Source organism: Panicum virgatum, chromosome 5N (genome assembly GCF_016808335.1).
Source record: "Panicum virgatum strain AP13 chromosome 5N, P.virgatum_v5, whole genome shotgun sequence".
NCBI lineage: Eukaryota > Viridiplantae > Streptophyta > Magnoliopsida > Poales > Poaceae > Panicum > Panicum virgatum.
Genome location: NC_053149.1, coordinates 66489462 through 66557959, shown reverse-complemented (window position 1 = coordinate 66557959; position 68498 = coordinate 66489462). Strand labels below are relative to the sequence as shown.

Sequence of the window (68498 nt, the reverse complement as noted above, 5' to 3'; positions counted from 1 at the left end):
CAAATTAGTGTGGGGGGCGGTTTCCAGGGAACCCTTGGAGCAAACCCAGCATGTTCAGCGAATCAGCTAATCAGCTGCACCTGCAATTCTGCATGCCCCGAAAGAAACCACTGGTTGCGCACAGCATCATCAGCTGCCGCGGTGCATGTCGCATGCACGCGCCGTGCCAATGCCTTGGCATCGAAGCAGTGACACTATCCCTGAGAGACACACGCAGCAAAGCCAGCAAGCAAACAGGCGCAACTATTCGAGCATGGAATAGAAGCGCGCCGCAGGGTTCGATCGCGTCTCCCCTCGAATACTATTTTTTATGGATTTTTTTTCTAGCTAGGGCTCTGACTCTGATAGATCTCTTTATCTTCGCAAATCCTTGGTGAAATGTCATGTCCGATTCGATGGCAGTTGGGGCTGCAAATGCTCTGCGTGCTCTTGTGCTACTGGACTTGTTTTGGCTTGTGCTAGAATTCTAGCGTGCTAGGAATAGTAACAACTTTGACTGATAATTACGGTGTCAAACAAAATCAGTTTACAAAACCAACTTCAGAACCCCTACGCTAGTGATCATAAAGAATATAACAAGGCATTTGACCGCACGATTAGAGAATAGTCACTGTAGCAAATCATCGATTAATTACTGTCATTAGATTCGTCGCGAAAAGTTACACCCATCCCTAAAAAAGTTTTACAAATAGACTTCATTTAGTACTTTTTGCATGTGAGATTTTTTTAGAAAGCGTGCGCGTTGGATTTCTTGCGGAACCAAACAAGCCCACTGCTACGGTGCTAGGAGTACTACAACTAGCCCTAGCCTCCCTAGCCCTGGCGAGCAGGGCCCCTAAACCTACCAGTTAAAGCTGGGCGCCGGGTGATCTTTTTTGGGTTCACCACGACGAGATCGCAATCTGGATTGACCAGTGCCGCATCAGGATGTGACATTTTGATGGCTCTCGGTCGATCGAGGTGCCATACTATCCGGGGGGCGCTGGCCATACATGCCATCGCCATTGCCCATTGGCCACTGCATGCCCGTCTAGTAGCTAGTATATATGCACGCACGCGTGTAGCCAAGTGGTACGGTGCTGCGACCAAGAGGAAGCATGGAAAGGAGATTCAGAGACATGGCCAGGCCGGAGCAGACTTTATGGTCTTCTGCCACTTTGGCCTCTCTTGCAAGCAAAAACCAGGGAGAGGATTCGAGGTCTCGACGAGATGTGCAGGTGCAGCGCATAAATGCCTGCCAAGGTGGAGTCTTGGGGGGCGTTTAGTTCCAAAAAAATTTCACTTCGAAATTTGTGTTTTTCTTTTTGGACATATATGGAACACTAAATATAGTTAAACAATAAAATTAATCCCTAAAGTTATTAAATTAAATACCGTCATTAGATTCGTCTCGAAAAGTTACACTCATCCCTAAAAAGATTTTGCAAATAGATATCATTTAGTACTCCATGCATACGAGATTTTTTTTTTGAGAAACGTGCTGGAAAAAAACCCTGTAGTAACCAAACACGGCCAAGTAGCATGCATTGTTTAATCGAGAGGCTAGCATTTGTTTAGATGCAAAATTCAAAATTCAAAATCTAGTGTTTAGATGAAAAATTTAAAATTCCAAATCTATCATATCGAAAGAGAATCTTACATATATGGAGTATTAAATTTAAACGAAATAAAAAATGAATTACATAGTTTGCATGGTTCACAACATCGCTCGAAATTTCGCGGTATACCCGATATTTTGATTTTATCGGCGGGTCCGATAATTTTTTACCGGCCGAAATTTATTTTTTAAATATTTGTTTCACTAAAAAATAAATTTAAAAATAAAACATAAAAAATAAAAATAAAAATAAAAAATCCCGATATTTCGACTTTATCGGTGATAGCCGATTTTTTTTCATACCGGAATTAAAAACCCTGATCCCCAGCCTCGCGATGGGCTCGCCGTCGTAGCTCCTGGACAGCATCTGCGCGTTGGCGAACTGCTCCTGCCCGAACGCGGCGGGGGAGCCTCCGATGGAGCCGAGCGCCGGCGAGTGCCCAATGTTGATGAAGTTGTGCGCGCCGTTGGGCACCGCGCTGCCGATGAACTCCGCCATGGCTTGCGGCCCGTTCGGCCCCATCGACGCGGAAGCCGCCGCCGCCGCCGCCTGGGAGGGAGAAGAAGATCGAATTAGCTAACGCAGCATGCATCCGTTACTCTAGCTATCGACGACGAGTGCGAAATGATCTTCATCACCTGGTACTTGGAGAGCTCGTACTTGGCGCGGGCGAGGTCCTGCTGGAGCTGGCGGAGGTTGTGCTGGAGGATGGAGATGACCCCGACGCAGCCGTAGACGGGGTCGCGGAGGCGCATGTCGGCCTCGTAGGCGAGCGAGTTCACGGCGTCCTCGCGCTGGAAGGGGTGGAGCTCGTTGAGCAGCTTGGTCACGTTGCTGGCGCCGAAGACGCGGTGCACGTGCACGAACTTCTGCGGGTTGTCCGGCGGGAAGTAGGGCGCGAACACGCAGGCCGGCTGGCACTTGCGCCGCAGGAACTTGCACGCCGCGCACGGCGACCCGGTGCCGCACACCGCGGCCGCGGTCGCGGACGACGAGGACGACGCCACGGTGATCACCGACCCCGATGGCGCCGGCACCGACGACGCCATCGATCCGTCTGCTGCTGCTGCTGCTGCCCTGGCGGAAGGATCGATCACGAGCTGCGTTAGGACTTGGGACTCCCCTTGCCTTCTTTTAGCAAGCTGTGGAAGCTGCTGGAAATCAGGAGGGGGGAAGAATGGAAAATCTCGATGATACGGCCTTCCTCTTTTATGAATTGCCAAAAATGAAGAATACTACTGCCGCAAATACATTCATGCGCTGGTATCCCTCGATCTAAAACAAGGAACCGAACCCCAAAAAAAAATCACATCACACCACAGGAGCAGGGTGCGAAAATTCGAAGTTATATATAGTAGGGAACGAAATCGATCACATGGCGAAATCCGAATGCAGAGAGCATATATGTACATGGTGGTGCATTAGGGTTTGGGATGTTCGATTTCGCACAGCAGGAAGGTAGGGGAACGGGCCGGGCAAACACACACCTGGCGGAGTCGCTAGCTGGTGGAGCGCCGAGAGACCTGGGCAAAGGGCGGCGCCGCTCGCCCAGTTCGTCGCCTCGCCTCCAGGGGGGAGATGCCGAAAGAGGAGGGTGTCTGTGTCAGTGTGTGGGCGGGCGCGTGGGGAAGGCGTGGAGGGGAGAGAAATAAAAAGGAGGCCGGGTGTGTCCAAGTGGAAACGCAACGCCGGGTTGTCGTCCCCGGACGCCAGCGGAGGGCCTGGCTGGGTTTTATCGGTTCAAGTCTTGGTTGCCATTTGCCAATATATTTATTTTATGATTTGTATTCCTATTAGGTAATAAAGCAATTAAAAATTTTCGAATCTATGTAGTGATTGTGTATTGTGTATTAAAGCAATTAAAGTATATAAATACAAAACATATGCTTTTAGCGCCAAGAGCTAATAGGATCACCAAAAGCAATCAATATTCTATACACATATGTTTTATTGGAATTCTAAATTAAATTATAGAACTTGAGATCATAATATAGCGGAAAAACCTTTTATCGAATCTATGTAGTGATTGTGTATTGAAGTCATATGTATTTATAAAGGTAAAAAATGGAAGGATATTAATATATTGACATATGGAAATAATATTATGATGAAGGCCCTAAGACAAAAAAATGTTTTGTGCGCCAATTGTCCTTTGTTCCTTCCTCCAACGTTTTTTTTTTTGCAAAAAATGAAAACAGTAAAAAAATATTTGTTTGCAACATCCTTTTAAATAACATGAATTTTCCTTTTGTTAGTAGTAGAGAGTATGAAACTTAGAATTCTTTACAAGATGGTAAAGACTTGTGTACCCATGGTGCGTGAAATATTAGCTAACTAAACAAATCTCTCCACATGTGCTTTCTCTTGGATCAATGGTTGGACTATTAGTTAATTGAAACCAAGAAGAAAAAGAGTGTGAGTCCGTGTATGAGGGAAAGAACATGGAGTGCAACTTTATCCGCATAGATACAGGAGATTAGTAGAATGAGAAGATAAAAATATGTATCAGATCCGCCGCTAGTGGTTAATGACTATTTATCCATTTTTTGTGCCCGCAACATCAATTCTACTCAACTTCCTCGCAATACCTATAGTGACTTTTGAAATTATCACTTAGGAATTGTACAAATCCCTAATTTATGCATATAAAAAATAAATATTGCGAGTTGCATAACATCAACAACTATATTATATAGGGGTAGTGTTCTTGTGTAGTACAAAATCTGTATATTAGTATCTTACAAGGAGTGTTAAAAAATTCCAACTTGTTCCACAAGAGGACCTATTAATTACCATATTAATAAAAAAAATAAAAATAGATGTTGTATATCATAGTGTGGATCTGTTTTGACGGTTGATTTAATCGAGCTGTTATGGTCTTTTCCGAACAAAGTATAGTCATGTTATAAATGCACATGATACCAAAAAAAACCTTATTAGTTTTAGCTTATGTGACAAATTTATTTGCCAAAAAACCTCTCATGTTATGTAAGATTATTATTACCTCGTTCCTTCATATCATGTAGTAACTAAAAGAAATATAGTCTAAATATAGTGTCCACATATAGTAGAACACGTAAACCTAAGTTATCTTCTGTGTAAACAAATCAGAGAATAATAGTTTTGATTTGTCTTTTGTAGGCAACTAGGTGTATAGCCCGCGTATTTGCACGGCTAGTATTGAAAATTCAAAAGCATATCGTTGTATCCTTACTTAAAGATTATACTATTTTTTACCATACATCACCCTATTCATTACCATAAATTATGTTTTATTATTGGTTAAAACAATTCAAATATGATCTACCTAAATAACATTTTGATTTGTTGAGTTTTAATAATATTATGCATATAATTATTCTTATTTTCATCTTATTTTGATCGATTGTTGTTAGCTTCAGTTTCTATTAATAGTATATATTTGTAACTTATACATAGCTAAATGGTATTTTATATTTAATTTTTCATAATGGCTTTGGTGGATGATTTTTAATTAGGCACAGGGGTATTTTAGGCTAATTTTTATCATAATGGCAGCGGTGGGTAATTTTTATTTTTTTTTATTTTCTCCGATTAACGTGGGAATTTCTAGGCCTTGAGAGCGAACGTGGAGGCTCTGTTTGTTGGCCAAATCATAAGATAATAGATGTATTAAATAATCAGTTGGAAAAAATATTATGGTGTGGAAGGAGTAATGCTTCGTTTAGTATAAGTCACGATGAAATTATGTAATGGTTTGACAATGTTTTGGAAATAAGATAAGATAGAGAAGATGGCGAAAGATAAATTTACGAACTCTTGTAACGAATGCACTCTAAACTACTCCCTCCGTCCCTAAATAACTGTCTTTTGCGCTTCCCAAGAAAAAACTTTGACTAAATATATATTAAAAAATATTAATATTCATGATGCATAATTAGTATCATCGGAAAGATCTTTAAATCTAGTTTTTTAACAAATTTATTTAGAGATACAAATGTTGCACGTATTTTCTACAAATTAAGTCAAAGTTGTGGCACAGACACCAACGAGGACAACTATTTAGGGACGGAGGGAGTATGTTAGCAACAGCAATAGGTGGCCCTCAATATATGCTGGAACAATATCTGTTTTGTGGGAACGGGTGGAGATGGCATTATATTCTTTTTACTAAGGCACTGTTTGTTTTCGCTCAGCTTATAATCTAAGTGTATATGAGAGAAGCGAAGATTTTCTCGCTTCTCTATTCTCGCTTCTCGTAGTTCAAATCTCTGAAGCAGATTACCACAGAAATGAAATTAAGTGAGGTGTTTGGTGGATCATCGATTATAATTGGAAACAAAAAATGTCTAAGTATTGTTGGATTTACATAGAGAAGTGGTGAAGCAAATAAGATGAACGTATTGACCTGCCACTATTCAAACATTCCCGAATCCATAGTGCGGAGAGGACAAAGAGCGAGCATACAGCTAGTATACGAGCATAGCATCGTAGACGATCACGTCAGAAAGTGGGGCCAAGGAACCAGATGTGAGGCCAGGGGCGGACTAAACAGCCCCCAAGTATGCTATTGAATGCAGCATGTAGCAAGGGATGCAGTGCATGATTGAGGCTGAGGCAGCAGCGTCCCTTTCCAACCCCCACAGGACCCTTCATTCCCCCCGATTGCATTCAATACCGTGATGGCCACAACTCATGCGTCGACAAACCCGCTTGCAGTTGCAGCCCGGTAGGAATGATTAGGGGAATTTGGAGTCACTCGACCGCTCATTCATTCATCACTCATTCGTTCAAATAACTTTACTAGCTAACCCCCCATCGACGCGATGGCAGCTACCAGAGCAGATAGATCATAGATGTCGATCGATCGAGCACGAAGTTGCAACCGCGCAGCCGGCCGGCCGCTCAGCTCGTCGTAATTCCGGCCGGCCGGCTGCGGCTGGAGCGAGAGAGAGAGAGTCGTCGACAGGTTGTGCTGCCTGCAGAGGGGGCTGGACCGCGCGCGGCAGGTGGCCCGGCCGGCTGCCATTTCTAGATCGGCCATTAATTCCGGCCGGCCGGCGGTTTTTCACATGAGCTTTAATCGGCCGGCGGTCGAGTGGTACGAGCTTGCATGATGCATCATGTTGCTGGCCTGCTTGCTCTGGGCCGGGCGATGTGATGATGGCGCAATCTAGCCACCAATAGATCGCCGTCGCGGAGCATGTGTGCTTGGACAAGATCATTTCAGCTTAAGTTTACAGCTCAGCCCGTGTTTAGTTACAAAATTCTAAATTCTAAAAAAATTCCGGCACCTGCATAGAGACTTAAATATAGAGGAAATAAAAAATGCATTGCGACTGCTGTCTGTAAATGGTGAGACGAATCTAATGAACCTAATTAGGCTGTAATCAGACGCTAAATTGCTACAGTAAACAACCTCTAATGACGGATTAATTAGTCTCGTTAGATTCGTCTCGCGATTTACAGACGAGTTATGTAATTATTTTTGTGATTAGTCTATGTTTAGTGCTTCAAATGTAGAAAGATGTCTTTTCAAAAAATTTACGGAGCGCAACTAAACACCCCTCAGTTTACAACCCTAACGTACAGTGGCAAACCGCGATGGCGGCGATCCCCGCGGCGCCCCGCCCCCCGGGAGAGGTAAGCGCGCTGCTGGTCTCGGCGCGGGCGCGGGGCTCGTGTCGGGCGCCCGCCGCCGCGCGGTCGGTACGGCGACGCGGAAAGCAACGGGGCGGGCGCGGGCGGGGCGGAAAGAGCGTGCGCGAGGCGAGCGAGGATGGTGCAGCGCCGCGGAGGCAGGCCTAGGCGTCCCGTCCGAGGTGACCCATCCTTAAACCTCGCTGACCGTACAGTCATACGCCTGCGGGCTGCGCGCATCTCGTGCGGATCCGCCGCCCGATGGGATTGGTACGCTGCGCACCCGGCCGGGCGGCTGACCCGTCAACTTCGTCCACGCGCGACCCTGATCCTCTCAGCGGGCATTCCAGCCGGAGAAAATGCGCCCGAGCCAGCCCGCGACTGCTGCCCCGTCCCCTCGTCATCCTGGGATCCGTGCGCGCGCGGCCCGCACGCGGTGCGCTCCACTGTGCAGTGCAGCGCTCGCTGGCTGCGCGCGTCGCCGCCTCCGTAGCTGGGAGCGCGATGTGCTCATGCGCGCATCGAGCCCCGGCCCCAGCCCCCAGCCGCCAGCCGCTGTGCCATTGGAGGCTCTCGTGGCGCGTCGCCGCCGAACGATGACGGGTCGCGATGAGGTTGGCAAGACTTCCATTCCTGGGGCTTGCTTCGTGCGAACGCGGAAGATCAGATCGCTGCGCCGACGACGCGACGCGCTTTTAATTGTAGTAGTAATTAATGAATGGATGGATCATCAAGAGAAGAGCCGGCGGTGTGATTTGAATGTTTGGAGGGAGGAGGGAATGATCGAGAGGAGAGCAGGCAGGAAGAGAATGAGAATGGGCAGAGCCGGTGGGGGCCCAGGCGTCAGATGTGCGCGTAGTAGTACGTGCGTCCGGGCCGGGCCAGGAGGGGGACAAAACGGGGGTAAGGCAGCAGGGGCAGGGTGTGGGCCTGTGGGGGGAGGATGGATCATGGATGCACATACTCTCTCGGAGAATGAACGCCGGCCGGAGTTATTGCTCCACCGGTGGTTCTGCCTTCTCCGCTGCTGCTGCTGCTGGTAGTCCTGTGTCTGTCTCGCCCCGCCCGCCTTGGCATGCGTCGTCGTCTCGTCCTCCTCCTCCTCCTTGCCAGCAGCAGCAGCAGTAGGACGACGCAGCTCAACTTGGGAGTGGAGATCAGAGTGAATGCGCGGCATGTATACTGTGTTTAGTTGGTGAAAAGGTTTAGATTTGGGTACTGTAGTATATTTCGTTGTTATTTGACAACTAATGTCCAATTATGGATTAATTAGCATTATTAGATTCATCTCGTAGGAATCAGTTAAACTATGTAATTAGTTATTTTTTTCAACTGCATTTAATACTCCATACATGTGTTCGAAAATTTGATGTGATGGATACAGTGTAAACTTTTTTTTTTTTGGAACTAAACGCAGCCGTAGAGGCGAGCCGTCCCATCGCCGGCCCGCCCGCGCCTCCGATCGACCCCATGCGTGTCAGCATGTCTGCCCTGCATATAGATGAGCAAACGGGCCGCCCGGCCCGGCCCGAGCCCGGGCCGGGCCCGGCTCGATCGTGCCGGGCCAAGTTTGGCCCGTCGTGCCACCGTGCCGGGCTGACGCGGGCTACGTGCTTGGCCGACAGCCTAGGCCCGGCCCATGGGCCTATTTTCGTGTCGGGCCGGCCCAAATGGCCCGACCAAAATGGCGTGCCGGGCCGGCCCAAATAGCCCATAAACATACGAAGATATCAATTTTCACAAATGTTTAAAGAATCGTTGAAGCTAAATATTATCTCTCAAATATTATTAGGTTCATAAATATTAAAAAACACATAAGTTACACATATAAGTTAACTTATTGACAAATGACAAGTTATAAGTTCATATATAAGTATATAATTATCGTTATATATATAAGCTAACGGGCCTCTACCGTGCCTTCCACTAATTGCGGGCCGTGCCGTGCCACCCGACGGGCCTGCCTAGCAGCCCAAACCCGGCCCGGGACCTGTGCCGTGCCTAGCCCGGGCCCGGTGTCTTCGGGCCCGTGCCGTGCTTGGGCCGTGCCGGGTCGCCCGTGCTTGGGCCGGGCTACCGAGCCTCGGGCCTTCTGCTCATCTATAGCCCTGCACGCGCCCCCCGTACTTGCAGCTCTAACCGTGGTGTGGTGGCAATGCAATGGGCATGGCATCGCATCCCCCCGCTGCTAGTGCTAGGCCCGAAAGCCCCGGCCCGTCTTCCCTTCCCTAGACACCGCCCGTCGTCCGCCCGCCCGTCCTGTGCGCGCTCAGTCACTCGAGCAGTGGAGCTCCTTCACCTCCCGTTCGCCCACGCATTCACCCGGTCGAGCTCGTCATCGGCGTCCGGGCCGGCGCGGGCGATGAATGCCAATACTAAGCAGCAGAGGCTGCCGTCGTCGTCTTGCCGGTCGACGGCAAATGCGTGGGACGACAACTGCGCGCTAGCTAGCTAGCTGCAGGGTGGCTGGAAGTGACAAGTCCTTAGAATTTGGGAGCAGAATGGCGCAGCACGGATCGGGGCTATGCATGATGAGGAGTGAATGTGTCGTGCGCTGCGTCAATGTGCGCCTGCAGCAGCGACTAGTAAATGCGAGCACCTCGGAGTGCACGTTGACACACTAGTACTGGCACTCCCTCCCTCGGGTTGACCGGCCCGCTGCGCTGCCTCCATGGACTACACCGGAAAGAATATCCCTCGCCGTCTCGTCTCTTCTTGTGCGCGTCCAGGCAGAGGCAGGCCTACCTGTGCACGTATTAGGGTGCGGCGGTGACTGGCCGCTGAGCTCGACGGACGATCTGGACAGTGCTCCCACCAGCAGTGACAGGGACCCGGCCGGGGCTATCGAGATCCTGGTGCGTGCTCGCCCGCCTCGATCCGCCGTCGCATCACCGTTTCCGATCATGCTGTGGACGTGTCACCGGTGCCAGTAGCTAGCCTCCTCCTGCATGCCTAGTAGTATAACACATCTCTCTTTCTCCCTCGCCGTGCGTGGCGCGGCCGGTGTGGCCCGATCAAAGACGAGTCCGTACGCGTCCATGCACGACCGCACGAGACGAGAGACGAGGACGGATCATAGTCGTGACAGGGGAGGCGGTTCGGTGGATGGATCAGATCATGGATAGATATGTGACCCTTGCTCGTGGCCGTCTGCAAATTGTTTAGAAGTCTGCACCCAACAAGGCATGGTTTCAGTTTCAGAAGATACAACTTGCAAACAGAAGTCATCCGATACCTTTTAACCCCAACTCCGTCGTGCCATGCCGACGCTCCATCCTGTCATGCTGCAGTCCTGATCTTCAGTTCTCACCGTCTCTTGACTTCGATCAGGCTCGCGCGAAGCGAAGCTGCCAAATCTCCAACTGACATAAAAAGTTCAGGATCCTGAATCTTGCAGCCCGGATTAGGAATGTCAAAATGAAATCGAAGCAGCAGTTCCCTGTCCCATTAGGCATCGCTCGTGATCGTGGATGGGAGCAGCAGGCCGCGAGGCGTCGCTCTCCGGGGATGATTGGCTCAACCCCCGCCGGCCACGGCCCGACCGCGCGCAGCAGCAAGCCGGCAGCACAAGCACGGAAGCACCCGCTACGCCGCCGGATCCAGGGGCCTGCGCTGCTGCGCTCCGCTCGTCAAGGGAGACCCTTCAGATTTGGGGTGACGGCCGGGGCGTATTCACGCCGCACTTAATTTCAGAAGATATTCGATTCATGTGTGTCGACTGCGGCGGGGTTGCGCCGTCGGAGATCCGCCGCGGCAGGAGCGCTAGCCCTCGCGGGCAGTGGAGAAGATTGGAAAGTTTACAGGTCTTCAATTATTCACCCCCTTAGATTTCACTTTGCCCCCTGATATTTTTTCACTTTGCCCCAGTAAGCTCCAGTTCACCGGGACCATGAAGAAGCTTGCCTTCCGCGTGAAAAAAACAACGGTGATTTGCAGATGCTTTTAGTTGATTTTTTTTTGTCAGTTTCCAGTTTTGTTTCTATTTTTTTTTAGTTGCGGCAGTGAAACTAGATTCTTTCCTTTTATGGTTTGGATCGGTTTCTCAATTATCAGTCTAATATTTTATTTTTCTTTATTTGACGCGCCCTAATTTTGTTGGGCGAAAAAAATGAATGGCCTGGTTTGGTTTTCATTCTAGAATTCCTAGAATACCAATTCTAGACTCCGCATGAAGTACTAAATGAAGTCTATTTGCAAAACCTCTTCACGGATAAGTGTAACTTTTTGCGACGAATCTAATGACAGTAATTAATTGATGATTGGCTACAGTGATGCTACAGTTTTCAAAAAGTTTTCCCTACCCTGATGAAATCCTCGATATCTCGCGCAGCTATTTTTCGGTTTGAACGGAGCGCGTAACAGATGTGATCTGATATCCTCCCCGAAACCGCACGCGCAGAGTCCCACTCGACTTGCTTGGCGCGCAATCCCACCCCACACCCACCCCGACGCCACGGGCGCGCGCAACCATCGCCCGCTATTTAAGCTCACTGCCCCACCCACAAGAGAAGCCCAGCACATCACGCACCGCTCACCGGAAGCCCTACTGCCATACTACTCGAGCGCCACTAATAAACCCTAGCTCCCAACGATGGGCTCCGATTCCTCCTCCCGCCACCGCCCGCTCCGCGATCTCGATGATGGCGGCGACGACATTGAAGAGGGCGATTACGTCCCCGGCCGCGACCAGGCCTCCGACCCCGGTTCCGGCACCGACGGCGACGAGGAGCTCCGCCAGCTCCACCGCCGTCTCGAGGGCGAGCTCGGCCGCCGCGTCAGCTGGCTGGAAGTCGTCATGGCCTCGGGCCGGGTCGCGATGCCGCCGCGGCTCGCGCATTTGTCGCGGGAATCTGATCGGAAGATCAGCGACAGCGGCAGCCACAATGCGGTCTCGTCGTCTGTGATCAGCTCCGGCGCGCCGGCGCCGAGATTCCCGTGCCACATCTGCAGCAGGAGGTTCCACAGCCCCAAAGCCGTGGACGGCCACATGAGGGTCCACGGGAACGGGCGCCAGGTGCCGGTCAGCGGCAGCTGGGCCGCCACCGGGAAGCGAGGCTGGACGGCAAACCCTCGGTCGCAGTCTCTCTGAATTCTGAATCGACGGACAACAACTCCACGGCCGTTGCCGCGGTGCGTCCCTTGGAACCCGCACCCATGGCCATCGCGATGACCAGTCCGCCGGCGTCGCCCGTGGTGTCCACTGGAACCAATCTGTCCGGGGAGGATAGCAGCAACGCCAGCGCGCAGCCGATGCACTACGAGCCGCCCGTGGAGAACCTGGTGACAGTAGCCTACCCTTCTTCCACTGCGGTCGTCGTCCACCAGCACGCTGCGCCGCCTCCTGCATCAGGGCAAGCTCGCCCAGCCCACCAGCCGCCTGTGCCGCTGCCGGCCGCGCAGCAAGCTCAGCTCGTCCGGCAGCCTCCCGGTCCGCCGCGCGCCAGGCCCGCGCGCGCGCCGCAGCCAGCGCGGGAGTACAGCTGCAAGCTGTGCGGCAAGTCGTACTCGTCGCACCAGGGGCTAGGCGGCCACGCGGCGGGGCACAAGAACCGGCAGAAGGAAGCAGAAGCCGCGGCCGCGGCCGCCGCGGCCATGATGGGGCAGGAGGACGGCGGCGCGTTCCTCGCCGCCTTCCGCCGCGGCCGCAGGGCGCAGCCGCCGCACGAGTGCCGGAAGTGCCACAAGGTGTTCCCCACGGGGGTGGAGCTCGGCGGCCACATGAGGATGCACTACACCGGCCCGCCGATCGTGCACAAGAAGAACAAGAAGTGGGGTCTCGTGAGCGAGGACGACCTGAGGCTCGCGTTGTCAACTGCAACGGAAGCGACACCGCCGCCACCTGCGCCGGCCGTGGACGGCAGGGTGCGTCTCTTTGGCATTGACATCGACCCGCAGGTACAAGCGCCGCCGCCGCCGCCGCCAGAGGACCAAAGATCCGGCACGGCGGGAGGCTCGTCGTCGTCAGCCGGCGAACAGGAGTAGGCGGCCACAGTGGAAGGACATCGCGGCGTTTGGGCAGCTCCCCGTTTAAGGAAGGTTTAGGTTTTGTTAGGATTGCTTCTCGTAAAAAAATTGCTTGGTTGGTCGATGATTATTAGTTTGTGATTCGGTAAGGGAGAGCGCCCATCCATTTAATGTTTTTCTATGTTTACAAAGGGAAGATATATACTACAATATAGGTAAAAAGTAAGCGTCATAGTTATGATTACAAAGCCATATGTTATACATTGTTTTTTTGAAAGGATATATATGGTATTCATTCTAGGATTGGTGAATTGGCCCATGGTGTTCCACCGTAGCGTTTTCCCCCCTGAAAAGATCAGTTTATAGCACGGACTATTGGAATTTGCATGCATCATACTAAGCCAAGCTCGAGCTGGAATAACGCGTGTTTAAAACTTGCTTATGTTCGATGTAACAACCCAAATATAATTATCATGTTAAGCATCGCATAATGAGCATCTTTGTTTAGCTTTGAGAAAAATTTGTGCTTGATTTGAATGTATTTGAATTTAATTTTGAATTGTTGATACCTTTAAAACTCATGCTTTGTGAAGCAATTTGTATTTTTATTATATGACTTATGTTGGGAGTTATTTTTATAAATTACTATTTTCAAAATCTAGAATTAAGGTGATTTTTACCGGATTTTATTGAAGCCAAACAGCTCAGCCGAAAAACCCAAAAATGGCATTCTGGGAAGAATTTTCATTTCAAATCTACAATAGCTTTTCTACCAATTCCAAGCAAAATGGGTTGCTCTTGATTTCTAGTATCAACACAAAAATTGGCGTGATTTTTGAAGGCTTGGAAGATCAGTTTTGAAGAATGGAGTAAAGAGAGAAGTTTCTGTACAGAACCATGATTTTACGTGATTTTGTTCCCCAGACAGTTTGCTCTTTTACCGCGGACGGTCCACCAGAAGCTCTCTGTGCGTGTCGTCTCTGCAGAGAAGCTGCACCATGTACCCTGACATGTGTCCCTCCTAACCCGATCTGACCCCCACCTCACCAGCGCCCCTCCCTTTCTGGTGCCTCACTTTTCCATAGCCAGCTTTTCCCCTCCTCTTGCTCTCTTCCCCACCAAGCCATGGAGGAAGAAACACTTCCTCACACCCAATCCGCCACCCCCTCGCCGGAGTTCGACGGAGGACGAGTCAAGGACGACGTCGACGAGCTTCTCCACCACCACGACCATCTCTTCCTCGCCGGAGACCCAAGAGAAAGCCATCCCCAAGCTCTCAAGGAGAAACTCGAATCGATCTACACCAACGTCGCTCTACTCCAACAAGTGGCTCCATGCTCGTGACCTACTCATCACCGGTGAGCTCCTCTCGCTGTTTCCCTTCCTCTTGTGCCCTCATTCAAGCTCTCTGGCCCATCCATGACCTTTCAACACTTTTCACCATTGATGACCTAGAGCATCATAGACCTCATGCATGTCAAATCTACTAGCCTAAACAAGTCCTCCATGTCCTTAAGAACTCATAGGAACAAACCGCACTCGAAACCGTTGCCGGAGCCTCCGCCGGCGACCTCGCCGGTGAGCCTCGGCCGACAAGCGAACGGTCCGCGACCTATGGTCCGCACAAAAACATGTCTCCAGAATTTTCTACGGCAGACAATCCGCCATCCACCCCCGGACGGTCCGCCATTCACTTCCAAATCTTACACAGAACCGATGTGTTTCTAGAACTCATCTCGAGCTTGTACGGCGGACGGTCCGCCCCTCCAGACCGGACAGTCTGTGGGTACTGTAGCAGCACAATAGCAGACTTGTTTGTTCAAGTGCATAAACATGCATCATCTTGCATAATTTGTATAAAATTGAATATAGCTCCGATTGATGTGAAACAAGTTTTGTTGGTTTTGTCTTGATCTTCTCTACCTGTTAAAAAAATGTTTACACCCAAAGTAATTATATTATTTTCTCAGTTTATTTAATATGTATTTATCATATAAATTGTATAATTAATTCTCTGCTAGTTCAAAAATTATAAAATCAATTTTGCTAGCTTCCTTATGGTGTGTACTATCCATTAGACATGTTATTTTGCATGAATTGCTTACAGATAGGTACAGTTTAATCTATGTTTGCTTAACACTGGTTAAATAGTATGATGCACAATAAATACATATGTACCTCTAAAATTGTAAATCCAGTTTTGTTTACTTTACTCAACCTTTATCTACTGTCTAAAATTAATAACACCTATGAAATAGTTATATACTCTTGTAGTTTCTAATTTATTAATTAAGAGCTTGTTCCCTAGTTGAATGCATGGTTAATTAGTTTATGATGCTCTTTCTAAAATTATAGACCACTCTTGTTAATTACCTATGGCCATGATATGTTGGTGTAAATACTAGCTTTCATTAGATGTTTGTAGGAGGATACAAATTTGAATATGTTGTTCTAGGATTAATCTACTTGCAAAATGCCTAGTGAATCACTTGTGCTCATGTGAGCTATCAACCGTTCTCCGATAACTAAAAATAAATATGATATGCTTTTGTGGTTAGTAACCTCTATGAAATAACTTATAGTAATGATGTCACCTTAATTAAATAGAACATGATTTGCTAGCTTCCCTTCTTTATAATGATGATCTTGCCTTAACTAAAATGTGATGTTGCTAGAGTTACCCATTAATTCTTGAATCGTCAAAATTTAGCTATAACAATATTCCTAACTTGTATGAGCATACTCTAGTCTCTTGCACTCCATGTTGATAGCAATCATTAACTACTCCTATGGTTGATGCTTGACGTTGAAATGAGTTACTTACTCTTAATTTATATGATGGCTAGTAATACCATAACTAGTTTTATAGTATCGTCATGTTACAACTTGTCTTGTAAAGTGTGTGTGCAAATGTGTGAGTAATTGTTTTGTATCTCCACCCTATGTAATGTTTGTGTGGCCTTATTTACCCCTTTGAATTGATTCCTTTATGACCTTGAATCATGTTAGCTTTTATGACATCATTGCATCTCATAAGCATATGCATTCATGACATCTTTTCTAATTCATCATAAGCATATGCATTGGCATTCTTTCTAATTCATGCATTTTCTACTTTCATAGAGGATGACGTTCCGGAGTGTCGCGGTTGCAGAGTACCAAGGCAGGCACCTATGTATCTCAAACCTTACTTTTGAATCCTTAATTTGCTATTATAAAGTATTGCTTGTGCATGGGCTTAACCCTATCTAGTCATGTGATTTGTGTAGAACCCGCTCGGCATGTTTCCCTTATAGCTCTAGAACAACTTATACTAGGTAAAGTATGTATGCTTAGACTTCTCGAATTAATTTGCTTAGCCATGCTTACCTTACGGTAGAAGTCGAGAGATGGCAAGGTCACCATCACTCGCGAGCTATAGGGTGTTTGCTTAAATATACTTGAGTAGATGAGAAAGATTAAAACATGAGCAAGATATGAATGATTGATCGAGACTTGAGCAAGTGTGGTAGGGCCATGTTGGAAGTGGAATCCAAATGGTTTAGACTTGCTTGAGTTGGTTAAGGACCAATGCGTCATCGCTTTGATACTTGAGCACTTTTCCGTACAAGCCACATGCTTTATAATGGGATGGTAAGCTAAGTACCATACGTGCACCCTTCACTGAACGGATTTGGCGCGGTTTGTGATGGGGTGTAGTCGGCGGTTCCGTTGCACCTGTCCATCCCGGCCGTTCGTCTCAGCGTTGGGGATGGGTATGCGAACAGTTGACACGTGAATCATTGCTTACGGATCGACGAGTCATATGGCCTATGGTCTTGTGTCGTGTGGGAAAAGTTGTACACCCCTGTAGGGTTTATAATCTATTGCAATAGCCGCGCTCTCGGACATTGAGCACGCTCTTGTACTTTGACTTTAACGTAGAGTTTCGTGAAGGGCTTATGGAAGATTGAGCTCATAATTACATGATCACTTTACTTATACAATTGTATTGGTGCTTGATATAGAAATATTAGATGCCATGTCTTTTGCTTATTCACTTGACAACTATGCTCGCATTTTTATATACCAATGTTAAAACTTGACTAGCCTCTTGCATCCACCAAATGTATAGTATTGTGGATAAGTCCTGCAAGTACGAAATGTACTTACGGTGCTGCCGTTAAGTTGTTTTGCAGGTTCTCTCCTAAGGAGTGACCGCCACGTTCATCCCGCCGGAGCCGGCAAAGTGGATGGATGGTGGAACTCGCTTAAAGCTTATGCAAGTGGTGTCTTATGGGTAAGGACATCATTATTGCTACCTAATACTCTCTAAATATCCGCTGCGTTTAGACTCTGAATCATAAGAAAAACTTGGTAGGTTATCCACTTAGACCTAGGATACACCTTAGTTTGTAAATAACTTTTAAATGTTGAAAGTCCTCATGTTTGGTTGCTTATGTTTAGTTAACTTCTTGAGTTTTGTAAGGTAATTAAGACTTGTGATCACAACTTTAAAATTTCGCTCTCATATGTATCCTTGTGATGGTTGTTATGATGTGAACAAACGGTATGCGAGTTGATCCTGGGCGTTGCTCAAGATGCATACCGGGGACTACCGGGATTATCTCACTTAAGCTGGGTTGATCAATGGACGATAATCTAATTTAATCGGGATAATTTGGGCGGTTCCTCAAAGCGTGGTATCAGAGCCATACTCTCGCGGTTTCACGCCACGTACGGGCAGAAGTGCGCGTACATGAGCACGTTGTGCGTGTGGGAACACAGATGCCACCAGCATGTGGACGGACACATATGGGCTGCTGGCAGTGAACCCACGGACGTGGCACATGAAATCGTTAGCACTAGACGTATGGGACGTGACCAAGAGAGGAGATCATGCTCCTTTGTCCCGTATGGGTAAGCTGGTTCGACGAGGACATCGAATCCTAACGGGGAGATTGTCACGGCCCACGAGCCGACTGTGCCGCGCGAGTTACTGTAGCGCGAGTTACTGTAGCGCGAGTTACTGTAGCGCGAGCTACTGTAGCACCGCGGGGCTCAGCTCCTTAGTCCCGAACTGAGGAAAGGGAGCCGAACCAGCTTAAATAGCCGGTCTCTGGGAAGCTAGTAACTCTGGTTCGAATTTTTTGCGCGAAGCGAGGACGAAAGCGCAAGAGAGTTATTTAGCAGGTGTGGTTTACTCAAAGTATAGAGTAGATCTTAGCCGTTATCTCGGGCCGGGTCGTTACATTCGAACTAATTATGCCTGATTTTTTACCCTCGCGTCACTCACTAAACTTTAGTGCCAGCTCGACCTTCGATCAAGGTTACCTACATATTTTGTTTTGCCCAAGTATTAGTTGTTATATTAATCAGAGTTCTTTTTCCTGACTCATAAATTCTTCTCATTTGTTTTGTCTTTGTTAATCTTGTATGCGGAAGATTTGGATTGAATTGTTCTTTTAGCTTTGTATAATTCAACATGCACGTGTTAATGAGCAAATAATATAGCGTCTTATGCTATACCGTATACCGTAGGATTTGACGTGACAATACTACTAAAACAGGGCACTTGTTAAAGAAAAAAAAGCACCGAATTTCATGAAAAATTCTGTGTGCCTACTTGAAAGCATCTAGGGCGATAGATGCACATAGTAAGTTTTAGTGATTAATGACAATCGTATATGACTAACGTGTGTTGTGAAGAAAAATTCAATTATCATTATTGTTTGATCTGAAATATGAAAGGAGACCCCCCTCAATTTGATTGATTCTATGTGCCAAGAACTTAAACTCGAAGATTAAGGACATGTCTAGTATCAAGTGTCACAAGGAGATGAAAAACACTTGATCTATTTCAGGTTTTATAGCTTTTAATTCTTGATCGTACTATTAAAAGGGGTTTTTGAGTTAGTAGTTTGACCAAGATTGAGTTGACCTTTGAAATCTTGCACACTTGCTCAAGTTCAGTCAAGAAAGCTTAAAAAAACCAGGACAACACTTGGAAGAAGAAAAGAATAGAAGAAAGCATCAACTCCAAGCTATTGGAGCAGAAAATAGAAAAATCAGTGGCACCGGTTTAACCGGTGGCCGTCCGAAATTACGGTGACCATGCACCGGTTTAACCAGCTCCTTAGTACCGTGGCAATATACTGTGTGTTCGGAATTCAAGGGAACAAAGTCAACATCGTTTAACCGATGGCCTCATCGGAGCAACCACCATAGCTTCACTCAGAGAGCATGTTTTAGAGAAACAAAACTCTCTTCAGCACCGGATTAACCGACACCTCAAGGATGACCCCTCGGAGCATTCACCGGAGCATTCACCGGAGCATCACTCAGAGAGACTATTTTTAAGTAAGAAGAAACTCTTCAGCACCGATTTAACCGATGCCACATCGGTGTTAAGCATAGGTGCATTGACATCAACCTGTTACTTTGTTAGAATTACAACGACTTCTATTCACACTCAGTGTGACCGGTTATTCCGACACCCCCATCGGTTGAACCAATGCTCACTGCTTTTCTGCAGTTGCTAGGTAACAACTATGAGAGCCTCTCCACCCTATATAAGGTGATTCCTCGGGTCATTTATGATGACTTTGAGGCATTGAATACCTGGGACCACCCCAGATCTAAGGAGAGAGTGTTTGAGCTTGAGATTTGATCAAACAAGAAGAATTCAACCAAATTAAGAGTAGCAGTATGCTTAAGCTCATGGCCAGCTTAGTGAGGGTCAGGTGAAGGTTCAGGAGCTTGCTACTCTTGGTGTTTGACGACACTTAGATAGTCTCGGTGATCGGAGGCTCTTGTTGAGCTCTTGGAGTTTGTGGGAGCTGAAGATGAAGAAGTTGTACATGGTTTGAAGCTCACCATTCCGGAGATTGAGAAGGAGCATGTTTAGTGGATACTTGCTCTTCGTGAGGCAAGAGAGCTCAACCCTTTGAGGGTGCTCCAACCATGGACTATCGGGGAGCGTCAACTTCTCGACACCACGGAAAAAAAAAATCTGGTTGTCTCATGTTCTTGCTCTTATAATCAAGCATTTAATTCAGTTTGTTCTCTTTATTGCTCTTTGCTTGTTTTGTTGACTAAGACTTGAACTTGTTAGTGTGCTCTTTTGACTAGACAATATACTTGTTAGTGTGATCTCAACTAGGTAAAATGAGCATGTTAGTGTGTACAACTTAGAATTGCAATGCTAATGTGCTGTAATTGATAGGTTCCAAATTTATAGATTGGGCAACACTAATGCTAGAATAAGGATCAAATAGATTTTTTTTAAAAAAAATCATAATTCAACTCCCTCTTCTTAGACCACAAGTTTTGTACTACTACACTGGAACACGCTCTCTTTCTCTATCCTTTTCCTTCAGTATCCCACGAAGCATCTGTCACCATCCGTCTCTCAAACAACTAGGTGTTTAGAAACAAATTAAGCGGTTACTATTATTGTTTGGTTCAACTCCGAAATAGAAGTAGACAGCAGCTAGAAAACATACTAGCATCTTTGATACACCTATCTCTTATGATATCTATTCATCTCAAGGCACACTGAAGAGAAGCGATCAGAGTAGAGCAGCAATAATTGAGCATGCTTGGCATCCCAGTGAGCGCACCAAACAGTTAACAACTATGTTGAGCGCCTAAATTAATACAGCATGCTAGATTTTTTTTTTAGCCACATGCTAGATCTCGTTCTACACCTTCACTCAGCCATAGAGGCAAAGCGTGATCCTCGTCTCCCAAACAACCGGCATGTTGGGTTTCTACGCGAGGTCACCAAGACCTCGGGGGAAGGTCTATTTCTCACACATTGCGATGGGAATTCCTCCTATTACAGAAGCCCCCCTCCCCCTTCTTCCTCCGCCTCGGCCTTGGCCTCTGCTCCCCCGCCTGCCTCGGCTCTGGCGGCGCCTCCGTTGCTGCCCTCCACCGCCACTGACACTAATTAATCTCACCGTCGCCACTGCCATCTTCTCCTTACCCCGTCATCGGTCACCATCCACCAGTTTTCCGACCCCGCTCAACGGCGTTCCCGCGCCACCGTGCCCTCTGCCGACCCAGCCGTCGCCGCCGTCTGGCCGCCCCCCTTGACCCTCTCCTCTATGGTCAGTGACCATGGAACCGCCCCCACCCTGAAATCTAACTCCGCCACCTCGACCACCACCCGACCGCCGCCGCTCCGCCCACCTCCACCGTCCCCAGCCATCCTCTTCTCCTCCCCCAGCTCACCGGCGGCCCCTCCTCTAGCCCGCCGATGGCTGCCATCCTCTTCTCCTCCCTCGGCTCGCCGGCGGCCCCTCCTCTAGCTCGCTGGTGGCTGTTCAGCGGAGCATATCTGTGATGGGATGGATTCCTATTGCGGTGTATAGATTTTTCCGCACACTCTCCGTCTTCGGTCTCCTGATAAACAGTCTGTTCGGCTGGGTGGTTTGGGCTGGCTGAACACTGTAGCGGCTGGTACTGTAGCAACTACACATGGTATAGCCTCGATTACACGTGGGAGCGCGTACTGTACAGGTACTGCGGCTACAGTGGTACAATAGCTACAGTACAATCCAGCTAGCGCTGATCAGCAAAACGAACAGGCTAAGGCCCTGTTTAGTTCTCACCCCATAAACTCCGTAAACGTAAAAAAACGTCGCATCGAATGTTTCGACACATGCATGGAGTACTAAATGAAGTCTATTTACAAAACTTTTTTGTATGGATGGGCTGTAAATCGCGAGACGAATCTAATGAGCATACATAATTCATAATTTGCAACAGTGATGCTACAGTACCATCCGCTAATTATTAATTAATCATGAATTAATTAGCATCATTAGATTCGTCTCACGATTTACAACTCATCCGTGCAAAAAATTTTGTAAATAGACTTCATTTAATATTTCAAATTAATAAAATTCCATCGCAAAATTTTTTTGCAAAACATTTAAACACGGCCTAAAACATGGCAACCAATGAAACAAACAGTCCGGTCCTCACTGCGCAGCGCCACCACCAAACAACCGACGAGATGACGCGTTCCGTTCCGTTCCGTTCCGTTCACATCGATGCTTGGGCGGACTTAACCGACTCACAAATCCGGCGGCAGCAGCCCTCCGCTTTGGATCCGATCCCCCGTACCGCCCGCACCAGGCTCCAACCACGCACCAACACCACGGGAAGACACGTGTCCCGCCCAGCCAGCGCTTAACCTTCTTCCCTGCAGCCGCCGCCGCAGAGGATCCTCCTCTCAATCCCCTCTGGTTGAACCGGTTCCTCGAGAAGGGTGGGCCCGGATCTGCCAGTCTACTGAAGAGCTGTTCCACCTGTCCTACTCCCCTCCCGGCCTTCCCCTCCCAAGCGCCTCTAAACAGCAGCAGCCGGCCGGTAGACCTTGCTGCTCCTGCTGTCCTGCAGCTCGGGGGTGCACAGCGGCAACCATTTTGGGCAGGGTGGTGGGAGGAGCCCGAGCTCCTCTAGCTCTTGCAGGCTTGCAGCCGTACAAGCGCAGCAGGTACGTGTGCTTCTGAGCTGGGGGTGGGTTAGGATTCCGCTCCGCTCCCATACGAGCTGCGAATTCTCCGCTCGCCTCATCCTGCTTTCTCCTCGTTTCCTCGCTAGCTGTGCTGTGCAACCCCAAAGCCAAAGCGGAATTCATGGGTGCCGGGTGCAGAGTGAGAGGTTAGCTTCCGCTCCCTCCAGGAGCACTTGCTTGTGTGCCTCTGTTGCGACTCAGCTTCTTGCTTTCTTGCATAGTTTCATGACCGGACCAAAATGGCTAGGTTAAATTTGGAACAAGAATGGTTTGGGGGGAGGGATAGATGTAGCGCATAGATGCTTCGAACACCTGCAGGAACTGTACGGCAGTGTGACTATAAAAGGACCCTTGACGACGCTAAAGGTTGAAGGAATCTCTCTGACAGAACCGAGAGGTTTCCTCATACTGCTAGTGAGACAGAACCGCACATTGTTGGGTAGAAAAAAGATACAATACTAGTTAATTACTCATCACTAAGAAGGTGCTTATGCTCTTAATGATTCGCTGTGGCAGAGTCGTAACAGAAATGGATGCAGATGGTAGCTCCAAGAGAAGCCACCGAGTTCGTCGCGCTGTGAAGGTAGTTCACCAATTTTGATTTCTTCTCTCAATGGTTCAGCGAATTGTCAAGAAGAAGGTTAATGTGTTAACACCCTTACCATTTCTTTCTCTGAATCCCTACAGAAACTCAAGTTCAAACCGAAAGTGCCACCGCAGAAGCCAAAGAAATTGACCACGGAAACGTAATTTGTATTTGTCTCTAGGTGTCAGCAGTGTCTTTAATGTATTTTCTCCAGCTGTGTTAACACATTCTTCTGTTTCAGGCCACAACAGGAAGAACCAAAACCAATCGATGAACAGTTGATGAAGATACTGAGGGTAACTGATTATCCAATGATCGTGTCTTGATGTCGGATATATTGTGATTTGCTTAGGAGGAAAAGTAAAGGAGTTGCATGCTCTTTCGATGGCTGAACTTGTATCTGTTCTTTTCAGACTCGTCAGGTGCCTGCAAACAGTGCGCCAAATACAAAAGGTAATTTACTGCCACACCTGCAATGAAATCCTACTGTCAGGCTGTTTTTAAGATTTAGGAGCAACACGCCTTTCAATCGGATCGGGCAAAAAAAAAGGGTGGATTGTACTGTCATTTATTTAGTTGATAATCTCAAAATAATTAGACTCATATTATTTGTAGACAAGCGCTTGACACAGAAACCCCCCTCGACGCCACCTTCTGCAGATGTTGTCAGCTTGTTGCCAGCTCAATCAGCAGTGCACAAGCAAAATCAATCAGTAAGTGTCCCAAGAAGGCAAGAATTTCTTGCTTTCAACCTTGCTGTATTAGAAAACATCCTCAGTTTCTTGACAGACTTATTGGCTTGTCTTATGTACCTTTTGTTGTATCGTTTCTATGTCAAAAGAAGCCACTCCAAGTCCCCAGATCCTTTCCTGTTACTGTTAATTCAGGTGAATGTAACGATTAATGACTTCTATTCTTCTGAACAATACTTTCCGCTAAGATTTTTCATGGGAATATTCAACCCTTCACAGGAAAGTTTGACAACGAAGAGAGCGATTACGATGATGATGACAACGATAATGAAGATGTTGAGTTTCAGGAGACTCAGCCAAGTTCAATTGAATGCGAAGCTTCAACACGTCCAGCAGAGGAGCTTCGTTTGCTTGTATGAACCTCTGAGCTCTGCTAAATTGTATTCTTAGTTTCTGAACATGACATGCTTCACTTGCAACTTGTGGCAGCAAGAACACGATAGCAAAGAAAGGATGTTCCTCTTCCAGCTCCCAAAATCTCTTCCTTTGCCCAGGTCCTCCAATATAGTTGAAAGGAAAGGAAGGGCCACTGGCAAGGAGGTGAAGGAAGGATCCAACCTTCAGCAGCTGCCTCAGGGTTATTTGGGCAAAATGCTGGTGTACAAAAGTGGCAAGGTCAAAATGAAGTTAGGAGATGTCATGTTTGATGTTAGTCCACAACTTTCTCGCCTTTTTGTTCAGATCTTAGCAAGATATCCCATGTATGTTATGCTTAATTTCTTCCTCTGCAGGTGAATCCAGGAGCAGAGAGTAGGATGACACAACATGTAGTGGCTCTGAACACTCAAGAGAAACATTGTTGCTTACTTGGGGAGATTGAGAATCGGCATGTCATTGTGACTCCGGATGTTGATTCTTTGTTGAATGACAAGTAGAGGTTAGGTTGTGATATGTAGCAACATCGTTATATATGAGTTGTAGGATTGTAGTTGTGCAAGGTTAGGTTATGATCTGTAGCAATTGTATCAACCTTGTCAAGTGGTGTGTAGGCTTTCAGTTGTGCATGATTGTGTGCAGTTTACTGTGATTGTACTAGATTAGCCCTAGAACTGCTTCTCGCATTTGAACGTTTGTAATAAGTTAACTTTGTAGAATAGTAAGTGATAAAAATCAGATCATCTTCTCTCATGTTATTACCATTGTTCTTCTGTGCTAAGGTTTCCATTCATACAGATACAGAACTGAACTGCTGGATTGAAAATATCAAGAATGGTCACAGAAGACTAGAGAAGAACTTAGCTAACCATTCCTTGCGAAGATCTGGGCTACCCACAAGGAAAATCTTCCCTTCAACCTCGTTCTTCAGAAAATACTCAAACGCAGTGATTGACATCCTGTCGTAACCGCATGCTGTAATCGCTTTCCACAAGTCGTCAGCAAAGTCTCTGGGCTTTAAGCTTTTTATGGCATCTATTAACTCCCCAATCTTAAGAACTAAGTAGCGGATGTCCTCACCAGCTATCCTCTGCTCCCCGGGATCTTCAGATATCCTACTATCGTCAGAATGGGCATTCTGGACCTTTTTCAACTGAATTCCATCTGCTGATGGATCATATTCATCACTGAATATGAAAGAAAGCTCATCATAATCCTCAATAGGCCTATTCAGCATCCCTGAATCCTTCGGGTGATCCTTCATTGCAAAGAAAACAAACAGGCTCAGGCGCTCAGCCATGGCAGTTAATGGTGGCATAGCACTGACAAGGGCCATAAAAAGTGACTTGAATTCAAATAGGGTATAAGGTAACTTAGAACGTTCAATTATCAAAGTAAAAGGGACACCTTCCCATTACCATGGAGTACTGCTGGTAATCCTCTTCTCGCATGCTTATCGTCCTAGTGGCATGATCCCATGACGCAGAACCAAGGGACTTCATCTTCTCTATCCTTTGCCATCTCTCCCCTAGAGCTGTCAACTTCCTCTGTACATCAGCAACACTGCACTCTCGCTGAAACCGCTGAGAAACAACCTCTGAAGCTTCTCGCAGAGTATCCTCCCTGAACAATGCATCTTTTTCCCTTGGCATCTGAAGCCTGTTGCGCCAAGTAATTGGTGAGGAACTTGGTCCTGCCTTTGCTCCACGTGAATCGCCTCGAAGAAGTCTGCTGACCGCTGATAATGCATCCTGCCTCATTTACAATCACTTTCGAATCCACTGACCCTGTTCTCTTGCTGCCCTGCTGATGGTATGTTCAGTGAGGCTGATGAGAGTTGTACTTACATCCAGTTTCAAAGATGAATTACAAAAGCTTATCAAGGTTCCAACTCTACCTAACTGAAGTTTCATTGGTAATTACGATGGCTACAATAAACTCCCCATCTTGTTTCAAAGAGTTTAACCTGACAACTGACATTACCCTGACGTACATAAGCAGGCGTGTCTACTTCTGTCAACTGAGCTAGCGGTTTTTCATAAACTGACACTAGCATATCGAGTTATCGACAAACCATTTGTGGATAAATTGCAAAGCAAAGAGGATCTAGCATTCTACTCGGAAGAATCACAGCACCCAGCAAGCAAGCGAAGACGTCAGAGCAATGCCAGAAATAATAATAAAAAATTACTAGTTAATACCCTTCTAAAGAGCGATGGAGATGAAGAGGCGATTGAGATGCGCCGGGCCGAGAACGGGGGCCGTTGGTGATGGAGACGACACAGCACAGGAGCGCCGCCACCGCGAGAGGCTGTTGGCGCAAACTTCCCTGGTCAGAAATCAGAAACTCTTCTCTGCAGCCGCAAGCAACGGGAGGAATGGGGAGGAGCGCACCGATGAGTCGCCGGTGGAAGGGGAAGCCGGCGGCGGAGGGCGAGGAGGGGAGATTGAGGATGAAGTTCCCTTCCCGTGCATCGGCTCGCTGGCTCTGCGCTCCGTTGCGGATGAAATGTTCAGCCTGGCGGCTTGTTCAAGTCTCGACTTCGAAGTCCTTTTTCAAAAGACGCAAAGCATGGATGACTGCAAATGCCTCTACAGTTTTCGTTTCAAAAATACTCTCCTAGCAATATTGGCGGCTTGTTCATTTTTGCTGTATTGAAACTAGAATAAATAAAGAAACTAGAATAAGTGTTCGTTTTCTAAACCAGTATCTACTAAGCCTTCCAATATACAAAATGTTTTAAATTTGTATAAGTACATCTTGGCCGTTTGATTTGAAAATTGCACGTCTGGATCGGATTAAGGGCTCGTTTCAAAGTAGTGACAGTAAGATGTCCCGGTATGCAACGTCGCACTGAAACATCTGAAGGCGGTTTCTGGCCTAGCTGCTACGAACTGTTTAATGTAATAATGTTGGAGCACATGCACGCGTGAATTGAGTTAAAAGTACAACAAAAGTACTGTATATAAACTTATAAAGAGAACAGAAATCTAGTGGAGCGTTCCATCGCGATTGAGCTCAACAAAATTTTCAAGTCACTTTAAACAAACTGCAAAAGCAAAGCAAATACGCAAGCAATCCAACCAAAAAATTGCAAGTCAACAAGGTAAATGGGCATGTCCTTTTGCACTGTCAGTTTGTTTAACTTAAAAAAATCACCTAAGACCTCGACTTCTTCTTCCTGGATTTGTTGCTAGCCTTTGGCTGATCGGTGTTTGCCGCTGGAGTCTTTGATGAACTGGTGTTTTGGCTTCCTTTTGAAGAACCACTGGCAGCCGCTGTCTCTCTAGTTACAGCTCCTTGAGAACCTCTGACCTGAGCCCTCTTATCCTTCCTCTTTGGACGGTAACTGGATCGCTCTCTCCTGGGCAGCCATCTCTCAGGATCCGGTGGCGGCCCCGGGTTTGCTGGATCAAAGCCCTTCGGGTATCTAGGCTTCCGCTTCCTCTTCTTTGCCTTTTGCTTCTTCACTTCCTCAGGAACGTCTACCTTCATGTCTTGAGGCCCTTCAACATGCCTTGCGCCAGATGTCTTCTCCAAGCTCTCAACATTAACTCCTTTGAGGCCTGGCAATGGCTTCAGCTTCTTCTCATATTGTTCAGCCTTCTCCAGGTTAGTGCGTGCTGAAGTCACTACAAGCCCAGCCAAAGCTTCAATGCTTCCATGGCTCTTAACAAGTTCCTCGTACAACAGACAAGCCTCTTCATCACGTCCATGACTGAGCTTAAACTCAGCAGCCTCCCTCATGAACAAATCCAATTTGTTATCCCCGGTCATGGAATTCTTCCACCACTGGATAGCAGAATCAAGTACAGACGCTGCAGCATTTGAGTCACCTAGTCGCTCTTTAAGAGCCACTAGTGTAGCAACTGTTGCAGGCATGTGCTGAATGTCAGGTATTTTGGACAGCGAGTCAGCAGCAAGCTGAAAATGGTTGGCATTAGCAGCAATCTGAGCAAGGGCAAGGAGGACCCCTTTAGAATTCTCAGGATGCTTCTCGGCATACTGGCTAAGAACTTCTTCAGCTTTCTGAACCTTTTTTTCTTTCACATGAACAGCAGCTTGAAGTAAAACTGGGAATACACTATCTCGAAACATACCAAGCAGTTCACTGACCAACTCATGTGCCTACAAAAAGATTAAGAACAGAAATGATCATTCACTAAAAGGCTCACCAAAAGTGACCACCAAATAGAAGAAAGGGACACTGATGATGGTAATTTTCCATTTAGGTGATTATATAGGCGCATTAACATTTTTGCACGCAAGTCATTTTAAAAATCAAACAAAATTATATTGGTCAAAGTCATTTTACTTAGACCTTAAAGATTGGGATATCTCTGAGGAGTTAGCTTTGGATAGGAGCGCTTGGAGAGTAGCTATCAACGTGCCTGAACCATGACCTTTGTGTCTTTTGGGTTTCATCTCTAGCCTACCCCAACTCGCTTGGGACAAATAGCTATGTTGTTGTTGTTGTTGTTTGGTCAAAGTCATTTTACTTATAAACTGATTTGACAACACTGTAGTTCAATTATACCAATGAAAGCAAAAAAAAAAAGCTATAACCTGCGGAACTGAACAACTGTAGGGATATCCCTGCTAATGTGTCAGGAAAGAGGTTCAGAATGTGCATTGAACAGATCTAGTTTAGTAACAGGCCTTCCACACTAACTTGCAATCCAATAATATTTCTCAAGTGAAAAAGAAAAACTACTTAATCATCAGTCATGTCAGTGCTAGCTTTAATATTACGGCACTGCTAGCGCTCGGACGTCCGACAGAAATTTGCCATTGGACACTCTGACGAAACATTAAAAGTTAATCAGTGAAACATCAGTGGTCACTGTTTGCAACATGAAAAATAATGTGTAAAAAATGACTATATGGTTCAACTCTGGGATAGAAAATTTACGCAGCAACATGAACACTATGTTTCATGTAACATTTACTGTGAAATATGCAGAAAACAATAGTTGCAACTTGCAACATCGACGCTTATCTATTGCAACATATATCGGAGCGTCCGATTGTTTTAAGATTTCAGAAGTCAACTCTATAGCATTACTGTTAATATTATAACCTGCCAGAAATTCTAGCTGAAATAAGATTAGAAATTTCACAGGTATGACAAAAGAAATACAGAGAACCGAATGATCTCACTACAGCCCTAAGTAAAAAAAATCAAATAGGTATTTCTTCACAGAAGGGAAGCAGGAGATAAATTGACTTTGCAAAAACAAACCTGATCAGTTTTATTTGTATGGAGGAGTAAGAGAACACGGGCAGAATACAGAGCTTCTTTTTGCCTTTGGGACAACTTGAGGTCAACAAGTTGCAAATGGTTTGGAGCAGTAGATTTTTCAAAAAGCCGATCAAGCTTCTTCAAGCTATCTGCAGCATCTTTTGTACCTTTTAGTGAAATAAGGTTTGTTGTTGCCACAGCAAGTGATGATGGATCAGCAACTGGTGATAAATCAGCTGCCTTTTTGTTTATCATACTAACATAGGTTTGCATGGCGTCTTGAGATTGTCCTTGTAGCTGAAAATATGATGATGAAGACAAGTTAATAGGATAATGGTTGGGCTTTATGTAAGAAAACTTCTCCAGATCTAGTTACCTGTTGCACATAAGCAAGCTGAGCAGATACAGGAGCTAGCTCATATTCAATATCATCTTCACCATAGTCTTCCACCATAAGCTCTTCTTTCCCAATTCTGCATTATAAAAAAGGACATTAGAACCAGCTAATTGTTTATGCTTAAAGACTGCCACAATCACGATATAGATCTTCCATAATTTCATGAGTTGAGCAGCATCTCCATAATCATGAAGGAACATTTTAGCCTCTCCTTGAAAGACATGGGAACCTAATTTCACTATGCAAACAAATGGAAAAAATTAAACTAGTTAACCATTGAAAAAAAATCAGAGTTTTCTTATTATCAATCTGACAATACTAAATGTTGTCATAATGGATGCATTAGTCCAGTAAATCTAAGTAGAATGTTCATTAGCAATCGCTGCAGCAGGAAATTCACCTTTTAGCCAAGTCCAACTGCTCCTTAGCTTCTGAATATTTCTTGTCTTCTATCAAGGAGCAAGCAGAATTGTATGCGAGCTCAAAGCTACGAGTATCCCTAAGTGCTCTTGTGGTAAGATCAACCTTTTGTGCCTTCATAGCTGTCTGCACCTCAGAAGCCCTTCCAGCAGCAACCAGAGCAGCAATGATATTTATCTTCAGATCCATTGAGTCAATCTTAAATTTTTGAAGCCTCTCATAGCTATTAATGCAGTCATTCATTCTTCCTAGCCGGTACAAAATCTGGGATTCCAGCTGGAGAACAGCTGCAGTTTCTTCTTGACCTTTTAAAAGATCCAGAGCTTCTTGCAGTTTGTTTTGCCTGTAGTGGCAGTAGGCCTGAATAATAATAATAATACTTAGTTTGATCAAACAAATTGTTCTTAGTAACAAAAAAGTTGATACCCTAGCATCAACTTGGCCAAAAACTAGTCATGATTCTCCGACACAACATTTTAATCCATAACTGATTACAAAAAACAAACAGTGCAAAAATAAATCTCAACGAAAAGGCAATGATCAGCACTCGATAGAGAATTAAGTCTAGCCTTACTTTAACTTCAGCGTATAATTTATTACTGAAATGCAACAGGATCCGGATGTAAGAATTCAACAGGTATTATTATCGACCTTAGAGTTAAATTTGCGGAATTAAAATTTAAAAGAGATGATCCTGTCAAGATGTTTAAGCTAGATGGATATATATTGGAACAGCAGAATTAATACCAAGCATAATCACTTGTGTCCGACTGGAAGGACCGCTGAATTTGTTCATATTTAAGCCAAAGCATTACAAGTTTAAAACATAAAATGGAAGTTTCTTCTCCATCGGTAGTTCTTGCGAAATATGTCAGATAACTGCACATAAAATTTTGCCTTCCTTACGGTAACATATGAATCATAAGTTTCGGCAGAGTGCGGAATACTAGGATGCAATGCAACAGTTGCGGTGAATCGCATGACCTCCAGCAAAATTCATGATACAAAGTGTCTAGCATAAGCAGTTTGCAATCAGAACTAAACTGCATTGGGAGAAGCTCATCAAGTGAAGACTTTTGTTTCAATCACACAGATCGACAGATTTATGTTATCCTAGGACATAAACACAAACAGATCTGACCACTCATGTATCGTAACCACAGCCTAGTGAGCCAAGCACGGATGACAAGTCAACATACAGATCAAACGGTTGAAGAGAGTTAAAGGGGAGCAACTCGCATCACCTTGTAGAAGCTGAAGTCGATGGGGAGGCGCTCGGCGGCGCGCATCGCGGCGAGCGCCTTGTCGATCTCGTCGGCCTTGATGTGCGCCACCACCTTGCATCGCACCGCGTCCTCGTCCCCCGGGGCCGCCTTGAGAACTGCGGAACCGGTCGGGGTCAGATTCGAGCGGGGTTAGGGCACAGACAGGCTCCGAGACGCGCTGGGGGAGGGGTGCTTGACCTTGGTCGGCGACCTTGGCGGCCTGCTTGAACTCGCTGGCCTGGATGTGGCGGTGGAGCGAGGTGAAGAGGTCCTCGACCGAGACCGGCTCCGCGGCGGCGGCCGCCGCCGCCCTCGACTTGGGCGGCATCGGGGCGGTGGATTAGCAGGAGGGGAAGAGACTGCTCGCACGAGGGCAGCACGCGCGGTGCGAGAAAACGGGCTCGCCGCGGCCGCGCTGCCAATCTGTCAACGTGTTTCGTCTCGTCTATCGTCTTGTTGAGAAACCTGAAAATCGTGCTAAATTTACTTCCGGGTATTTTCTTTTCCAGGTAGTACTTCTTCTGTTGTGAGGAGCATTCGTGAAATTCTAAGCCAAATTCAAATTCAAACGTGATCGACAAAATTAACGGAGTAATTCTGGATTCCTGTGCGTGTTCCTAAATCATATCTGAAATCTGAACCGATTTTCTTTTACGCTTTTTTCTGAATAAAAAAAGTCTTTTACGTAATTTGACGTTCTTCCTAGAGGAAGGCCCAATTTAGTTAAGAAGGATAGAAGCCCATATAATAGTTGGTTGGAGAGTGTGTGTGGGAGATTGCATTATATGGGCCAGGCCTGAACACGAGAGTCATCGATATGGCCTGTGTAGCTCATAAGGGCCCGTTTGAATGATAGATGGTTTCCTTTTCCTTCCATGTTTATTTTCTCTGTGCGCAATGCCCGGCTTCTTCCGTAGTTCTGTCTTCTGTTCTTGAGGGCTCCCGAACTCATTTCTATGCTCTTTTGAGGATGTCAGCTTGGGGGATGGGGGCCCCACCTGTGAATTTGTCACTGATCTCCAGCTATAGGTCCGGGCGGTCGGCAACGGAGAGCCTGTTCGGTTCGCCATAAGTGGTTGGACTTAAGCTGCTGCTGAAGCGTATGATGGACCAGCCGTTCGGCAGCTTTGGTGGATAAGTTGCCGGCAGCCTCTTTCAGCGTCCCTCTCTGGCTTTCTCCTCACTGGCTGGATGCTTGGCTGGGGCTGGGCAGCTCCAGCAGCAGCTTAAGTCCAGCCACTTATGGTGAATCGAACAGGGCGGGAGTTTCTTAGGGTTCAGAGTATTTTCTTTTTCCTGATGGTGCTGAGGATTCAGAGTTACAGCAAGGGGACAAAAGGAAGTGTTAACAATTTAACACACTGAAAACATATTACGCCAGCTAGGCAGCTACTAGGTACTCCTACTAGCAGCAGCTCTCGAGTTTGTGAACACTGACGAAGGATTAGGTGAGGCTTAGGCTGTCCGCACTAGTGATTGTAAACCAGATAGCGTTCGCATGTAGTGTTATTTTTGTTGCAGCGGCATACGCTAAGCCATCCGCTGCCGTCCCGGATGGGCGGACCTCCGCTATTCCGAGCGGAGGTAGCGGCTTCCGCTACCATCTCCACCGTGGCGTGGGACCGCGTGGTCAACCGCCTCGCGCGTCGGAGAGAGAGGGGAGCAAGGAGCCGCCACCGGGGATTTGCCGGGTCGCCGCCGCCGCAGCTGCTGTCGGGGAGGAGCCGCCGCCGGGGATTGCCGGGTCGCCGCCGCCGCAGTTGTTGTCGGGGAGGCGCGCGGCCGTCGCTGTCCCGCGTCGCGACTGCTCGCGAGCGCCGGCCCGCTCGCCGCCGCCACCCGACCGCGCACGCTCGCCTCCGTCCCGCAGCGCACCCGCCGCGGCTGCCCCGGCTCGGGGCGGATCTCGCGGTCGTCCGCCAGGAGCCCAACGCGGCCGACTCGAAGCGGATCTGGCGGCCGTCCACCGGGAGCCCCGCGGCCGGCTCGGCGCTAGAGCACGGAGCGGGGGTGGCGCCGCGCGGCCTCGCCATGGCCGGCCAGGAGGGAGGGAGAGGGGGTGGGGTATGGACGATGGGACGCCGGCCGGGCGCCGCGCGCTCGCCGCCGCCGGGCCGAGCCGAGCCACCGCCGCGGACGCGCGCCGCGCGGGCCGCCGCAGCGAGCGTGGGCCGCGCCGAGCCGCCGCCGCGCGGCGCGCCATGGCTGGGCCAGGAGGGAGGGAGAGGGGTGGGGTGGGGTGTGGACGACGGGATGGCCGCCGGGCGCCGCGCGCTGGCCGCCGCCGGACCTAGCCGGGCCGAGCCGCCGCCGCGGACGCGCGCCGCGCGCTCGCTGTTGCCGCGGGGACGCGCGCCGCGCGGCGCGCCATGGCTGGGCCAGGAGGGAGGGAGAGGGGGTGGGGTGTGGACGACGGGATGACCGCCGGGCGCCGCGCGCTGGCCGCCGCCCGGCCGAGCCGCCGCCGCCGCGGACGCGCGCTGGCCACCTCCGGGCCGAGCCACAGACGCGCCCCGCCGCCGCGAGCGTGGGCCCCGCTGAGCCGCCGCCGCGGTCGTCGCGAGGCGCGCGCGGGCTCGCCATGGCCCGGCGCCGCTCGCCTTGGCCGTCGCGAGGCGCGCGCGGATCTGGCCGCCGCCATGGACGCTCCTTGAGCCGCCATGGCCACCGAGTAGGGAGGGGGAAGGAGGAGGGGCGCCAGATCCGGCTGCTCCGGCGCTCGAGCATGCGGGTCTCGCCCTCTCCGCCATGGCGACGGTGGAGGCCGGAGGAGGGAGGCTGCGAGGGTGGCAACGCTGGCGAGGCCGAGAGAGGGGAGGGAGGGAGAGAGAGGGGAGGGGTGGGGGCGGCGGGGGTGGTAAAAAATATTAGGAGACTGACGTGTGGGATCTGAGTCTTGGTAGTTAGTATAGAGGATGTCTGTAGAGTATGAACGAGTGCGGAGAAATTAAATGTAGAGGAGAGAATATTAATGACTAGAACAGAGTATATTTTTTTAGAAAATAAATTTAGAGTATGACGAGTGCGGACAGCTTATCCAAAGATCCAAACCTTGTCAAAGAAGACGCAAGAGGGACTGTTAGCAACGACCCCATCATGTCGCGTTGAACGAGCTAGCGACATGCCAAATAGTCAAATACAGTACGACGTCAATCGGTTCACTGGATTGGCACCTTTACGACGAGTCTCTCTCGTCTCCCCTGACGACGCTTTCCGGCTTGGCGCACTCACGCGCCTCGCGTAGGGGAGGAAACGGCGGCGAAACAACGGCCCCCTGCCGCTGCAGCCGGAGTCCATCCACAGGTTCTCCCGGACGCCGCTCAGCGTCGATCCCCTTTTACTACTCCCGATTCCCTCTCGGAGATGATGACAAAGAGAGCTCTCGTCAGGGAATCTAAAGTATTGTTCCAAGGAGAACCAGGTACCGCCACCAGAACAGGGTTAATCTTGATGCGGCTGACACAGAGGTGAAATACAGTCTGAATCACACCTGACAGAGCCAATCCGGATCATTTCTCTCGTCAGGGAATGGAAGCAGCAGAGGAGACAGATAATGCTCGGAAGCTCTGGTGCGTCCGGACTGAGTCCCGGAGGAGGTTGAAGCCAGCTGCCTGCTTGGGTTAGGTGGCCGGGGTCTATCGCGTGGTGCGGGCGTGCTGCGCCTGTGCCCCCATGCTCACCTCGTCAACACCACCACCTAAAACTTGAGAACAACGTGTGCCATTATTTTTTTCATTCAGTACAAGCTTCGATTGGAAATCCTGGTCAGGTCGACTAGGGCGGACGCCTGATGGATGGCATCGGCAAACTTCCCACTGAATCATGGCATGCATATCTGTTCTAGCAGCCGTCCCATCGACTAGGCGACTTCAACGGCGACCTGCATGGCTGCATCCCATTTGTTGACGCTCTTTCTCTGCATCATCATTATCTGGAAGCTTAAGGTGGATACCTCTATCGCTTACGAGTTCAGACACTGTAATCTAGACTTGTTAAGTCCACTTGGACATATGATCCCATCAAACCTGATTTCTTATTGCTCACCAAAACATGCTTTTCTAGTCCTGTTAGAGTGACGGCGACCACTGATGACTGTACATTAGATTTCAACCATGGATTTAAGTTTTCGTCAGAACAACTGAAACACTCTGGCAGCGAGTAAGTACTGAGTGGATAATAAATATCCAAAAAAGAAATGTGTTGTCGAAAAGAAAATATTACATGTATATCCAAAACAGCAGATGATTTTTCTTCCCCTTTTGTTTTGATTGCTACCTGTAACTGCTCGGCTGTCTTCTTGTCAATGCTTCGCTCGCTTTACACGTTTTCAGTGTGACAAGTTGCATGGAAGGTGCAGGGTACAGCTTAATCTCATTTCCAGCTCTGCCACTTAACTAGCACATAGTTTTACACAGTTCGCAAGAACAAGAAGATACGCATCTGTCTGAATGGAAAATTTCAGTTGACATTCGATACTGCCAGTTTGCGCAAACACACATAATTCTTGGAAAATTTATCTGATTATAAAAGCACCGGCAGTTATGTTCCATTTCAAAACCCGGGTTAGGTTAGGTTAGGTATCTGTGCATATCAAGCCTTCATCTCTGAGAAAGGGCGGCAGGTAAACAGAGAACTCCACAGCTTACGACATGCATCCAGATGAAGTGATCATCTCATTCTGTTTACCATTTCTGCTTGTACATTAAAAAACAATATCATCAGGATGATCTATCTTAAACACTTCGGATCAAGGGAAAGGCATGGGCAACCATACTGTATTTTGAAATGCTGCACATGTACTTGAGGACATTATAATTTGGTGCTAAAACAGATTAAACAATAAAGAAAAGGAGGCTAGAAGCAAGAGAATTTACTTCTTGTGGACATGGGGTTGTTGATTGCGTTATCCAGGCCAAGTGTAGAGCTGAAACCTGCCGTGGCGAATCAAGCTTCTTCCCTCCTGCCGGCGACATCTGCACAGCACGTCGTTCTCGTCCAACTCGATCTGCATCGGAAACCCATAGGGCAGCCTTGGTGTTTTCAGTTTCAACGCTGCTGCTACCAGATCGGTAGGTCCTAGACCAATTATAAAAAACTTATCAGGTTGTTTCTTCTATTCGAGTAGCATGCGGAGACCTAGCTAAGGACTAGTAGTATACAGCATGCTAAATCATGTGGTGTTCTGTGGTCGTTGCACGTCATGGGTAGCACAGCATCTCGATCCACACATACCCTGTATAAACAAAGGCAGGCATGCATGCGTCCTGTATTTTGCAAACGGAACCAGGAACATGTTAGGGGTGTTCATGTCACCGGACACCATCAGTTTATGCACTTGGGACAAATTTGTGCAGAGTTGAGCTAGGAGCACTCTGATTTCGTCGTCCCATTCCAGAGTCTGTCCGATTTGGTCATCCATACCATTATGAAATCTTAGAAAGAAACATGCCATGATTTAGCTAGCTCTTGCATTGTGTTGCGCAGCTGACTAACGCCCGGGATGCTTGTCAAACTTGTCTAGCTAGCAACATGGTGCATTTCTCCCAAATGAAGCCCATTTTTTAGACACTAGAAACTCGTGAAGAGCGATGGCGTCAGGGGTCAGGCAACCGTCGAGCTGACTATTCGACGCTGTCCTGATCGCTCTCCACCACATCACAGCAGACTTAACAAGCCGCGCGACACGAACTCGGTCTCTAATCTAATCACAGTCCTAATTGTATACTACATTCTTTTTCTTTGGCATTTCTCGCCTCAATCATACTCACCCGAACTAGTGAAATGATTGGTTTTTTTTGGAGATTCTAGATGTTCTTGCCTTCCATGAGAAAACAGAAAAAAAAATTTGAACATAGTTTCTTTGGCCAAGCGAATTCATGTTCTCCTTCATGAGGTCCATAAGCAGCCTAAACTGCGAAAAGGGAGCAGGCAACCAGCCAAAACCATCGCCTAGAATACTACAGCTACCAAAGTACTCATGTGGCTGTCCCAATTACTAACATGATAAGCAAAAGAAAAAAAGAAATCAAAAGCACGAGCCACGAGGGACACACAACTTCATAAACACTGCAGTGGCTAGGAACTGAGCAAAACCGTCAGCATCAACCGCTGTCGAGGCACACGCAACCGGAGCCAAAACACAAACGCGACACCATACAGGATGGCCGATGAACCCGTCGCCTGAGCCTGAGAGCGAGACCCATAGAGAAACCAGCGCGTGCGCGCGCGGCTTCCCCCCGCCTATAAAGTAACGAAGCGTCTCGCTCACCCAGCCGGGCTGCTTACCAGTCGCCGCCAGAGCCAGGCAACCACCATTTCCTCGACCTCTAGCGGAAAGCCGGAGCAGCGATCGGCGTCGTCGCGTCGTGCTCGTGCGTGCTCGCCAGTCACCGGGATCGATGGAGGGGCTCATCCCGTTCATCTACAAGGCCATCAAGGAGCGGCGGACGCGGAGCTACTCGCGGTGCAGCTCCACCGGGTCGGCGCACGGCGGCCGGTTCGGCGCCCGCGTGGAGGACGGCGGCGCCTGGGACGGCAAGCAGTGGGAGGCGGCCGCCGCGAAGGCGGTGCCCGCGGGGAGCGAGATGGCGCACCACCGCCGGCACCGGTCCCTGGAGGAGCTGGCCGGGGAGGTGGGGGCCTCGCCCGCGTGGCGGCAGCCGAGGGCCCGGAGCATGAGGATCTTCTCCTGCATCAGCGGCATGTGATGAGGATCGACGCCCGCCGGCGGATCGGAGGGGCAAGGAATTTGCTCGCTCGTGTTTCTGCTTAGTTCTGAGGTAGTAGTAGTAATTGTGCAGTGATTGTACCGTGTTATACTGTTTGTCCAACCCAAGTGTACATACACATCGATTTGCGAAGGTGCAGATGATGGTTTGCAAATCCCTGTTTGTTCGATTGTTGTTCGTTTTTAAGGTCCGTACACGTAGATGTACGAACGAAATTGTGAAATGGAATTTTTAAGTGCAGAAGATCATTCAGAATGAGCATCGTATATTGTAATGTGCTTGAGGCCATACTGAGCAGGAATTATTAGAGAATCCGGGTTCACAATCTACGGTGTGTCAAAATTGATTTGTTACACTTGTCCAGCGTAGGTCCAAGTCAGACCTCATCCATGTCGCTCAGCTCGGCAAAAATCTACTCAAGAGTAAAGTGAACACATCATTTCAAAAAAAAAAAAAACAAAGTGAACGCAAATCCTGGCCTGATCTCTAGTGACTAGAGTAGGCCTTGTGTGTTGCCTGTCAACAAAAGTAGCTGCACGAATCTTGAAGGAATCGCAGCCATAAAAATCAGAGTGAAATGAAGGAAGAAAAACACCTGATAGATATATAGAAAAACCGTTGTGTTTTGCTAGCTGATGCGTCGTGATGGAGTTGGTGTTATCGTTTGGGATGAGCTTGATTTGCACAGGCGGAGCTGACGACAAATCTGGTATTGCGGCCCGCCTAAGCAAACTTGGGTGCAAGGTGGTGGGTTGGGCTTGGGCAGCAAAGGACACAGACAACCCCGGCCCGCACAGAAACCAACTCTACTCTCGTGGCGGCAGCGGCGTGTGGGGGCTAAAGGACCCAGCAGAAAGACGAGCGCGGAGCCGGTGCGTGCGTGGTCTGTCGCCCGGCAGCCGCTCGCCGCGGCCACGAGGGGCGCAGCACACGCAGAGCCGGACCCCGCCCCCTTCGTCCCCACACCAGAGAATCTCCACGGGCGAACCACAGGACGGTGGTCGGCTCGGGCGGCCCAAACCATGCGCCCACCGCCGCGCCCTCGCTCGCTGTCCCAGCCAGAAGTACAGAACCATCAACCAACCTCTCGATCACTCGCCACTGGGCACTGGGGCTAGCGCTACCGTTTCTAACCGCGCCAGCAGCCAGAGCGCGGCGCAGGGGAGTCGAGCCGCCCGGAGCCGGAGCCGGACAGCCGGGGGCGTGCGGCCAGGACATGAAGGCATGCGGCGCGGGCGCGGCCGTGGCTTGTGATCGCACGGCCCACCGAGGCTGGCTGACAGGCCAGGCATCGCTGTCGAGGATCTCACGCATCTCGAGGCCTATCTCGCGGCTAATTAATACCACCCGGGTGGTGTCCGTTGCCGGAGCCGGACCAGGGTTCACCTTACCGACGGTAAAGCGATTTTCGCCAACTAGCGGTATCGGTAAACCGGCGGTAAATCGCCGGAAACTGTTAGAAACCGCTCGAAATGACAATTCAAATTCAAAAAACCGGTAACCGTTGTTTACCGACCGGTAATCGATGTTTACCGACCGGTAACCGTCGTTTTTAACCGGTAAACACCGTATGATTTTGGAAAATTAAAAATTTTGGTAATTTTGTAAATATCATTACTGATGGTATATATCAAACAATTATATAATATTTACACATACATAGAATAGAAGTTCATATCCATAAAAATAGAAATTCACATCCATAGTCCATATAGATCATCACAACAATAGTCCATACAAATCATCACAACCATAGTCCTCACAAACCATCATCGTCAATATATATAATACATAGTAGTGGTTTCCGGTCCAAATGAACAAATGAACAAATGAAAATATATGTACATATTTGAAATATGAACACACATATATACATATAGCTAAAATGAACAAATTAACATCTAACTACCATGAACAAATGGATCCATATAGCTAATATGAACACATGTTTTTGAATATAGCTACACAACAAACATCTAAAAATCAATGTAAAATCAAGAAATACTCACAATGCAGTGGTTTCCGGTCCAAATGCGCCGATTTCCGCTCGAAAAACGCCGAATACCGCTCGGGATTAGAGGATACCGCTCGGGATTACCGGTCCGAAAGTTTTTTTATTTTTATGAGTGCCCAAACAGTCAAATATTTGAACATGTTCTATATTAGAATGATGTATGTCATCTCTACTTTCTTACCATATTTTTTCCTTTTTTATTTCAAATATTTTTGAAAATTTTAAATTCGGGCGAAATTTTTCAAAATTTACCGCCGGTATGGATTGCCGCCTAGTAGCGGTATCGGTAAAAATCGGCGGTAACTGGCGGTTACCGATCGGTAAGGAAAACACTGAGCCGGACAGCCTGAAAAGGCCGTGCTCCGGGCCTCCGGCCGCCCGAAATTCAACCATTCATGCCTTTCCGCCAACCTGAAGACGACGGAGCCCAGATGTAAAATGCCAACAGGCGGCTGTAAAAGTTCTGATTTTTCCTGCCAGGAGGTACAGTAAATTGGCTGTTGGAACGGCCGGCGACGAATAGACGACCGGTAACCAGCCAACCAGGAGAGCTTCTCACAGTAGGCCGGCCAAAATTGCGCCAAAGACTAGAGTCGCTGGCCACTGCACGTCTGCACTGCACTGTTACCGGCAAGGAGCGAACTGAAACCGTCTTTTCCTTCCCTCGGCCGAGACTCTGGGCAGGCGGAGGGGAATCCACAACACAAAGCCCCTTCCCAGTTTCCATTTCCACACACGCTCATCTTGCTCCACCACGCTTTGCTCCCTTTTCTCCTGCACTTCGTAATCTCTCTCTCTCTCTCTCTCTCTCTCTCTCTCTCTCTCTAAAACCTCTTGGAGCCGCGCGCGCTGCCCGTCGCAGGCAATGTCGGCGTTCATACCCCCGGCGCCGCCGGCGCTCACGGTGCCGGTGGCGTACGGCGTCGGAGGCTCGCCCGTCGAGGGCGCCGCGGGGAGAGGGTCGTACGGCCCGGTGATCGCCATGCTGGCCGTCGTCGCCGTGCTGGCGGCGGCGGCGCTGGCCGTGGGCCGGCTCTTCTTCGGGCGCCGCGCGCTCGGCCAATCCGGCGGCGGCGGCCGCGACCTGGAGGCCTGGGTGGAGCGCACGTGCGGCCCCTGCGTCGGCGCCGCCATGCTCACCCAGGACAAGGAGGATGTTCCCGGCAGCGTGGCCGCGGCCGCGGAGGCGGAGCCGCCGCCGGAGGGAACGGAGCGAGGAGAGATCACCAGCGTCGCGTCCTGATACGAGCCTTGTACTAAATCGTTAAGCCGAGTTGGCGTCGAGAATTTTTGGAATGCTGCTAATCTGTAGAAATGCATGTTCAAGTTCATATAGTATGTGGCATGCAAGACGGAGTGGATTTGATGTTTGATTCGCGCGCTCCATGTTCGACGCGGTTTTTTTTCCTTCTTCTTCCCCTTCTTCTTTCCCTTCAGTCCCTGCACTGTTGTTCTTCTGGTTCTGGGCGCTCGCGCGGCACTGTCGCCAGTCACTGCACCATATAGTGATGTCCGTACGTGGTGACACGAGGGAGCACCGGAGCAGGGCGGGAGGCCGCGTCCCGGCGCTTCAGTTTGGCATCGGGCGCCAGGCCAGCCTCGATGTGGCAGCCTGCAGGCAGAGCGGCACATGAGGGGAGGTCAGAGGGCACAGCGTTGACTGTCCTGGGTGGCACAGAAGAACGCTAGCCCGCCAGGCCGCCAAGATGTACGGACTGCAATCCTCGTGAAATAAAAAATTTTAAATGTCACATCGAATAAATGTTGGAAGAGATTTTCATATATTAATTAAAAAATTAATTTTAGAACTCATCTGGAAATCGTGAGACGAATCTTTTGAAACTTTTGACCGCGTCATTAACACATATGTGTTACTGTAGCACTCATGGCTAATTTTATACTAATTAAACTCAAAAGATTTATTTCGTCATTTACATCCAAACTGTGCAATTAATTTTTTTAACTATATTAAATGCTCTAGATTTTTTAACTATATTTAATGTTTTATGCATGGCCGGATCTGCCCCTCCTATGGGTGGATCTGCGGCTATGCGGGGTGGCCGCGCGCGGACGGCGGGCGGGCGTGCGGTGCACGGCGGCTCGATGGTCGTGGCTGCTCGCGACGGCGTGACGACGGTGGGCGTCGTCGCCCCTCACGGCCGCTGCGCGCGTGCGCGGCGCGCTCGAAAGTCGGCACGGCGGGGCTATGGCCGGCGCGCGGGGGTGTGTGCGCGGCCGCGGCTGTGGCCGGCGCGCGCGGCAGTGGGGCTGCGGTGCGAGGAAGAGTTGCGGCGCGGGCCGAGGCCACGTCGCCCGTGCTGGCGGTTTCTGCCCGGCCGGGAGGAGGTGCGGTGGTGCGGCATGCCGGGGAGGAGGTGCGGTGGTGCGGTGTGGTTCCGGCGCGTTGCCGGGTCGCGAGTACGGCGGAGGGAGATGGAGCTTCGGCAGCGGGCTTTGTGGAGCTGTGATAGTGACGTCCCTCGTTTGGGGCGGCCGCAGTGAGGATGCCGGCTTAAGGCGACGAACGCGTGCAGTGGGGTGCCGGCACTCCGGGCGAAAGCCCTTGCCAGATTCATTCTAGTGAAATGGTGGCGGCGCCTCCGGGCGTCGCTCTCCTACACGAGGTCTCTGGGTGAAAAACCGGTCCAGCTCCTGGACGAGCGACGGCGGCGCCTGTGGGCGTCGTAACCTCCTTGGAGGCGGCGTCTCTAGAGACACTGTTCGGCGACTTGGCCGGCCTGCTGCTCGCGTTTTTCTTCGACCGGTGGTGACAATCTGTCGCAGGGCGTGCGGAGAAGGGGGTTGTCTACCTCACGCCAAGACGCCTGCTCTTCTGTTGGTGGCCGGGGGTCATCACTCGGCTGTTGTTCGCCTACTTGCAGCGTTCCGCAGCGTCTGGAGCTGCATGGCAGTCTCCAGTGCGGAGCGGGACAGCATTTGAAGGACGGCGCTAGCGGAAACGACAATCAGTGACGACTTGGCCTGCAGCGGATCGCGGCGGGGTGTTCAGCACGGCTGAACCCTTCCGATGTGGTACAACGTCGGAAGACGGCGCGGGCGACATCTTCTGTCTTCTGGCTCGAGGGCGGCGTCTTCGTGTGAGGGGGAAAGCAACGTGATGATTTCGAACCACGGAGGTGGTCTGGCGGCTTGGTTCGGTTTCCGGGGGGCGGGGCACCTCTTCTTGCTGCCTCGACGGCAATCCCTGAAACGAGTATGGAGCGTGGTGTCGTGTGGCGGGTTGGAGGTCCCCGCACACGAGAGAGGCGTGCTGAGTGGCGGGTTGGAGGTCCCCGCGCACGCGAGAGTGGCGTCCAATGGCGGAAGTGGCGAGGCCCCTGTGCGTTGGGTTGCTCCGGACTTGGCATTTTTCATGCCGCCGGGCGGTCGGTTTGGGTGCAGCAACACTGCGGCGTTGGGTCCTGCACGGCAGTGGCCTCTTGGTGTGGTGGTGTCTGCCCCTTCTACTCCTCTACCAACACTGGAACACTTCATTTGTTCGATAGCCGCAAGAGTGCAATGGTAGGTGGAAACTGCGGTTGTGCCTTTTCTCCTCTGTCGTCGTTGTGATTAGAGTTTGGCCGTGTTGATGTCCCAATCCAACCGGCCAGTGAGTATAGTTGAGCGGGAACCCGTGTTGACGTCCCAATCCAACCGGGCGAGTTTGTTATTTTCTTTTCTTTTTGTTTCCTGTCTATGGCCTCCCAGGGCTATAGTCTTATATTTTTCTGCTATATCAATAGAAACGCACTCGTCGAGTGTCGTTCATTCAAAAAAAAACTAATCACGCATATGACCTCCCGACAAGAAAACAAACTAGAAAGGTAGTGCTGATCTTATTATTGGACGAGCACAAATGGATACGCTCTATTCGACTGGCTGTGGCTGGTAGCTAGTGCTGATTTGTTGTAAGAAAAAAATACTGCTGGCTGGCTGCTGTCTGATGCCAATTTGGTGTGAGAGAAAAACACTGCTGACTGGTTGGCAAATAAGCCACCTGAACAAAACAAATGGTTGCAGGTAAGAGCAATTCAGAAAATCCACGAACAAAAAAGGGAATTCAGACTTCCAGAGATGGTACTTGGCAGGCTTGGTGCACTCTAACAATTAGAGCAAGTATTATGGTGGGTTGGTTATAAACAGGCTTGAATGGTGAGGTGGAGAAGAGAGAGGAGAAGTAGTTTGTTGGTTTATAGCCACTTTCGATACAAGAACCAATAAATTTTGTGAGATAGACAAATAAGCTATTTATTAGTGGTGAAGAGCTAAATCACTATATAAATGGCCTGAAAGATAAACTACAACGATTCTTGTAGCCAACAGTAGACTAAATTATTAGCATTGCTCAGATATGGTACTAGGCTAGTATTGAACAAAGAAGCTTGGGCTATCGCCCGTGGTCTTGTGGAGCTTAGCGCAATGGGCCGGATGCTAAACGCCATCAACATGGTGATAAAGGCCACTAGCTGTTACCTTTTTGGAGCTCGGGAAAGCCGAGGCAGAGGGGTCCTCGTGCTTTATTTGATCTCCTCAACAGTCCTGAGCGGTTCAAATTGATTGCGAATGCGGCTTCATGGTGGGTGGGACCCTCTGAGTTAAGCGAGTAATAGCACTACCAGCCTGCAGTTTTAGTCAGATCCAGCAGGTAAGCAGGCAGGCCCATGGAGGGCCCGGAGTGAAGTGCTGAGAAGCTCTCCTGATGGATTGGATCGGGGCCGGCCCGTGACGCGATTCCGATCGATCAGGACCAGTGCAGTGCCGCTGCTGTTTTTTTTTTGAGAAACCGGATTGTTTGTCTTTATTGATATAACATTTTACACTGACAACTTACAAGAACATTCCTTAAAAGATAAAAATTACAACTATGTCCTTGTAACACTCCCGGTGATCCTTGATACTGGTGACCGGAGCCGCCGGCCAACGCTCCTTCTCTGGAAGAAAAGAACGGCGACCACACGACTTGAAGCCAATCTCCAGCTGGATGAGGAAGCTTCTGAAGAAGCCACATCAACTTTTTTGTAACCATCCTTGGCAGCAATTGGCACACCGAAGTAATCGATGCACGCTTGAATCGATGAACGCCCATTGAATCCATCGCCGAGGCGAATGAGGACTGGCGCTCCAAGATCTGCTGGTGACTCGACCAACAGCAAAGAGACACCGAAAGAAAATCTCCAACCCGGTTCCTCAAGGCAGGAGTAAGCTAACCTCCGAACTGCAGCACCCGTGCCATCGCCGTAGCAGTTGCCGGAGCCGCCTCGGAGAACAGACATCCTCGCCGAACGGCAGGCACCTGCCGCCGCCGTGGCACAAAAGAACCCATGCGACCCCGCCATGGGTAAAGACCTACAGACGAAGAAGCCGACGAGATCTGGGAAACTCACCCGTAATCCAGATCTGCCAAGCTCCTCCTTTATTCTCCACGAAGCTTCGCCAGAGCCAGGAGCTGCAGATTCGCCGACGACATCACCGAATCCACCACCCCAGCAACCTCCGACGGCGCTCAGGAGCAACAAAAGCAGCAGCAGCCAACCTGTGGGCGCCACTGTAACCCTAACCCTACTATATAGAAAGCTATATACAAGGGGACTCCAATCCGCCGCCGATTCAGCCGGTCGACCTCCTCCTCCGACGCCGACGAGGACGCCAGAGGCGAGGACAACGGCGAATCGACGGCGGAAGCGTGAAATCGCTCTCCGGTCGCCGCTCTCTACTGTTGGGCGAGAGAGTTCGTGAGGGACCGAAAAAGGCGACCAGATGGTGGGGTGAATGGGATCCGATAAAAAATTATCGCAATCGAAAGCTCGGCTTATGATCCCCAAATACACACCCAACCCTAACGTCCTAGGTGAAGTGCGTTGTAGCTATGGAAAAGCTACACCAACACAAAACAACCTTAGTAATAAGCGAGACAAATCGCGAAAGCAAACACGCAGAAGTAGCGTTAGAGAATGCACGGTATAACTCACCGGTTGATCCGACGTGTATAAGATTGAACACGTCGGTTGAACCGGTGAGAAAGTGCCGGCAGCACAGGAAAAGACAACACCGGTTAATCCGATGAGTTCAACAAAAAACACCGGTGCAGTTGTCCAGAGAGGCTCCAAAACGGACCACCTGAACACCGGTTAAACCGACGAAATCAAATTCAAAACACCGGTGTTGTTGTCCAGAGAGATCCCAAAACGAACTACTCGTTACACCGGTTGATCCGACGTAGATGAACTTCTATACGCCGGTGCAACGAGCAAAACAGCACGCAGGCACAGCTGGTGAAGCTTCACCGGTTGAACTGATGCACGTGGAACTAATGCACCGGTGCAACCAAGCAGAAAGGCCAAAAACCCTAACACGCGAAAAACCAACTCACCGGTTGATCCGACGCAACATATCACAAGCGTCGGTTTAACCGGTGATAGGAAAAAGTTTGCCCGTGCCCAGAAACGATTTTTCCAGCCCGCGACCTTTGGAAATCTTGATGATTGGGGGATCAAATCAAGTCCAAAGGAGCTCAAATTTTGGGGAGATGAAGATGATGACTTCAAAAACACATCCCCAAAAGATTTCAATGAAAGTCCTCACGGAAATCGGAGCAAGAGCGGGGTTTTCTCTAGAACGCAAAAACTTCATTTCGAAAGAGCTCGTGAATCCTGGGCGTTTTGAACTAAGTAGAGAGCGATGGATTCACCCCAAAGAGCTCAGATAAGAACTACGATCTCATGCTTCATGATCACACAAAAGAAAACCAAAATTCGTCACAGACAAAGCACAAGACGTACGAAATTGAGATGAAGTCAAAACCCCGTAGGGCACATGGAGGGAAGGGCCACCTTTCCCATTCAATCTCAGTACAAAGTCTAAAAAATCCATGGTTCAAATCCTACCCTAGAGAAGAGAGGGTGGAAGAACAGGAAGGGAGAGAGAGAGAGAGAGAGGAGAGAGTGGGTGAGAGATATTTAAGCCCACTAACTCTAGTACTAAAAGACTAAACTGCCCCTAGACTTAACTAGACACTAGAAAGCCCGTAGGGGCAAAACCGGAAAGAGATACAAGGACTCATCCGACGGCCAAGGTTCTTTCTTCGAGTCGAAGTCTTGTCCGCGATGCCGCCGTGGGGATGAAGATCCGGTCCGCGGTTTTGGAGGGTCCGCGAAACCCGAGTAGGTGGCTGGTTTTGAGAAAACCCCCAAAACTCCTTGCGCGGGAAGATTCCCACCTCCACGCCGTGGCCCTAGATGCCGTTCCCGCCTCAGCCTTCTGACGGCCCTAGACGCCGCCCGACGCCCATCACCTCCTCGCCCACAGTGAGGCCCTAGACGCCGTCAACGCCCGTTCCTCCGCCAGTCCCGAGACCGACGCCCGTGCCTCCACGACTTGGCGTCTTCAACCGCCGTCCGCCAACTTGGTTTTGTGGCACAAACCAAGAAACCCGCCTTCCGTCGGCGCTTGCGCCCTCGATCCAGGAGTGGACGGCACAGCTGCCGCTCGGCCAGAGCTCCGGTCCCAGCTGCCCTTCACCGCCGTCCACCGCACGGTCCATGGCCACAGCACCTCCACGGCAGCTCTCCGTCGACACTCGACGCCCGTGTACCTGCAACCAAAGACCAAGCACACGATCACACCGCACGGTTGATAATTCACTCATCACAACCAGGAGTGAGTACTCCACATTCCTCAATCTTCCCCTTGATGAGTGCATTGTCAACACACCACAATCGAAACAAAAACGAACTAAGAGAGAAGCAAAAACCGAGAAAACAAGGAAGAAGGAGAACTCGAACAAGTGACAAAAGCTCGAAAGAACCAAGAACAAGTCACTTGACCAAGCAAAGATCGATTCCCTAAGACAAGGGCAACGGCTCGACGCAATCGATCAAACACAAACATGACTCCTCAAAGACAGAGGCAGGGCTCGACACAGTCATGCCAGAAGCAAAGAGAAAACCAGGAGCTAAACAAAGCAGAAACTCCCACTGAAATGCATTTCCCCCTTACCAGTGCAACTCTCACCACATGTATGCACTCTCAAAGCCCTGTGCACAACAAGTTTTTGAAACTCTCAAAAATCAAACAATTCTCCCCCTTGTTCGATCACTAAACTTCTCCCCCTTTAGGCTAAACAGACCTAAAACTCCCCCTTAAACCGAGACTCCCCCTGAAGGTATGCTATGCAATGAATGCAATGTAGGAGATGTAATTGAAATCATTCAGGGATACAAGGATATGAGCAACATCTAGTCACAAGTATGTGTGCATCCATAAACAAGACCTGCATCTAGCTCAACAGGGTATATCAAATCATGTCTAAAGCTTAGCAAGTTCAGTTTAGCAGAAATAAAAGCATCACCCATGATCTAGCACTACCAAGTAGGGAATGGAAATCAGTGCTCATCAAACTCATACAGGTGAGCCAAAAACAGCCAAAACATGTTGCAAACACCCATTTTGCAATAAAATTATATCAAGCAATTATTAATGCCAGGGGTTGAAAACTTGTCATGCTTTACTTAGCAACAAGACCAAGCCTATGCCAAAGGCAATCAGAAGCTTAAGACACTCGTTTCAGTCATGCACAGCCTTGCCCGGGTTCTCACAAGTGCAAAGTGAGCCGTCACGAAAGCTCGATCAGTGCGACAAGCAATCCCACCTGGATCTTTCCATTCCATTTCAAGCACAATTCAAGCAATTTTATCAATTTTACAAGTTAAGTATCAAGAAGCTACACTAGCATGAATAAGATAGCAAAGCATATCAACACGCCCTAACATGCTAGTAGCCCAGACAGGGTGACCATGTTTTCGAATTTTCAAATCAAAATAGCTTAACTCAGAGGATATCATATACATAGTGGAGCAAGCTATTCATGATCACGTTTATAAACTCACACTAGCAAACACTAGGAGGTCACAGCAATGTATACAAGAATGCTAGTGCAAGTGAGGCAATGCAAAAATGCTGAAATATACAATGCAAGTGCAAAATGCAGCTACCAAACCTAGAAAAAACGAAGAGAAAGAGAAACAAGCCCTACAAAGCTAACCAAAGAAAAACTAGCAACTAAAAGGGGTAACAGACCCCAAGCTCCCCTCGCAAGCGAGCAAAAGTCTCATACTCAAGTGGTTTGGTAAAGATATCTGTTGTTTGTCTCTCGGATGGTACATGGATCATGTCTATGTGGCCTCTCTCATGGTTATCTCGCAGGAAGTGAAATCTGATGTCTATGTGTTTGGTTCTGGAGTGGAGCACTGGGTTCTTTGCAATGCAAATAGAAGACATATTGTCTACAAAGATGGGAACCCTACCAAAGCTCAACCCATAATCCTGCAAAGTTTGTTTCATCCAAAGAATCTGAGAGCAGCAGCTAGCAGCGGCAACGTATTCAGCTTCTGTGGAATAGAGCGCTACACTAGCTTGCTTGCGAGAGGACCACGAAACCAAAGATGTGCCGAGAAAGTGATAAGTGCCGGAAGTCGACTTGCGATCCAGCCGACACCCGCCAAAATCGGCATCCGAGAAACCAACTAAAGCAAGAGCTGAATCCGCAAAATACAAAAGACCAAACTCAGGAGTGAACTTGAGGTACCTGAAGATGCATTTCACCACTTACTTGTGGGAGGTGCTCGGCGAAGCCTGATACCGCGCACAGAGGCCGACACCGAACTGAATGTCCGGCCGCGTCGCCGTCAGATGCAGGAGGGAGCTGATCATGCTCCTGTACTCCTTCTGGTCCACCGCCTCGCCGTCCAAGTCCGCATCAAGCGCTGTCGATGTGCTGATCAGAGTCGGCTGATTAGACAAGTCACTCATGTCGAACTTCCGCAGCAAGTCCTTGGTGTACTTGGCTTGATGGACGAACGTGCCCTGGGAAGTTTGCTTGATCTGCAGCCCGAGGAAGAACTGCAGCTCACCCATCATGCTCATCTCGAACTCCCTGGACATCTGCTCAGAAAACTTGGAAATAAGAGCGTGAGAAGTGCCACCAAAGATGATATCATCCACGTAAATCTGAACCAACAAAAAGTCAGAACCAGAGCGCATGAGGAACAAAGTTTTATCAACACATCCCATTTTAAAACCTTGAGCAAGCAAGAAATTTTTAAGCCTATCATACCAAGCTCTAGGCGCCTATTTCAAACCATAAAGAGCTTTCTGAAGTTTGGAAACTCGGTTTGGAAACTTGGGATTTTCAAAACCAGAGGGTTGTTTCACACAAACTTCCTCTTCAATAAAACTATTTAAGAAGGCAGATTTCACATCCATTTGAAAAACTTTAAAACCCTTGGAAGTAGCAAAAGCTAGAAAAATTCGAATCGCTTCTAAGCGTGCTACCAGGGCAAAAGTTTCCTCATAATCTATCCGTTCCTTTTAGCAAAACCCCTGGGCTACAAGTTGAGCCTTGTTCCGCACTACCAACCCATCTTCACCTTGCTTGTTCTTGAAAACCCACTTGGTTCCAATGGGGTTACAAGCAGGTGGAGGCTCAACCAAAACCCAAATCTGATTCCTTTCAAAATTTTCGAGTTCCTCATGATTGGCATTGACCCAATTGGAGTCAGAAAGTGCGTGTCCAACATCTTTGGGCTCGAAAGACGCAACAAACGCTGAATGAGCAAAGCCAGCGATACTTGTTACCTTGGACCGTGTGACTCGCTCGTTGAGGTCACCTAGCATCTGTTGAGGTGGATGACGACGCTGAATGTGTCGCGGTGATTCCCTTGTTGAAATCGCCTCCTCCTCAACCAAAACTGGTGTCTCCTCAGATGCAGCTAGTGAAGGCTGAGTCACCTGCTCGATCGGCCCCCGGGAAGTAGATGTAGTCGGTTTGGGGCCGTCATCATCGTCCGAGCTCGTGGCGGAGGCAGCTGGGTCCACAACACGCGTGGTAGCCTCAGCATCACCCTCCGTAGCTTCTTCCTCCTCATCTTCAAAGATGGAGGTGCCGAGCTCATCATCTCCTGCAACTTCAAAGACAGAGGCATTGCACGGTGCAGTCTCGTCGAAAGTGACTTCACAAGTCTCTCTGATGATGTTAGTATCAATAATCAACACACGGTAGGCTCTGGAATGAGAAGCATAACCGATAAAAATACTGTTAGACGATCGAGACTCAAACTTATCAAGATTTCCTTCCTTCAGCACAAAACACCGGCAACCGAACACTCTGAGACGGTCAACACGGGGCTGGCGTCCAAATCGCAACTCATAAGAAGTCTTGTGCATGAAAGCACGCAAGAAAATACGATTTGACACATAACAAGCGGTGTTAACCGCCTCAGCCCAGTACTTTCTAGGAGTCCTATGCTCATCGAGCATCGTCCTAGCCATCTCAACCAGCGTCCGATTCTTCCGCTCTACAATCCCATTCTGCTGTGGAGTGTAGGGGGAAGAATAGTGGTATTCAAGACCTTGATCCCTGCAAAAAGTGTCAAAACGAGCATTTTTGAATTATGTGCCATTGTCACTGCAAATCGCTCTCATGGCATGGTGTAGCTCATTTTTCAACCTCAAGATCAAGTCTCGAACAAACTCAAAAGCCTCATCCTTGGTTCTCAGGAAAAAGACCCAAGAATAGCGAGAAAAGTCATCCACGATCAGAAGAACATACCACTTCCCACCATCCGACATCACCCGAGTAAGACCAACTATGTCCATGTGTAGCAACTCTCCAGGGTGAGTGGTCATCACTTGATTAACCGGCGGATGAGAGGTGGCAACCATCTTCCCGTGGCGACACGGGTGGCAAACAAGATCCTTTTCAAACTTCAATTTGGGCAATCCTCGGATCAGGCCAAGTGAGCTAAGTCTCGACAACAAGTCAAAGCTCAAATGTCCAAGTCTCCTATGCCACTTCCACAAATCAGAAGAAGGACCAGCCAACAAGCAACAAGGAGGACCAAGAGAAGTTCTAGAGAAGTCAACCAAGAAAACTCAATTGCGAGGTAAAATCTGGCAAACCAAATCTCTTCTGGAATCTAAAACACGAGAACAACCCTCCTTGAAGCGAACTTCAAACCCCTCATCAAGAAGTTGCAAAACAGAAAGCAAATTGAACCCAAGGTTCGAAACCAAAACAACTTCTCTCAGGGTAAAGCGATCGGAAACATGAACAACACCAATTCCACGTACCTTTCCTCTTCCATTGTCCCCGAACACAATGTACTCCATTGAGCGCATCGGGGTGAGGCTGGAGAACCACTTGTCATTACCGGTCATATGGCGCGAACAATCGGAGTCCATGATTCACCTGTTCTCCAAGCCTCCAGCCTGCACATCAGTAGCGAGACAAAGGGTGAGCAAATGTCGTAACACTGGGGTTAGCAAAGTGTGAAGCAAACTAGTGTCGAGCCATTTGCTCTACAGAAGGATTAGCAAAATCAGGCAAAGCGTATCCCCCGTCCCGTCTACCGCGAGGCTGACGACCACCACCATGAGGAAAGCGTGTTGTCTCGTAACCTCCTCCAAAGCCTCAGTCCCATGGTCCATAGCCGTACTGAGGACGACCAGGAGCACGACCGGCAAAGCGACCACCCGCTGGAGCACGGTAATCACCACCGTCTCCCTGTCCTCCACCTACACGGCGCGCCCTAGCATCTTGCCTACCACCACGCCGAGGAGGACCATGCACTCGAGCAGAGTACATGTCCGAGTTACGTCTCTCCTGCTCATGCCTCACAACCCGCTTCCTCCTGAAGCAAAACTCCTCCAAGTGACCGTCTCTATGATAGTACTCACAGTGGTACCTCACCTCTCTCTTGGGAGGTGGAGGCCCCGCCTTTGGACAGAAAGGAGCAGCCCCCTTCTTCTGGGCAACCTGGGCTGTGACAACAGGGAGCGTATCGAGGGGATTCCTCAGCTCATTGGGCTTTGGAACCCAAACCTGCTTCTGTGGAGGTGCTTTTGGTTGTTCTTTCAGCACACCCTCCACGGGGTCAACAAGCAAAGGCTGCGTGCTCATACTAGCAGTGTTTAGAGCACTCGGAACTCCAGCAGCCTTGCTGATCTTACCATACAGCATGTCAAAGTCTGATTGCGTGTAGGTGTAACCTACCCCAAACCCATCACCACGCTTAAACTGCTTGATTATCATGCCCAACTGCGGCTCACGACCAGAAACCCAACTAAGAATCGCCCTAAGATATATGTTCTCATTCTCCAAGTTGGCCTTCTCTACCGCAAGATCATCCAAGTCAGAAATTAGACCAGGGCAAACAAGACAATCAATAGGTGGGCTAGACTCCACGACCTTAGTCTTCCTCAAAGACTTAATCAACGCGTTTTTCTCATCTAGCTCCAAACTAAGCGTGGGACAAAGCTTACAAGCACCAAGCAGAACATACCTAGACCTAAGCTCCTCTAGCTCACACACAACAGTAGCAAACTTAGACTGCAAGGAAGCTAGATCTGACTTAAAGATGGAGCACTCGTCACATTCAGGCACATCACTAACAATAGGAGCGTCCTTGGCCAGTTCAAGTTCATGGTTGGCCCTGGCTAGCTCGTTAGACACATCAGCCAGCGAGATCTTGGCAACATCCAAGTTCGCTACGTTCTCATCATGCTTGGCACGGAGAGCAACAAGATTGTTCATGTGAGATATGCAGCCAGCGCACTCATCCTCACCAGATTTCTCTCTAGCACAAGCCAGCTAAGCCCTAAGCCGCTTATGCTCTCTAGCTACTTCCTTAAGCAGCTTTTTCTGATTGTCGAGAGCGGCGTACAACTCCCTAACCTCAGTATCAAGCAGGTCGATAGTGGAGTTTACCTCTGAATCACTCTCGGATCCAGGAGAAGAGTCGTCGTGCGTCGGTGTAGCATGTCCACCTGGACACGCACGAGCACCATTGGCCTCACCCGCCATGGTGCAGAAACTCTTGCGCCAACCGGCTGCCAAGCAAAGGCCGATGAAGTCGGTGGCTTCCTTGTCCCGCTTCTTCTTCTTCTTATCGTCGTCGTCGGAGGTCGATGATGAAGAGCGGTCGGTGTCGGAGCTTTTGTCAAGGTCGCTGAGCTGCGCCAAGAAAGCCTTCTCCCGCTTCTTGGCCTTGTACAGGAAGCGCTTCTTGATCGACTCCTTGTCGAAGCGCCCTCCCTTGTCCCAGTCACGGCTGCGGTGCTTGTGGCGCCGACGCTCCTTGTTGGTGCCTCCCTCGTCGCGGTCGCGGTGGCGGTAGTAGTCGAAGTTGTTGTTCTGGCCACCGCCGGACTTCTTGAGGCAGTCGGCGACGAAGTGGTTCGGATCACTGCAGTGGTAGCACCCGGAGTTCTTTCGCCTCTGCCTGTTGTGGCAGACACGCTGGAACTTGCTGATGAGGAGGCACAAGTCGTCGTCACCCAGCGTCTCCAACTGCTCATCTGTAACATAAGGCAAAGAGGCAAGAGAAAAGCCAAGAGCAGAGTTAGCGTTAGAGCTCGATCCACCTGAGCCAGTCACAAGAGCGATGCTCTTGGAAGGAGGGGCACCATTGAGCTTGGCTCGTTTCTGGTTATCCACCTCAGTGGCCTTGAGCTTGCTGAAGAGCTCATTCACGGTCAGAGTCTCATAGCCTGCAGACTCGATGATCATGTTCACCTTGAGATCTCACACAGAGCGGTCAAGTGCGTAGAGCAACTTGAGAGCCTTCTCAAGCTCTGTGTAGTCAAGGGCATCAGCAGATCTGTTAGCACTGACTTTGTTCACAATCGATTGAAACCGACTGAACATGTCGCCAATGCTCTCACCCGGCCCCTGTGTGAAGTTCTCATATTCACGCCGGTGAGTCTTGAAAAGTCTAGCCTTAACCTGAGGTGTGCCCTCGTGGTAGTTCTCAAGGCACGTCCAAATCTTGTGGGCTTCCTGAAAACCCTGGACGCGTGAGAACTCCGCACGAGAAACGCCAGTGAACAAGGCATTGACAGCCTTGGCGTTAACCTCGTGCTCGGTCACTTGAAGAGGAGTGACCCGAACGGCAAGCACCTCGTAAGCCTGGTTCTTGGTTATATCCCAAACCTCGGCTCCCAAGATCTGCAAGAAAGCCCGCATGCGAACCTTCCAGTAGGCATAGTCCTCGCCGGTAAACACAGGGATCTTACCAAGACTTGCCATGGTCGTCAAATGGTTTTCGAATCGGTTAGGGTAATAAAAACCTTAACCAAGCTCTGATACCAATTGAGGGACCGAAAAGGAGACCAGAGGGGGGTGAATGAGAGCCGATAAAAAATTATCGCAATCGGAAGCTCGGCTTATGATCCCCAAATACACATCCAACCCAAACGTCCTAGGTGAAGTGCGTTGTAGCTATGGAAAAGCTACACCAACACAAAACAACCTTAGGAATAAGCGAGACAAATCGCGAAAGCAAACACGCAGAAGTAGCATTAGAGAATGCACGGTATAACTCACCGGTTGATCCGACGTGTATAAGATTGAACACGTCGGTTGAACCGGTGAGAAATAGCCGGCAGCACAGGAAAAGATAACACTGGTTAATCCGATGAGTTCAACAAAAAAACAAAGGTGCAGTTGTCCAGAGAGGCTCCAAAACGGACCAACTGAACACCGGTTAAACCGACGAAATCAAATTCAAAACACCGGTGCTGTTGTCCAGAGAGATCCCAAAACAAACTACTCGTTACACCGGTTGATCCGACGTAGATGAACTTCTATACGCCGGTGCAACGAGCAAAATAGCACGCAGGCACAGCTGGTGAAGCTTCACCGGTTGAACTGATGCACGTGGAACTAATGCACCGGTGCAACCAAGCAGAAAGGCCAAAAACCCTAACACGCGAAAAACCAACTCACCGGTTGATCCGACGCAACATATCACAAGCGTCGGTTTAACCGGTGACAGGAAAAAGTTTGCCCGTGCCCAGAAACGATTTTTCCAGCCCGCGACCTTTGGAAATCTTGATGATTGGGGGATCAAATCAAGTCCAAAGGAGCTCAAATTTTGGGGAGATTAAGATGATAACTTCAAGAACACATCCCCAAAAGATTTCAACGAAAGTCCTCACGGATTAAGAGGAATCGGAAGAAATCGGAGCAAGAGCGGGGTTTTCTCTAGAACGCAAAAACTTCGTTTCGAAAGAGCTCATGAATCCTGGGCGTTTTGAACTAAGTAGAGATCGATGGATTCACCACAAAGAGCTCAGAGAAGAACTACGATCTCGTGCTTCATGATCACACAAAAGAAAACCAAAATTCGTCACAGACAAAGCACAAGACGTACGAAATTGAGATGAAGTCAAAACCCCGGAGGGCACAAGGAGGGAAGGGCCTCCTTTCCCATTCAATCTCAGTACAAAGTCTAAAAAATCCATGGTTCAAATCCTACCCTAGAGAAGAGAGGGAGGAAGAACAGGAAGGGAGAGAGAAAGAGACGCACGGGAGGAAAGGGGGCAGCGCCTGGACTGGGAGAGAGAGGAGAGAGTGGGTGAGAGATATTTAAGCTCACTAACTCTAGTACTAAAAGACTAAACTACCCCTAGACTTAACTAGACACTAGAAAGCCCGTAGGGGCAAAAGCGGAAAGAGATACAAGGACTCATCCGACGGCCAAGGTTCTTTCTTCGAGTCGAAGTCTTCTCCGTGATGCCGCCGTGGGGATGAAGATCCGGTCCGCGGTTTTGGAGGGTCCGCGAAACCCGGGTAGGTGGCCGGTTTTGAGAAAACCGCCAAAACTCCACGCGCGGGAAGATTCCCGCCTCCACGCCGTGGCCCTGGACGCCGTTCCCGCCTCGGCCTTCTGACGGCCCTAGACACCGCCCGACGCTCGTCACCTCCTCACCCGTAGCGAGGCCCTAGACGCCGTCGATGTCCGTTCCTCCGCCAGTCCCGAGACCGACGCCCGTGCCACCACGACTTGGCGTCTTCAACCCTCGTCCGTCAACTTGGTTTTGTGGCGCAAACCAAGAAACCCGTCTTCCGTCGGCGCTTGCGTCCTCGAGCCAGTAGTGGACGCCACAGCTGCCGCCCGGTCGGAGCTCTGGTCCCGGCTGCCCTTCACCGCCGTCCACCGCACGGTCCATCGGCTACAGCACCTCCACGGTAGCTCTCCGTCAACACTCGACGCTCGTGTACCTGCAACCAAAGACCAAGCACACGATCACACCGCACGGTTGACAATTCACTCATCACAACCAGGAGTGAGTACTCCACATTCCTCAGTTCGAGAGAGGTCTAGCCTTTTCCAGTGCCGCTGCTGTTGGGTCATGGCGTCAGCAGGGGGGAATACTGCAGCCGGGCCCAGGGGATGAAGGTCCAGCAATGTCCGGCCCAGCCTCCACGCCTGAATATACTTGCAGGCATACACGCAGCAACATTCCTTCAACTTCATCAGAATCCGGATCTCCCACTGATAAGTCCAACGCGCGTTCATAAGATGAGTGTACGTAAGTTGTAAGCATCTCTTTATCTAGTAAAAAAAGTTGTAAGCATCTGAATTATACCGTATAATCTAAAAAATCACTTACTAGTGTATCATGCATACGAGTGAGAGGATGGATGTTCCCTTTTTAGTATAGCATACTTGGGCCCGTGTTGGTTGGCTCCGGTCGAGAACCAAAAGCGGCGCCGGCAAGGGTATAGATGCCATGTCGACCCATCTTGCATTCCTTTTCCTTCGACTGTCACGTGGACTATTACTTCAGTCCTAATTAATCCGAATTCAGATATCCGACGTGAGTTCATAGCAGGGGATTAAGTGTGCATACGTATCTGAGTTGTATCGTGTATAATCTAGAAACAATATTCACACCCACCGTGCTAGCGTATCATACATGCAAAACAGTGAGAAGATGGATGTTTCCCCTTTTAGTACATGTTACACGCTCAGACCTCGGACCCGAAGTCTCACTCACCGTCGGGGGTGGATCCAGCATGGGGCAGGAGCCGCTCTACTACCCATGAAGCCCCCTAGGCCCTTCAACATTCTTTAGCTATGAATAAAATAGAGGAAGAATGAAAGGAGGAGGAAAAAAAGATGGGAGGGAGGAAGGAAGAAGAAATAAACCCCTCCTCCAATGCTTAATTCTTGCATCCGCCGCTGCTCACAGTCACATCGTTTGGTCACATGTACACGTCACGCGAGATCTCCAAAGCGTTATGCGCATGCTCCTACGAGATGACCGACTACATACACAGACCGACTACACGTTTTGGAAAAAGAAAAGAAAAACGAGTAATTCAAACTGGGAATGCCAAGATACATCCGTACCGGGCACACAGTACAGATCTTTCCCGATCGTCTAGCCTTAGGTCAACGCGTGCTTCCCGCATCGCCAATATATCAGCCGTGGACCGGACCGGACGCGACGGGGAGATTGTAGGTTGGGCGTGGAATTTATGCGACCCGGCACCCCCCACCCCGGACCCTGCAGGTACTATGCGACACCAGCCAGGACACAGGAAGCTTCGGGTGCTCGGTTGGTGCGGCGCGCGTCATCCCGTCAGCGGCGGCAAACTCCGGCCGGCGCACACGCCATCCTGTCGCCTGTTGGTCCGGGGGATCCATCGATTTCCAGTAATAGGCGGCTCTGGTCGGTTCGGCGGCGGCGGCGTCGTCACCCGTCGGAGCCCATGTGACGCAGGTGCGACCGTTCCACCGCCGCCGCCCGCCGCGCCGGATCGGGGATCGCAGCGTGCGGAAAAAAGAGTGGACATGGCCAAAACGTGACATGCGTGCGCCGATTTTCGTGGAGTAGTTCTGAAGGAATTCTACAACGGGAGGGAGATAGGTTGGATTCTTATTCCTGAAGGAGAAAGAAGAAGAATAAAAGCAAGCTTTATTATATCTCTGTCTCAGAGTTCTTTTCTTTATCAAGCTATATTATCAACCGTTCCTGAAAAAGCAGATTGTTTTTTGGCTCATCATCAGTAGAATACGTTAGTTGGTATAATAAGAAACACGAAACAGCACGGTGTTCGTTCATCCGGCATCTGATTCCTGCATTTAGATCACTTTCTTTTGTTATAAAACAAGGAGGGATTAGATCGCTATAGTGCATTTGGATCGCATTCGTGGGATCAGTCGATGAATGAATTGCAGCTGCATGGCTCGATCGACCGAACCCAACTTATCTGATCAGCAGGTTACAATGGAAATACTTATCCGAATCAGCAGCAATTTATGTACTACGACGCTGGCAATCTAAGCCGCCTCCCCGCGGGACCGGCGTCAGCGCGGCGAGCCGACGAGGTGGTGGTGGTGGCTGTGCGCGTCGAGCGGGACGAACGCGAGCGCGGCGAGCACGGCGAGCAGGCCCACGGGCACCAGCAGCAGCAGGAACGGCGGCGGCGACAGCGGCGGCAGGACCAGCGGCAGGAGCGCCAGCGACGCGGCCACGAGGAGGAGCGCCATCGCCAGCTCCGCCGTGAAGCACCCCGGCTGCGGCGGCGCGGGCGGTGCCGCCGGTCCCCGGTGGCCCGCCCCCTGCGGCTTGCGCTCGGCACAGTGCGCTACCGCTCCCTGCTTCCGGTGAGGCCCGCTCCTCCTCGCCGACCTCCTCTCCATCGTGAACGGACGGGGGGACTCAATGTTTGACGATGATGATGCTGGGATCAAGTACCAGAGCTCAGGCTCGGAGCTGCCGATCGCAAAGCTCATTCAGATCACCGCGGGCTGTAAGTTTAGCCCCGAATGACGAGAACCCTCTCCGATCAGCGGTCGAAGGGAAGAAGCTGGTTGGCTGCTTGTCTAGGAGGAGAAGGCCGCCAAGGAACGAGAGCTGAGCTAATATACAAGTTGGGGGTCGGGCGGCTGCTTGCTCGCTACGCACGGAGCAAGCAGGTTCGTTGAACGAACGACGCGGAGTCCTGGCTTTGGGAGCAGGGCATGTGCTTCTGCTCCGCGCTGGCAGCTGAAAAATTTGACCGGATCTGTACTGGACCCCGCGGAACCTCGTATTCCATGAACCGTCAGGCAACAGTCGGCTCGCCGCCGTACGGGCGAGGCCTTGCGCGAGGACAGGGAGATCGGCGTCGGGATCACAGGGGGGGTGCGGTTGCCCGAGCCCCGAGAGATCCTGGTGCCGGTGCAGGTGCGGTGTATGTGGCCGGCGCGGCGCGGCGCGACATGGGGGTATGAATGGTAGCAGGAGTTGGTTGCGTGCGTCGTCGCGGCGGCGTGGGATGCCGGCCGGGTGCGTGTGCGGTTGTTGGTCGCCTTTTGGTTTGCGCGGACTCGATCGACCGCCCGGCCGGCCCCCTCGCGTGCCGCGAGCCGGCCGACAGGTTCGGCGCCGGACGGCCGCCTGCAGGTTCAGTGCTCGGCTGCTCGGGGAGCTCCGTGTTCGTCCCCCCTGGTCCCTGGATGAGGACAGGACACGCGGACTGCAGCGTGCACCATGATTGCCCGAATCATGTCCCTTTCTACTTCCGGATGCGGATGATCGTGCGTCCGCCAGTGGCTCGCCGTCGCGGACGTCGATGCAAGAGGCTGGATGAGCGGTGGACGACGGATTAGATGAACATCCGCAGCACTATCGCCACAGCTTGTTTTGTAGCAATAAAAACAAATATTGAATTATTGATGGCGCAACGCACCTGAATCAAAAATCAAAACGGGAGGATACTCCCATTGCTAGACATAAAAAATACTTGAAATTGGTAGCCGCCGTGTGGTGGGGATGGTAATGGACTATGACTCTAATACTTTCTTCATGATCCAACTTGACTCTTACTATTTTTAACTTAAAATTATGTAAAATTAGAGTTCAATCCTTTTAAAATCCAACTCTTAGATTATCTAGATAAAAAATTAAAATCTTTTACCATTCCTACGGCTACGCATGCCGAATGGGGTCTCGCCCGCAATCTGGGCTGGCCTCTGCAAAGCCCACCAAGGGGTACGTCTAACCCATCGGCCCAAATATGGGAGAAGCCAGCAAAAGAGAAAACTGCGGCCCCATCGTCGCCCGCCTCCCCACTGCCCTGTAGCTTCTTCAGCAGCAGGGGGAGGACACCATGAAGCTTGACGTGAACGCCCTGCGCTACCTCACCAAGGACGACTTCCGCGTCCTCACCGCCGTTGAGATGGGCATGCGCAACGTAAGATAGATACTCAAAGGCCCTGCATCCCAGTCCCTCTTCCGGTTACATATTATGCATGCGAGAGATTACCCGTTTCCGCACCTGATGTTGGGATTTCGGTTTGGACTGATCATAGCACGAGATTGTCCCAGCAGAGCTTGTTGACAGGATCGCTGGACTGAAGTAAGCCGTTTTTGTTCCAAATCGCGCAATTTGTGGCTAATACTTGATCATATGCTTGTTTTTGCTAGTCTTAGTCTCTTAGATGTTAACAAGTATGTTTCCTGTTATATTCCAAATGTTTATTTTGAGATGTAGTTGCAATTTTAGAATGTGAATTGGAGAGGTATGACTGCTGGTATTTGACCTTGCACAGTATACCAAGGAGCAAGGATTTTTAGTTCTTGAATGGCTTGCAACTTGCAGTTTGTGGTGCTCAGTTAGGTGGATAATAATGTTATACCATAAAATGACATCCTATATTGACATCCTATATGCTTATCTTTTCAGTAGCATAAATGAAGTTATATGTTGCACTGGTACTTTACCATAAACATTTATGTGCTGAAAAACTAATTAGTCTAACATGGAATCTTCAAAGCTGCTAGTGTTTACTCTTAATGTTTATTGTCAATCCGCCATTTAACAAATGAAACTATTGGTTGCTGGGTGGAATATATTTGTATTTACCTCAGTGGAATATATTCCTTGTGTTTTGTAAATATAGGCATGGTGGCACATACAAAGTGCTGAGAAATCTGTTGAAGAATAAATTGGTGCACCATGATGCCACTAAATTTGAGTGTATGGGTTGTTCGTTCATATTAAGGAACTTTTGGTTGGTAGCACTTTGCCACAATTTCTTATGTTGTTTTATTGGTTCTGTTCCATACAGATGATGGATATCGTCTCACCTATCTTGGATATGACTTCCTTGCCATCAAGACTTTGGTTAATCGAGGAGTTTTTGCTTCGGTTGGCCGTCAGATCGGTGTTGGAAAGGAGTCAGGTTTGTCGCACTCTTAATGTTTAGTCTCTGTTTTAGTAATGTGGCAAAGGTCATAAGAACTTATTTCTAATATCTCTGTGATACATAGATATATTTGAGGTTGCCACAGAGGATGGTACAGTGCTTGGCATGAAGCTCCATAGGTTGGGCAGGACATCTTTTAGGGCTGTGAAATCTAAGCGTGATTATCTAAGGCATTGAAGGAGCTTTAATTGGCTGTACCTCTCACGACTTGCAGCCTTGAAGGAATTTGCCTTTATGAAGGTTTTTTCCTTCATTATAACTCTATTAACTCAATCTGAGCTATGTTCTCTTTTGATTTACCCTTTTGTCTGGTTATCCTTGACTCCTTATATTTCCAGGCTTTAGGAGACCATGGTTTCCCTGTTCCAACTGCTGTGGATTGCAATCGGCACTGTGTGATCATGTCACTTGTTCAGGGATATCTTCTGTAAGCATATATTTACCATCCGTGGATTCTTATAGTAGTCTAAGATCACATTCATTCGTGCAGAGCCTGAAGCCTGATACAAACTGCTTTATGTTATGTAGGGTTCATGTGAAGGAGTTACAAAATCCAGATGATGTTTTTGACACAATTCTTGGTCTTATCGTTCGTTTGGCAGAGCATGGGCTGATACATTGCGACTTTAATGAGTTCAATATCATGGTAATTTTTTTCCTTTTCTTTCCCAGTTTGTGTAAATTTAGAAGTTTTAAATCCTTGACCATTCGTAGAACCAAAACTTGCATTTTTTTTGTGAAAGATAGAACCAAAACTTTCATGGATAAGATATTATGGAACAATAGTTCTTCAAACAAAATTGCAAACGCATGAGCCGGAACCATCCTTTTGAATAATTGTTAGGTGCTGCTTGCTAGCACTTAGCTCTGTAATATAGTATACAACGTTACTACATATGGTTTTTTTATCTCTATGTATAATTATTTTCATGAATGCCAATATCACGCAGATTGATGATGATGAAAAAATTATGGTTATTGACTTCCCACAGATGGTATCTGTTTCTCATCGTAATGCGCAAATGTATGCATCTTACTCAGATAACAAATGTATGTATCTGTTTCATAGTTAAAGACGGGTCACAAGTGCATTTTTAGGAGGATAGATGGCTAGGCAATATAACTCTCCAGGAACAATACCCTCAGCTTTACGATATAGCCAGGAAAAAATATGATACGGTGGCTGATGTATTAAGTACACGGATCCCAAACATATCTTGGCGGAGAGACCTAATTGGCAACAAGCTGATATCGTGGAACAATCTTCTATCTCGGCTAGAGGGAATAGAACTAAGACAGGAGAGAGATGAATTTAGATGGAATTTAGACCAGTCTGGTGTTTTCTCTGTGAAATCACATTATCTGGGATTAATCTATCAAGATACCCCAAACCTGAATAAGAAACTCTGGAAACTGAAGACCCCACTGAAAATCAAAATCTTCTTATGGTATCTCAGGAGGGGTGTCATTCTCACAAAAGACAACCTAGTGAGACGAAACTGGCAAAGAAATCAACCTCTGTGCCAGCAGCCGCGGTAAGACAGAGGATTCATACGCATTTCGAACTATTTAGTTTTCCAACTAAGAGGATTATCCGGAATCATGCATGAATTGGGCTAAGCTAAAAAAAAGACTATTTCAAAAACTAGTCACTTCAATAATGGCCTTCCATGGATTCACCTATATAGGCTGCGGCTAACGTTGCAAAAATAAGAGCTTGAATACCGCTTGTAAATAATCCAAGAAACATGACCGGTATAGGGACTACTAAGGGGACTAAAGAAACAAGAACAACAATGACTAATTCATCTGCCAATATATTTCTGAAAAGTCGAAAACTAAGCGATAATGGTTTTGTGAAATCTTCTAGGATGTTAATGGGTAAAAGGATTGGGGTTGGTTTAATATATTTCTCGAAATAACTCAATCCTTTTTTGCTAAGACCCGCATAAAAATATGCCGCTGATGTTAGTAAAGCTAAAGCAACAGTAGTATTTATATCATTCGTGGGCGCTGCTAATTCCCCGTGAGGTAACTCTATAATTTTCCAAGGTAAAAGAGCACCTGACCAATTCGAAACAAAAATAAAAAGGAACATAGTTCCAATAAAGGGAACCCAGGGACCATATTCTTCTTCTCCAATCTGAGTTTTGCTCAAGTCTCGAATAAACTCAAGGACATATTCGAAAAAATTCTGACCGTCGGTTGGGATGGTTTGTGGATTCCGAACAGCTATGATAACTGAACCTAGCAAAATAGTAATTACGACCCAAGAAGTGATGAGTACTTGGGCATGTGCCCCTCGTGCTTGGTATAACGAGCTTCGTACCTGACTGGTTCACCTAGTGAAGCGGGTCCTTCCGGATCCGCTGCAGGCAACCCTGGCCCTATCGGCAGATCGGGGAGAGCCATCGAGTGCTCTGCTTCCGGGGGGCCAGCAGGAGTTCGGCGACAACAGTGCCCCTTCTACGCCGCATTCTCGGTCCGTTTCGCCTTCTGACCTAAGGGCGATGGAAGGACTTCAGGCACGGGAGGGTGAAGGAAGAGACTACGCAGACAGCAGCAGCACCGGCTCTACGAAGTCCGAATCGTGAAGTTTTGAATTATCAAACCCCGTGTTGAAGCTGTGTACCACTAGATGTACACACCACGAAAGAAGAGTGGGTACAGGGGTCTTCTTTCCCCGCTACTACCTATGGTATGGGTAGTATCGGGGAAAGAAGAGTGGGTATGTGGGCTTCTTTCACTTTAATTTTTTTTAACAGTGTTGTTTCTGTCATGAAAATAAAACAATACAACATCTATTTTTTGACTGCAGGTTCACTAGAATGTTATGGGCTATAGTATATGCGGCCTGGGGATTACCCAAACCTCGCAATATGTCTAATATGTTCGAAAGTTGGCTAAATGGAATACCCAAAGATTTTAAGCCATTAGTGCTTGTGGGCGCGGCAGCCTTGTGTTGGTCTGTTTGGCTCTGCAGGAATGCGGTGGTGGTGTTCGATAACAAACAATCTTCCTTTTTGCAGGTTATCTACTTGACTACACATTGGCTTCGTACGTGGGCTATCCTACAACTGCCTTCTTCGCAGAATATCCTTGTAGCAGCATCTCATTTTTTTGGCGCAGGTGGCCAAGGAATTTTTTGCCCAGGCTCATGGGTGGCGGTCTAGTTGTAGGATTGATGGTCACTAGTGTACCTGGTTATATTTAAACTCTTTTTAGGCTGTGTGCATTTGCGGCAGAGGCCGGGAACATTTCGAGTTGATGTATCACCTTGATGTATCCTCTTGAAATCAATAAAGTTTCCCCTTTCCAAAAAAAAGATAACAAATGTGATTGTCTCGTGTATTTCTTTTAAATAGATTTTGCATTTGCAGGTTTTTTGACTGAGACATTGAGTGTATCTACAAGTTTTTCAACAAGAGGTTTATAATATATGCAAGAAAGCTTCAATTTATCGTAATTCGGTACTGAATCTTTTTTTATTGAGATTTCTATTCTTCCTGTTAGGTTCAATCTTACATCAGAGAAAAATGAAGAACAAGATGGATCTGAAAGTGATGGTGAAGGGTATAGCAGGCCATCCTTTTTTGTCTGTGAAAAAGGCTGCTGGTTCCCTGGACAAGGAACTAGCTGCCAGTGCATTTACCAGGAAGGAGCAAGTGGGGATGGAGAAGGTAGGCCAGATGTTTCGGCAAATTTGTTATTCATGCATATATTTATAGATTTTTTTTCTCGAATACATATATTTATAGATTGTGTTACAGCTTAGTTTTCTGATACTTCTTTTTTGCAACCTTGCTTACAGTACATTGATGAAGATACAGAAGGACATGATTCCGGCTCAGATGATTATGATGATGAGGAGGAGGTTTGTGATGCTGTGCCTATTGATTCCTTGAAGATAGACCAGGTATATCTGGCTGAGATAATTTGAATATGCGTAAACCGTGCCCATAGTCCAGTCTAGATAGTGATGAGCCTGATTCCTTGAATATGCGTAACTGATTGGAAAGTTCTCCCTCAGGTAGCAATGGGGATGCTAAGGAACCGCTTGAGTCAGAGGGCAAGATGTTTCCCCAGGAAGACGGCGATAATGACGATAGCTCGTCGGACGACGATGATGATGAGGAAGTTGCGGAGCTCACAAAAAAGTTAAACAAGCAAAGGAAAAAGGCAATTGCAGCTGCCCATGGGCGGAGAAGGCCCGTGTCCTCCAGGAATGCCTACAAGGACAAGAGGAAGGGCACCATGAACTCCAAAATCCAAAGGCAGGCTTGCAATTGGTGATGGTTGAACACCTACGGCGCTTCAAACTGCAATGCTAAAAGATTGGATCAAGCACCCCCCTCGTGGGTTATAGAATCAGCTCTGGCATTTCTTTCTTTTACCTGCCGTACCTTTTGTGCACGGTTCTGTTACTGAGTATCGAGAATACATGTTTGGCAGCTGCCTAATCAGTACAGTCCGTCTTCGCTGTGTCAGTATTCCCTTTTCCTGAGGAACAAAAACCCAGCAGCGTCTGTTCTTTTTTCCAGGCTTTTAGTTTTTCAGAAGCATCGCTGACCCCCGCTGTGAATTTCTGTCCTGGTTTCCGGATTTTTGCGTTCACCGGCGACGGCGAGCCGTGAATCGGCAATACATACACTATACAAGGCTCCGCGTCTCCGATTCCTGAACTATCTCATCGCCTCCATCACCACAACACTACAGAAAGCTCCCCACTCCATAACAATATAACATGCCTCGAGTCACAAATCCAAAGCATACAAACACCATACCAGAGCACCCGCTCTGGCCATCAGACACTAGTTATCTAGCAAACACGGACGGCACACGTAAGCCGCGCGCACGAGGACGCTTGCATCTTCTGACGGTCTCCCAAGCCTTTGCTACTATAGCTTTGAGACTTCTCTGCCATTTCCGCCGGTGCTGCCTCCTTCGAGAGCGGCAGCCCGCCTCATCAGCTCGAGCCTCGCGGACGGGTGTGCCGACCCGGCCGCGCCGACGCTGCCGTTGTTGTTCCTGAGCGCTTTCCTCTTCCTGGCCTTCTGCGCCCAGTCCACGAGGCTCTGCTGCACGTGCTCGTCGAAGATCTCCTTCTTGAAGAAGGTCCCCATCTTTGCAACCAAGGAAGTAGTTCAGACCATGTTTCGTTTGGTGTTTCTGAATCGCCAAAACGGTGGCCAAAAAGTTACGGGAAGTATTGGCTCACAGCCAGGCACCTGGGTGACAATTGCATACAGAGGCAAGGTGCTGTAGCTGCAGAGGAGTTGGATGATGGCCCTGCAAAGCTGACATCATGAGCCTGAAACATGTTGATGGCTCTTGGACTGTCTGAAATGGGATGGGTAGCTAGAAGGTACGTGAATTACCCGACGACGAGCCTCGGCACGATGAATGGGACGTGGTCCATGATGCAGGAGTTGAAACCGTAGGTGGTCTTGCAAAGAGAGAAAAGAATCAGCTGTGAGCTTTTAATCTTAGTTCTTCTGTTCGCTGTGGAGTTTGCTTGCACTTACAAGAATCCAGAAGAAGAAGGCGATCTCAAACGCATTCTGGAAAAGGATGAAGTGGATCAGGTACAAGACGATTTTTGGCCGTCCAAACCAAAAGTGTTCATCTGATGGATTGACAACTAAGTCGCCCTCGATAGCGGAGTGCTTCTCAGCAACCTCAATTGCCAGCTGAGTTATGACATGCTCTAGCTTGGTGCCAACGGCCAGCAGAAGCTGCAAGAAGCAGATAGCAGATAAAGAAGTGCCCAATAAGTTCAGAGTCTCAAATCAAGGGCCAAATTCAAGCATGATCTGAAATTTCACCAAATTAAGTTTGAAGTTTCCAAGAAACGCAATTAGTTATAAAGAAACACTTACAAGAAGGGGAATGAAAGATATCCAAAAGTATGTATGCCAACCTGTAGATTTATGATCATTAACACCAGAGACACTAAATCATACTAGTTTAGAATGAATGCAAGCAAAAC

At 48.8% G+C, this 68498-nt stretch overlaps 8 protein-coding genes and 1 pseudogene across 12 annotated transcripts in view; 5 read left to right on the top strand and 4 right to left on the bottom strand.

Annotated features, from left to right (window-relative positions):
- Positions 1–1651: 1651 nt before the first annotated feature.
- Positions 1652–3302, bottom strand: LOC120672171 (LOB domain-containing protein 6-like). Of its 2 annotated transcripts, none has more exons than XM_039952465.1 (3): positions 3086–3302; positions 2237–2675; positions 1652–2147 (listed from the first exon to the last, which is right to left on the bottom strand). In XM_039952465.1, exons 2-3 carry the CDS (start codon positions 2645–2647, stop codon positions 1815–1817), a joined length of 744 nt encoding a protein of 247 aa, XP_039808399.1. In that variant the 5' UTR covers positions 2648–2675; positions 3086–3302; the 3' UTR covers positions 1652–1814. The 2 variants fall into 2 exon arrangements, with proteins under 2 accessions (XP_039808399.1, XP_039808400.1); XM_039952466.1 differs by having other exon boundaries at positions 2237–2670; positions 3084–3285.
- A 9069-nt stretch (positions 3303–12371) lies between these two features.
- On the top strand, positions 12372–13199 carry LOC120675083 (atherin-like). Its single transcript, XM_039956173.1, has one exon. The coding sequence runs from the start codon at positions 12372–12374 to the stop codon at positions 13197–13199; it is 828 nt and encodes a 275-aa protein (XP_039812107.1).
- A 9177-nt stretch (positions 13200–22376) lies between these two features.
- LOC120676336 lies at positions 22377–25160 on the top strand. The gene is made up of 10 exons (XM_039957589.1): positions 22377–22668; positions 23206–23272; positions 23377–23435; positions 23517–23571; positions 23689–23728; positions 23891–23988; positions 24117–24162; positions 24247–24380; positions 24457–24675; positions 24759–25160. Exons 2-10 carry the CDS (start codon positions 23219–23221, stop codon positions 24900–24902), a joined length of 849 nt encoding a protein of 282 aa, XP_039813523.1. The 5' UTR covers positions 22377–22668; positions 23206–23218; the 3' UTR covers positions 24903–25160.
- LOC120676337 lies at positions 25129–27002 on the bottom strand. Of its 2 annotated transcripts, none has more exons than XM_039957590.1 (4): positions 26797–27002; positions 26604–26713; positions 25821–26208; positions 25129–25660 (listed from the first exon to the last, which is right to left on the bottom strand). In XM_039957590.1, exons 3-4 carry the CDS (start codon positions 26160–26162, stop codon positions 25241–25243), a joined length of 762 nt encoding a protein of 253 aa, XP_039813524.1. In that variant the 5' UTR covers positions 26163–26208; positions 26604–26713; positions 26797–27002; the 3' UTR covers positions 25129–25240. The 2 variants fall into 2 exon arrangements, with proteins under 2 accessions (XP_039813524.1, XP_039813525.1); XM_039957591.1 differs by having other exon boundaries at positions 25821–26205.
- Positions 27003–27337: 335 nt separating this feature from the next.
- Positions 27338–32158, bottom strand: LOC120676335 (signal recognition particle subunit SRP72-like). The gene is made up of 6 exons (XM_039957588.1): positions 31926–32158; positions 31707–31843; positions 30443–30822; positions 30022–30118; positions 29646–29942; positions 27338–28531 (listed from the first exon to the last, which is right to left on the bottom strand). The coding sequence occupies exons 1-6, from the start codon at positions 32053–32055 to the stop codon at positions 27563–27565; spliced, it is 2010 nt and encodes a 669-aa protein (XP_039813522.1). The 5' UTR covers positions 32056–32158; the 3' UTR covers positions 27338–27562.
- Positions 32159–37989: 5831 nt separating this feature from the next.
- LOC120676857 lies at positions 37990–38725 on the top strand. Its single transcript, XM_039958185.1, has one exon. The coding sequence runs from the start codon at positions 38126–38128 to the stop codon at positions 38432–38434; it is 309 nt and encodes a 102-aa protein (XP_039814119.1). The 5' UTR covers positions 37990–38125; the 3' UTR covers positions 38435–38725.
- Positions 38726–41111: 2386 nt separating this feature from the next.
- LOC120676806 lies at positions 41112–41853 on the top strand. Its single transcript, XM_039958132.1, has one exon. It carries the CDS (start codon positions 41335–41337, stop codon positions 41710–41712), a length of 378 nt encoding a protein of 125 aa, XP_039814066.1. The 5' UTR covers positions 41112–41334; the 3' UTR covers positions 41713–41853.
- A 19539-nt stretch (positions 41854–61392) lies between these two features.
- LOC120675642 lies at positions 61393–67035 on the top strand (annotated as a pseudogene).
- A 185-nt stretch (positions 67036–67220) lies between these two features.
- The window catches only part of LOC120675641 (MLO-like protein 1), a 4346-nt gene continuing 3068 nt past the window's right edge, over positions 67221–68498 (bottom strand). The window contains exons 10-14 of one of the 3 annotated variants that reach the window (XM_039956845.1): positions 68389–68429; positions 68035–68244; positions 67888–67955; positions 67738–67820; positions 67221–67632 (exon numbers count right to left, since the gene is read on the bottom strand). In XM_039956845.1, the coding sequence (XP_039812779.1) occupies positions 67325–67632; positions 67738–67820; positions 67888–67955; positions 68035–68244; positions 68389–68429 (710 nt within the window). In that variant the 3' untranslated portion in view covers positions 67221–67324. The remainder of the gene's footprint in view (positions 67633–67737; positions 67821–67887; positions 67956–68034; positions 68245–68388; positions 68430–68498) is intronic. The other 2 variants (XM_039956847.1, XM_039956846.1) reach the window with 2 other exon arrangements.

Bases quoted from the DNA above. Each gene is read 5' to 3' on its own strand.
- LOC120672171 (XM_039952465.1), bottom strand. From the start codon at position 2,647: ATGGCGTCGTCGGTGCCGGCGCCATCGGGGTCGGTGATCACCGTGGCG. The intron at 2,148-2,236 runs GTGATGAAGATC...TCTCCCTCCCAG, and splicing joins ACGAGCTCTCCAAGTACCAG to GCGGCGGCGGCGGCGGCTTC.
- LOC120675083 (XM_039956173.1), top strand. From the start codon at position 12,372: ATGGCCATCGCGATGACCAGTCCGCCGGCGTCGCCCGTGGTGTCCACT.
- LOC120676336 (XM_039957589.1), top strand. From the start codon at position 23,219: ATGGATGCAGATGGTAGCTCCAAGAGAAGCCACCGAGTTCGTCGCGCT. The intron at 23,436-23,516 runs GTAATTTGTATT...CTTCTGTTTCAG, and splicing joins AAGAAATTGACCACGGAAAC to GCCACAACAGGAAGAACCAA. The intron at 23,989-24,116 runs GTAAGTGTCCCA...CTATGTCAAAAG, and splicing joins TGCACAAGCAAAATCAATCA to AAGCCACTCCAAGTCCCCAG.
- LOC120676337 (XM_039957590.1), bottom strand. From the start codon at position 26,162: ATGAGGCAGGATGCATTATCAGCGGTCAGCAGACTTCTTCGAGGCGAT. The intron at 25,661-25,820 runs GTAATGGGAAGG...TTTGCAATGAAG, and splicing joins ATTACCAGCAGTACTCCATG to GATCACCCGAAGGATTCAGG.
- LOC120676335 (XM_039957588.1), bottom strand. From the start codon at position 32,055: ATGCCGCCCAAGTCGAGGGCGGCGGCGGCCGCCGCCGCGGAGCCGGTC. The intron at 30,119-30,442 runs GTGAATTTCCTG...TTTATAATGCAG, and splicing joins CAGTTGGACTTGGCTAAAAG to AATTGGGAAAGAAGAGCTTA. The intron at 28,532-29,645 runs GTTTGTTTTTGC...ATCTTTTTGTAG, and splicing joins ATACAAATAAAACTGATCAG to GCACATGAGTTGGTCAGTGA.
- LOC120676857 (XM_039958185.1), top strand. From the start codon at position 38,126: ATGGAGGGGCTCATCCCGTTCATCTACAAGGCCATCAAGGAGCGGCGG.
- LOC120676806 (XM_039958132.1), top strand. From the start codon at position 41,335: ATGTCGGCGTTCATACCCCCGGCGCCGCCGGCGCTCACGGTGCCGGTG.